The sequence below is a fragment of the Diplotaxodon limnothrissa genome, linkage group LG8 (genome assembly GCF_057381915.1).
Source record: "Diplotaxodon limnothrissa isolate DT_005_m linkage group LG8, D_limnothrissa_male_GT1.1, whole genome shotgun sequence".
Taxonomy (NCBI): domain Eukaryota; kingdom Metazoa; phylum Chordata; class Actinopteri; order Cichliformes; family Cichlidae; genus Diplotaxodon; species Diplotaxodon limnothrissa.
The window spans coordinates 13,343,158-13,413,506 of record NC_140603.1 but is presented as its reverse complement, the minus strand read 5'-3'; the positions used below and the strand labels follow the sequence as shown (position 1 = coordinate 13,413,506).

At 41.1% G+C, this 70,349-nt stretch overlaps 8 protein-coding genes across 11 annotated transcripts in view; 6 read left to right on the top strand and 2 right to left on the bottom strand.

The window, feature by feature from the left end:
* Positions 1-1,841, top strand: part of med24 (mediator complex subunit 24) — a 12,381-nt gene extending 10,540 nt beyond the window's left edge. For both annotated transcript variants that reach the window (XM_085361300.1, XM_085361299.1), the window contains exons 25-26: positions 651-799; positions 1,544-1,841. In XM_085361300.1, coding sequence (XP_085217426.1) covers positions 651-799; positions 1,544-1,660 — 266 coding nt within the window. In that variant the 3' untranslated portion in view covers positions 1,661-1,841. The remainder of the gene's footprint in view (positions 1-650; positions 800-1,543) is intronic.
* Positions 1,842-2,617: 776 nt separating this feature from the next.
* On the bottom strand, positions 2,618-4,472 carry csf3a (colony stimulating factor 3 (granulocyte) a). Its single transcript, XM_085360564.1, has 5 exons — positions 4,457-4,472; positions 3,757-3,929; positions 3,142-3,249; positions 2,900-3,046; positions 2,618-2,809 (listed from the first exon to the last, which is right to left on the bottom strand). Exons 1-5 carry the CDS (start codon positions 4,470-4,472, stop codon positions 2,618-2,620), a joined length of 636 nt encoding a protein of 211 aa, XP_085216690.1.
* An 11,432-nt stretch (positions 4,473-15,904) lies between these two features.
* Positions 15,905-16,699, bottom strand: lrrc3ca (leucine rich repeat containing 3Ca). The gene has a single exon (XM_085360563.1). It carries the CDS (start codon positions 16,697-16,699, stop codon positions 15,905-15,907), a length of 795 nt encoding a protein of 264 aa, XP_085216689.1.
* Positions 16,700-29,291: 12,592 nt separating this feature from the next.
* Positions 29,292-42,694, top strand: top2a (DNA topoisomerase II alpha). Of its 3 annotated transcripts, none has more exons than XM_085360562.1 (35): positions 29,292-29,309; positions 30,002-30,148; positions 30,292-30,382; positions 30,499-30,562; positions 30,677-30,822; positions 31,024-31,121; positions 31,214-31,426; positions 31,741-31,914; positions 32,299-32,400; positions 32,513-32,650; positions 32,742-32,880; positions 32,968-33,125; positions 33,217-33,342; positions 34,061-34,171; positions 36,017-36,122; positions 36,270-36,379; positions 36,525-36,617; positions 36,696-36,810; positions 37,023-37,144; positions 37,505-37,653; positions 37,945-38,176; positions 38,255-38,389; positions 38,511-38,711; positions 38,850-39,045; positions 39,213-39,304; positions 39,392-39,538; positions 39,638-39,721; positions 39,894-40,094; positions 40,206-40,326; positions 40,799-40,957; positions 41,293-41,476; positions 41,558-41,613; positions 41,711-41,830; positions 41,954-42,192; positions 42,545-42,694. In XM_085360562.1, the coding sequence occupies exons 1-35, from the start codon at positions 29,292-29,294 to the stop codon at positions 42,692-42,694; spliced, it is 4,737 nt and encodes a 1,578-aa protein (XP_085216688.1). The 3 variants fall into 3 exon arrangements, with proteins under 3 accessions (XP_085216688.1, XP_085216686.1, XP_085216687.1); XM_085360560.1 differs by having other exon boundaries at positions 40,796-40,957; XM_085360561.1 differs by having other exon boundaries at positions 40,778-40,957.
* A 1,496-nt stretch (positions 42,695-44,190) lies between these two features.
* Positions 44,191-45,024, top strand: LOC146626442 (gap junction delta-3 protein-like). The gene has a single exon (XM_085360559.1). The coding sequence runs from the start codon at positions 44,191-44,193 to the stop codon at positions 45,022-45,024; it is 834 nt and encodes a 277-aa protein (XP_085216685.1).
* A 10,601-nt stretch (positions 45,025-55,625) lies between these two features.
* LOC146626441 (gap junction delta-3 protein-like) lies at positions 55,626-56,471 on the top strand. Its single transcript, XM_085360557.1, has one exon. The coding sequence runs from the start codon at positions 55,626-55,628 to the stop codon at positions 56,469-56,471; it is 846 nt and encodes a 281-aa protein (XP_085216683.1).
* A 3,403-nt stretch (positions 56,472-59,874) lies between these two features.
* LOC146626440 (gap junction delta-3 protein-like) lies at positions 59,875-60,741 on the top strand. The gene has a single exon (XM_085360556.1). The coding sequence runs from the start codon at positions 59,875-59,877 to the stop codon at positions 60,739-60,741; it is 867 nt and encodes a 288-aa protein (XP_085216682.1).
* An 8,555-nt stretch (positions 60,742-69,296) lies between these two features.
* Positions 69,297-70,145, top strand: LOC146626439 (gap junction delta-3 protein-like). Its single transcript, XM_085360555.1, has one exon. It carries the CDS (start codon positions 69,297-69,299, stop codon positions 70,143-70,145), a length of 849 nt encoding a protein of 282 aa, XP_085216681.1.
* Positions 70,146-70,349: the final 204 nt, after the last annotated feature.

The following is a 70,349-nucleotide window of genomic DNA, read 5'->3' as shown; positions in this document are numbered from 1 at the left end:
CCTAAATGTTTAATGCACTACTTGTGTTAAGCTCTGTAAATTCAAAGTGAAAGTCTTCTTTCCAGTCAAGTATTTCAGATTATTTGGCTGAAAATCCACTGTGGTGTTATTAAAAAGGCACAAAAAAGGGTTATCATCCAAACTTTCACGGGCCAAACGATAAACACGACAATGTCTGGGTTTCTGGGGTGGGACCACCTTGGGTCAACCACCTTCCGTGTATGCTCATTTAAATTAAGATCTGGGGTTCTTAGGTTCGAGTAAATAACAAAAAGCCTTTGTCGAGCAGTTTCTGCAGTGTGGCAGAGTGCAGTGTGCTGCTTTGGGAAACTGCTGTCATCAGGGAGTGCCATTACAACAAATGAAAGCGCTTGATCAGCAATAACATTTAGAAAGTTGATTGGGTTAATCTGGACGTAGCCTTTTTTGTTAGATCCTCTCCTGATGAACAGATTTGCTTACCTGGATGATTAAACATGCATCAAAACATTTAGATGGGTGGTTCATGCCAAAGAATGCTAACACCCAGCCCAACAGTGCACTGCAGCTACTACTCATCTTGTCAGTGGTGTTGATATTGGGGATGATTTGATTTGGGATATAAAATAATTCAGCAGGATAGTACTTACCATCTGTTCTCTTTCTTTTAGCCAACCTTTTTCTCCTCATTTCCTCCATCCTTGGCTCAAAGATGGCTGGACCTCACACCCAGTTTGTGCAGAGCTTCATGGAGGAGTGTGTTGAGTGTCTGGAGCAGGGAAGCCGTGGGAGCATCCTGCAGTTCATGCCTTTTACAATGGTGAGTTATGAGCTGTGAGGGGAGAGGCCAGACAGGTGGAGATAAAGGAGGGAGAAGGATGACTGCTTCTTTAGATATTATCGGGAAGGGTTCAGGAATCCTGCTTACAAGTGTTCTACTGCCTTTAAAGACTGCGTGTTCTGATAAGATCAAGAGGGAGTCTGAAGGTCATAGCACAGATGCTTCTTGCATTTGCAAGAGATATTAATCACTCCTACAAGCTTCGAAATGTTAGGGTTGCCACATTTTCAAAACATGTGCAGAGTTTGAAATGGAATAAAATGCCAAGAACAAACCAGAATTGATAACAGAAAGGAGAAAAAAAGAGTAATGGACAAAAAATGGTAAATGGCCTGTATTTGTATAGCGCTTTACTAGTCCCTAAGGACCCCAAAGTGCTTTACACATTCAGTCATCCACCCATTCACACACTGGTGATGGCAAGCTACATTGTAGCCACAGCCATCCTGGGGCGCACTGACAGGCAAGACAGAGGCAACTTAGCTGATTTAGTGGAACATCTTTTTCTAGTTCTGAGAAAAAGTATTTCTTAATTCTTTTCTTTTGTTCTAGTTACATTTTACAATAAGTGTCCCATGAAAACCAGATCAAGGGTCAGGAACACACCCACTCAAAAAAGAATGACAATTAGCCTTGAGCAACACAATAAAATTCTTACTGTTTCTTGGGAAATACCGCCTCTCAGAATAACAGTTACTTTTCTTTTTTCTTCTGCACATTTAGGTTTACGAGTTGGTGAAGCTGCCCGCTCTGGCCAAACCTAAAGTTGTGCTTGCAATCACTGACCTGACTCTGCCGCTGGGGAGACGTGTAGCTGCCAAAGCCATCTCTGCTCTGTGAGGCTCGGGTTTAAATTTACCTCCGAAATAAATCGAGGCATCGACGGATTTATCTTCTGTTGGTGGGCAACAAAAGCCCAGCGGAGGGCTGAAAACAGTTTGCAAGAGCGCTGGACTCACATTGTTTTGATATTCTTTTATATATTTTTTTTCACACTTGTAAATAATTTTGGAATAAATAAAGAAATCAGACAGAAAATCTTTTTTTGCTTGCCTGTGTTTATTGGTTGCATTTGTTTTGTGAGTTTTTGTGACACATCATGGTGAAATGGCACCTCTGTGTTTTTTGAGTTTCAGTAACATGATGTGTGGCCGCTGTCGTTGTTGTCCCTTGAGTCAGAATGATCACATGCTAGCCAGCCCAACACATGACACCATACACAAGGCACTGTGGGTCATCTCTTGTCACAGTCATACACCGCTTGCAACACTTCTTAAAGGACATCCGTCTGGTTCAGTAGCGGAAATAATGACAGCAAAGTCCTTATTTCACCCTTTGTTGCACTTCTCTATTAGAGTAGTAACTTCACTGGAAGTTCAGGTTTCATTTTATTGTTTTGTATAATTATGCATGTTTTTTCACAAAGAGGTACAAATGTTTTTCAGAAAATGTTTTTTTTATTAAAAAATAAGAAAATACAGACATTATTATTATAATTTAAATAAAAATAATACAAAAATATACAATTTTACTCATGTTCTGCTGTTGGTATCGATTAACGTGCCACCAACACCTTAAATCAACTGTCAAATACCTTAATGTACTGCTTTACAGAGCATTAGTCAATTGTGTTAACATTTCCTTAGTTTTAACCTGTGAAAATAAATAGTCCAGTTCTGTTAATAAATATATAAATATGAAATGCAAATACAAAAATAAATAATGCTTTCACAGATCAATAAATACCATAACGTACATTTTGGACATGAGCCAAAAGCAAAGTGTGACACTTTTTGGTCAGGACTCTGTCTCCACCTCTGTGCTGCGGTCCAGAGTCCTGAGGAAGCGGACCAGGTCCTGAATGTAAGACTGGAGGTCCACCAGAGTCAGGTGTGCTGCCACCTGAAATTCATAATCTGCTGGTAGATTTAAGGGCGCGGAGGGTTTGGTGGGGTGTGGTGAACCTTGTGGATGGACAATTTTTAACATCTAAAAAAGCAAAACAAAGAAAATGATTTTAAGCATTAAGAAGATGCAACATGCAAAAACAATTTGTCAGACTGGCTGCAAAAATTCTACCTCTTTGATCTGAATGGCGAGGTCTCGTACATCAGCCATTAGCTCGGTGACTCTATCTTTGTCTGCCAGCCTGGGGTAGTTTTTGAGGGAGCTCAGCAAGGCCCGGTACGTCTGCAGACCCTCATAGAGCTGTCTCAAACCGTCCTCCTTATGGAAGAGAGAGAGAGAAAAACAAACTGGTCATCGTGTCTGCTTTTAGACTCTCAAAGCATGATGACAGTTCACTCTCAAAGAATGCTTACCAAAGTGACGTTTTCTGACAGGGCTTTGATATGAGGAGCAGAGGGGATGCCAAGCCTGGACCTCATGATCTCAAACTGCGCATTATCTGTGGAGTTCAGCTGCAGAGTCTACGATAAAAGAAATAACATCAAATGGTTAAGGATGTATAGCAGCGAGGAATTCCAAAGCAAACACCAGTTGGAGGGTGGGGGGCAGTGAAGGCAACAGCAGATCGTTAAATTAATGCACTAAAATGTCACATCCTAAAAACTAGACCAGGAATATTTGTCCTGTGTTCTTACAAGATGCTGAGTCATTAAGAGACTTTTATTTGTGGTTTCAGAAATACTCAAGTAAAATCCAGCTGTGTAAAAACAACGAAAAACATGCCAGATGTTGATAACTCAGTTGCCTGTCATCTAAAAACAAAAAAACATTGACAGACGTGTGCTGTTTCTTTTCCAGAGACTGTTCATATCAGTCATTACAGCTACATAAACGCATTTCAGATACAAACGCCGCTGACTGACAGGCTCGACCGCGCAGGCTCCTTACGCTGACAGCACATTATCAAACACAAGTCATGACGCAGAAGCTTTAAAGAAATCAGGAAAAACTGCATTAGTGTGTCTCACCTCCGTCTTAATGCAGGATTTGTGTGTTTCGGGGATCGAGAGAAGGATCTTCTCTGTCAACTGCTTGCAGTTCTGTACAATCTTTTGAAATTCCGGACCTTCAACAAGTGCGCTTCTTTCCGGCAGAGGTGCGCTGAGGGCGAACGTGGCCATGTAGCAAGAAATAGCGAAAACTGCAAAAAGGAGAAGCAAACAAAACAAAAATTAAAAAACAAACAAACAAGGCATCAGCGGCGTAACATAGAAACAACCCCGATATTCATCCAGTATGCTGTGTGGAGGCAGAGAACAAAAGGCAGAACAAAGCCTCCTCTCAACCGGTCCTCTCTGCTGCAGATTTGGGCATGTCCCCCCTTGGGGCTAAATATGTGCAGCAGTTGAGAACAGCCCGTGTAATGTGAAGCTTGAGCCAAAAGTAACTGCAGTAGATCAGCATGGTGGAAAAGAAAGCCCGAGCAGATGTTTTAAAAAGCACCAGATGTTAACACAGAATAAAAGCCCTATTAATGAATCAAAACATCTGGTGCTTCTAAAACAAACCTGCCTTTCTATCAGTCAGAGATGTCTGCTTGTCCAAAGGCTGATCCTTTGAATTTTTCTTGTAGCTTCCTCTACAGACTCTACAGAGTGTTTTCGCTCTCTGGGGACGATCAGCAGAGAGGAGAAATCAGTATTCTGTAAGGATTGCCTCACTACTCACCAGTCAGAATGTGCATGGCCTCTGCTAGGAAATGCCTTAAAGTATTGACCTCTAGTGAACACCATCAATGATTTATGGTACGCTTATATATGTAAAGCTGGACCGTGTGGAGGAAATTCCCCCAATTACTCATCCGATGGTGTTTCCATTAAAAATGTAAACGTTTGCACTTTAAAAAAAAAAAAAAAAATTAAATACAAATTGTTGGTCCCAATAAGTGAGTAGTAATTTAATCAAGTTCACACTAAAAAAAATGTTTTTTTGTTTTTTTTAAGCATTTTTAGCATTTTAGCAATAACAATAATAACAATAATAATAACAATAATAATAATAATAAGTATTATTATTACTATTATTAATATTATTAACAATAATAATAATAATACATTTAGGAACAAAATAAAACAAAAAATAAATAAATAAAACACTTGTTTTAAAAAATATGAAAAATGTTTGAGTCACATTCAAATATAAAATAACTAAATTGAAAAACGGACACAATATGAAATAAATCTAAATAAATAAATAATAATAACAGTAATAATTAAAAAGTAAATTCAAAAAGTCGTAATGAAATTTGTTAAATGGATGGACCTGATTTTTATTTATTTATTTATTCATTTACTTATTTATTGTAACAAAATATTTTTTTAAAAGAAAGAAAGAAGAAAGAAATTTGACAGTTAAGTCATACAATTCCAGAATTACGTTTTAGGAAGTGAAATTTCCTTAATTACTGTCGTCCTACAGATTGTGCAAAACTGTCATATAGTAAAATATAAAGGACAGAAAGAAGGAAACGGAAATGAAAAAGAAGTCAGTGAATTATTGCCTTTTGAAACACTGGATTTTTGGGCTGAAAGTGTTCTTTAGTTTTCTAATGTTGTCAGTCGTCATTTTGCCTGTTAGTCCATTGAGTCATCTGATGACGTACCTTTTAAAAAAAAATAAATCTATTAATAGACTGAAACATGTGACATCTCATCCCAGGATCAAACAGCTCCCCTGTCAATAAGGGAGCAGCCGAAAAGTAGCTGCCTAATCTGTCAAGAGATGAAGTCACACGTAGCTGCACCCCCACACTGTAAACGTTGTTTTTAGATTTTTATTTATTTATTTACTGTGGTTGCTGTTGCGGTATTTAGGATGATCAAAGTTTTTCCTCTTGTCATTCACACAGCTGCCCACTGATTTGGCGTTAGTGACATCACCGGATTTTGCCTCGTCTGCAGAGAAGAAGCGAAAAGGCTTACAACAGATACAACAGTCCCCCCTGGTGGGCTCGTCTTAGTATATGTATTGAACACTTGCCATGCATCGGTAATATATTAAAAGAAAATATCACGATTCAATACGTTCTCCACATTAAAGGCTACAGTTATGGAATTTAATGCACTTAATTCCAGTGTGTGATCTATCTAATTATAATAATCATATATATATAATCGTTTTTTCTTCTTTTTTATTATTTATTTATTTATTTTACAAGCTATTTCAACTGTACATGTCCCTAAGTAGTGATATTTACATGATGGGGTGTGGAGGAGGAGAAGGTCCAGTAAGTGCTGGGGGTCATGTAGCATCTGGGAGTTGCAGGTGAAGAGAAGGATTTTATAGGAGACACTGGAGTTGACTGGGAGCCAGTGGAGGTGTACATGGGTGGGTTGCAGAAGTTACCAGGACTGAGAGAGGGTAAGAAGTCTGTCAGCTGAGTTCTGAACACACTACAGTCTCTCTGGGGCTTTATTAAGCAGACCTAACAACACACCAGTGCAGGAGTCGAGCCAGAAAGTGATGAAGAAAGGACTGAGGGTTTCATCTGCATAGTCTGATGGGTGTCTGGAAATGTTCCTCAGGTGGTAGAAGGCTTTTATGTGAGTGTTAATTGTATCATGTATTATTTTAGGGTTTTTTGTTTGTTTGTTTGTTTTATTGCCAACCTGTTCCGTAAATACATGTTGTTTATCCTTTATTTAAGAGTGCTAAAGGTGGATCTGGTCACCACTTCCTCTGAAGTCATCATGGCATGATGATGAAGTTCTTCTGAATTAATCATGATTACAGCATTAGGAATTCATTTCAAGTCATTACTGGCTTGGGTTTTAGTCTATTACATGTTCTGCAGACCTGACCACAAAAAAGGCGGGAACATTATTACAACTCATGAATCATTAAGATTTGATGTAGCAAGGCATGTGTGAGATAGTTCCCTCATGTACATTTCAGCTCTATCACAAGATTTTATGTTAAGTCATGTTTAAAGTCATACTTCCTGTATCCTTACTGCAGACTGTTGTTTGCACAATCAGACAATAAAACGTAAAATTATTGGTCAGTTTCATTGCCTTGGTTATCAGGTGTGACTTGGAAACATGTCTAAACATCATAATCAGAGTGTAATCACCTCGCAGGTCAGTCCTGTGTCTCCTTTGTAGCCGTCGATAGGATCGGTTCTCTTCCCGCTCTAACATGAGGCACTTGATCAGTCGGTGTAGCTCTGATATGTGGCCATGCTTGATGGGTTGTGAAATAAAGCTGTCAAATCTGATCCCTGAAATCTACACTGCTCTGATCTCCAATCATTCCTCTCCGTGAAAGGAGGCATTCATTCACTGCTGTAATCTCTCTCTACGGCCCAGCAGCGACCTTGTTGGAAACATGATTTGGTTGTAACAGAGGAACAATGTGCTGGCCCTGCACTGGGCTAAGCAGAGAAGGGTTGAACAGTCGTGCCCTGCGTAGTGGAAGAGGATAGATACCTGATGCATGAGTTGATTACACTTTGTATAATATGTCAGTTGTGCCTGAAAGCCTTGTGGTATGGTGAACTTTGAATTATGTTGACAAATGCTCAGCTCTTAATGTAAACGCTGGATCCACGGATGAATCTGGACATACTGTGGCGGTTAAGATGGAATTTTAATTGGCATGTGAAGACATGAAACAGATAGTTCTACCTTAAATGCCTTGAAACCCCTCCAGAAAATGATTAAAGGGCACGATTACCATAAAATGTACAAATAGTTAAAGGAATTAAAGGAAAGGGGTTTTCTTAATATTTTAGTCTTATTCCTGGGTTCAGAAAGCTCTTCTGAATGTAATGATCCTTAAAACAGAATCATTCGCCACTGTGCTGAAAATCCTCATCTGTTTCTGTATTTGTTTTTCCACTAAAGCTAAGGCCTGTGCACTGATTTTCTATAAAGACGGTTGTATTTAATCAGTTGTTACCGGTAACTGCTTACAAAAGCCAGTTTTAAAGATTTTCATTTCATGTGGATTGAGAAAGATGGTTTGTGGAATCTCAGCCCGTCTGGGTAGATATGCGTTGAAACTAACGAGGTAGGTTCCTCAGAAAAAAGATGTCTGAAGAGGAAAAAAATCATGTTGGGGAAGTGTTTTAGTGTCAGTCACGTCACAGACATGGTGATGATGAGTAATTCTGACTTTGTCATGACAAAATGTGTAGCTGTCTGTACACACGAACTATGAGGATTTGGTCTATGACTTCCTGTTATTGCATAGACCACAAGTCATTTGTTAATCTCCATCCTGCAAATGAACCATTAGCTTTTCATTATGTTTTGTTGGGCAAAAAAGAGAAATAAATGTGTTACATCTAATTTGCATTTACATGTCAAACAAGAGCATTCAGAGAGCCCAACTCTCCCTGAAGGACCCGATTTCACCTCTTTAAATCAGTTCGAGCTGATAACCAACGGGATGATAAACAACAATTTATATTCGACAATTGTAACCAAAACCTGTATGAACTTCATCACTAGGACCAAGTTTGTGTCATCAACACAGATAAACCTAGTTTTTTCCATTTGGTTGTGGTTGGCCCAATCTACAAAAGGTTTTAATGAGCTAGTTTATATAGGCTAAAGTTGAAATAAAGAACATAATCCAAGGCTCTGGTAGTGGGAGAGGGGGTCATCTGCAAATCAGAAGGTTGCTGGTTTGATCCCTGGCTGTTCTAGTCTGCAGGCTAAATATCCCTGGTCAAGAAACTAACCACTGCTTGCTCTCCGATGCATCCATCAGAGTATGAATGTGTGTGAATGTTAGATAGAAAGCACTTACATAGAAAAGGCGTGTGTGAATTGGTGAATAAGGCAAGCTGTAAAAACCACTTTGAGTGCTCAGAGTGGAAAAACGCTATACAGCAGGGGTAGGCAACCTTTCAGATGGCGAGTGCCATTTAAAATTTCCTCAGAAGTCAGTGTGCCATACGATTGCATTAGCAATAAATTTAATAACGCTCTATATGAACAGTTACACAATATATAGAACCACTTTATAGAATTATATTTGTTTGCAGATGTTGGCAGCTATCAGCGAATAGCTATCAGCTATTTTGAAACAAAAAAAGACATCTTTTATTCATAACAAGAACTCCATAACATGGATGAACTGTACAACAGAAAATACAAATGCTATTTATGGTCTCCTCGCAACAATGATAAGAAAAATAAACTAAGCTAATATGGCATGCTTGTTAATACAGAGATACACATGTTAATGTGATCTCTGGTCTCCCACTTAGAGACACAGGTCTCCGAGTGTCCAGCATTCAGACGGCTACCTGAGGACACTCTTCATGTGAGAGAAAATCTGCTCACACAGACATGTAGAGCCAAATACTGTCAATAAGGCCTCTGCAATGTTCTGAAGACAGTTAAACTTGTCAGGTAGTGATGTCCAGCAGGTGAAAATGCAAGCTCCATGAACACACACCTCTATGGATTCCAACTGCTTCGATGTCGCATTAACTGGCATTAACTCAGCCAGACAAATCTAGCTGCTCATTAAAGATTTCTGGTTTGTTCAGAAAATAAAACATTGGTCCACACACCTGAAAGTCCCAAAAATGCATTGTGTCTCGAGTCTATGGATGTATCCGTGTATTTCCATGGTGCTGATGCTGTGCTGAGCAGAAAGCTCCTGAAGCTTTTGAAGTGTTGGAATGTGGAAAGCTAACAATGTCCCTCTCACCAGTTACAAGTTATTTTTAGCCAATTACAAGTTGAATCTGGTAGTTGGGGTTGTTGGCTAAGATACTCTCATTAAGAAGAGGCACAACTAATGTGTCTATGCGAGCTGATTTGCGACGTGCACGGCTGGCGCAGCCATTTATTTTTCGATGCACCTTCTCAGATTAATTCACTGCGTGTCGTGCCCAGGGCTGGACTGGGACAAAAAAAATCGTCCCGGGCATTTTGACTAGAAACCAGCCCACCAGGTATTAAAGCCATAAAGCCTTTGAATGAAAACAAACGCTGTTGTGACAGTGATGTACAGTCTTGTTGGTATATGTATGATTTCTATACATTTTATGTCAGATAAAAACTTTGGTTGTAAGCTTCAGATAATTATTTAATAACAGCCAGACATTTTAAATGAGAATAAGAAAGTATTTCTTTGTGCCCCCCTTTCCCTGTTAATGCCCTACATGGCCCCCCTGGCAAAACTTTGCTAGACCCGCCCCTGCACAGTTACCAGCTGTCAGCTACGTAGAAAAAGGATGCTGGTGTTATTTGTCTCTCAGAAACAGTTCATAACTTCCCTTCAACTCATTCATGTCACCTAAAAGTTAAACCTGTTTCTCCATCACCTGTTCAGCTCTGATGATTCAGTAAGGACATCTCCTGGTTTCATCTTCATGTTTCCCTCTCACCTGATATACAAACCGATATCATGACCAGCAGGTTTTACAGCTGTGGCTCCAGCAAACATCAGCTGATAGTAGAAATTAATATTAAATAAATTCTAACAACAGCTGATCAAGCTTAAACGTGCTGCTGTTGTTTAGCGCGACATCCGGCGGTTTCTTCTTTCTGGTGCAAAGTGGTTGATAAACAAACAAGAGAGAAAAGCCGATCAGCTGATCATTGATCAGTTTCATGATTAAAGTAGCAACAGGAGAGGGAGGGGGAGAGAATGAGAGAAGAAGAAGCAGCTGTGCAGCAAAGACACAGAATAAATCCAGCTTTGTGTCTTTTTCCATCCTAGACAAACTGCGTCCCTTCTCAGCTCAACACGAAACGCGTAATAATTTCTCTGAATGCGGGAGGATTCGTCTTTTTACGGGAGTGTTGGCAACTCTACTAACTAATCTTATGAATAAAATAAAGTTCACTATCAGTAACATCATAGCACCGATCCAGCTGTATAGAAACTCTGTCATGCTAGCTAGTACGCAGTACGAGTTATTGTAACTGACTGTAAAAAGTCAGCACAACGAAAATAAACTCCAACTAAACTTGGTTTATATCTGACCCAGAGAGACTGCAGGTCATAACTTCTTACCTGAAGTTCAGTTCACCTGACACTGGGACCAGCAGCCGCCTTGGGTCTCTGCTCCTCCTGCCTCCCCTTTCCCTCATCCACCTGCTGGCCTCCACCACTTGTTAATTTTACTGAATCTGTGGAAGCTCTGCCATAGCCACCACCAAACAACTGAGTTATTTTTACACACCGGCCAGCATCTGGCCAATCCACCACCTTTCATTGTTTATACCGTTACAAAAAAAAATTAAAAAAATCATCGGGCCACCGAGCAAATGCCCAGTATGCCCGATGGCCGGTCCAGCTATGGTCGTGCCATCAGTTAACCCTTCGTGCCTAGGGTTGCTGAACCCTGGTCTACACTGTATATAGTGAAGTCTGCAAGTTTTCAAACAGCAAAATTTGTTTTGTGCCCAAATCATTTTGCAGATCATTAGAATGAAAGTTATTGGCCATGTTTGCATAGCCCTTTTTAAAATGATGCTTTCATGACATTATTGTGTGTCGGGTGGTGGTCAAGGCTATCCAGACTGACAAGTGGGACATTGAATGTCACCTCTCCGGTGGGGAGGGAGCCTGAGATAGTCTAAATTGGAGTCTGTTTTATACCAAATGCAGAAAAGAAATGTTTTAAGAAAGCAATTAAGTTTGTGTTCTAAAACATATGATCGTTTGCTTGCAGGACACCAGGAGAGATGAGTCCTCCGTCACAGATGGTGTGGTCAGTGAAGATGGTCGCCTGCAGGTTCAAGCTCATTGCATCTCCAACCCACATCCACTGCCACTGTACTTAAGGGAAGTTAAAGACTTTCTTCTGCACTTACATTTGGATCACCTCGATCCATGATAGTCATTCAGGCACTAATGCCTGGACTGGAAAGAAGCCATCCTTAAAATATTACAACATTCCAGCTCATGTGTTAGAATGAAAAACAAATGTGTTGTTTAAATTAAAGACTGCATTTGTGACAGAACAACAAATATTTTATTTTGATTATATAAGTAATATAAGTACAAAAGAAACTTGTGGTAGGCCTAAACTTAGTTTCAGAATAATTACATCTGAGACTTTGTTTCATTGTAAGATTATAATAGTGATGGCAATATAATTGTTTGTTGTTCAGCAGAACAGTGCCCAGCATGTTGGCCGTTATACTTTGTTGCATTTGAAAATAAAAGTTGGGCTGATTTTAAAATCATTACAAAAAGTGTTGTTAATTGTTTTTAATCATATTCAGGTTACCACTGAGAATTGTCATTCTTATTTTCAAATTTATTCTCATTTTGAATATTAATCCAGCAAAAAAATATTTTGAGCATTCTTCTAAGACTAGAATCTGTATATCTGTATAGATGCCCGTACATGCATGCAAAATGTAGTTTTTACTTTCCCTGAACAACACAGCCTGCAGATGGCACAACCTGTATATCTCTGCCTTAACAGAGACGCTTGGATGGTTCCCCTATACCGTCCACTGATGGACACCAGTGCCATCACAGATGTTGACTTTTAATCTGTCAACATCTGTGACAGGTTGAAAGACATTTCTTCTCTTTAGCCCAAAGAGTTTCCACGATTTCTAAAAAGAATTTCAGATTCTAATTGATCAGAAGGCAGATGTTGTATTTCTCAGAAGCACTGCCAAGCCCATGCAGTGATTTCCACCACAGAACCATCTGTTTTTAATGCAGCACTACCCAGTAGTTGTAGTTAATGGTGGTTTCTCCAGGTCCTGAAATTTTGTAGATATAACTTTGTAATTTTTTAAAGATATTTTCTTTTTTGCCCTTTTTAGCACTGCTCAGCTACATTATTTTCTTTAAAAAAAAACATAACCTGATCTCTAGCAGTCACTGATAAGGTTAAAAAATGACAGTATAGGAAAATGGGTCAGGGGGAACTCGTGCAAGCCAATTTGGGTCCCGCAGGTCATTTTGCTCCCAGTATACTCTAAATAAAATGAATTTTTAGTTAGAGTATGCTATCTACTTTTGCCCTTGTTATTGTCTTTTAAATGCAATCTTCTTTGACTAATAAATTCTATTTGTAATGTATAGACATGGACATTTATTTTCCTCGTACTTACACACTTTCCACCGCAGGGGGAGCTGTGTAACACAAAATAAAGCTGGGACCTTGAAACAATGTCTCCTGAAAGTCTCTTCAGATCAGCCTCAAAGAATATTGACACTTACCCAGAGGATGTCCTTGACGGTCTCCTCAGATAAAGCCTTGAAGGTGTCACTTACCTTTTTGGCTAAAAAAGCAAATTGACAGGTGCCCACTCAGGTCCTCACTCGGGGACTATGTGATCTCAGAACCTGGAAACATTTTCACCTGCAACCCAATCCCAAACAGCGCTGTGCTCTGTGGGATTGGATGAGTCACCTTATCCCCTAGTTTGTGTCCCATTACCTAGCAGTTGTAATGCTCACACCAGTGTAACGTGTCCAAGGTAGCAGGCGGGGCAAGCTGAGCTGGCCTGAAATTTAAATTAACCTCAGCAACATTTATGTGTGCATGGGGAACAGGTGTTGCATTACCGGCACCCTCAAAACCCGCCATGCACCCGCGCCTCTGATACGAACGAATGTACACACTCACTTATATTAGCTGGAAGAGCTACTGAGACACATGTCTGCTACTAGTTTAATGCTTATCTCCCCCTGCAGTTAGGCTCCCTTTACGGTGGCTGGTTTCAAAGCCACCGTGAGAGTGTGTTATTGGAGGAAAGAGGGTAGGAGAGATCACTATTTGTGTGTGTGTGTGTGTGAGTGACTGTGACAGGAAATGTCACAGGGAGGTACACCATCTATTTTTCAGTGCAGCTGAAGCTCCTGCTCATCGTGGGAGGCTGTACCTGGGTTTCTTTAAGATTAAATCCAAAGAGATGATTGTTTTCTGTAACAAATTCCTGAAACTCAGGAGCACGAAGCCTCTTCATCAGATATTGCTAACAGAAAAAGTTACTCAAGCATGTAACACCAACAACCACCTTTAAATTTGTATTTTTCCCCCAGAAACTTTCAATCTTTTCTAAGCTTTTCTTAAAGAACCGCTTCATAACTTGGGTATGAAGCGATTTTTTCCTTGCCCCTGACGTTAGCTTAGCATAGCTTAGCTTAGCATAGCATAGCATAGCCCCAGCATGACTGTCTAAAAATACATTTAGTAGCACATGTTCATTTAACCCTAGATCTTAGCCAAGAAATAATCTGGTACTTTAGCTTTTGTACAGGTAATTAATAAATCAATCGATATATAAAAGTGAAACTTATTTATTTAAGCTGTTTTTTTGGAGTATACCCCAGTTTTTGATCTCAATCCCCCATCAAGAAAGAGTATTTCCTAAATTGTCAGACTATTCCTTACAGGCACAGGGTTGCCTTTGGGAAAGTGAGTTTGAGAATGAGATGGAACTGGCTCAGAGTTTACTGCAACTTCTGTGGACCATCAATGAGCAGCCGAAGGACATTTGGAAAGTGCTTTACCCAACCAAGAGTAAGCTGGGCTGTAGAGATGGGGGCAGATGATCCCCTGTGGCATTCTCCCTCAATTTCTCCTCAAGAACTGGGTCATAGAAGATGAAGGGTGCAGTCCCAGTCTTTCTGCTCAAGTGTTTTTATGGCCACCATAAATCATTCATTGGTCTTGCTCTGCTCTAGAGGCAATTTGTGTGTCCGACACAGGGAAGCCCTTGTTGACAAACCATTCCCCTCATCTTCAACATCAAATTTCATTATTCAGCACTGCACTGGGCTATTCTTACCTTTCTATACCAGGAAAAACAAAAAACAAAAACATGATTTCATCAAAGGAGATACAAATGCATCCTCCTATTTTCCATTCTCTGGTGAAATCGGAGATTCACTTCCCCGCCAGCTCTTTAAATGGACCCAGCAGGTCATGGCCTCATAAATGTTATTTTGAAAACCCATGCCAGTGACCGCATCAGACAATATGGTTCCCACAGGCACCATGGGAGCCTTTTAAAGGCTTGAGAGAATATGAAAAACAGTACAAAAGCAGACACTAGATAACCAGGTATCATAAAGGATTCCTCTGTGTAAAAGGATAAAAGCAATGTATGTTTGGGCTTTTCCGACCAGCTAAGAAAAAAGAAGCTTGGATATGAAATAACAAATAATTGCAAATTCTTACCTCCTGAAATCTTTTTTTTCCTGAGAATGATATATGATTAGCACATTTTCCAGAGCTTCAATGTGTTTGTGATATCATGTAGGCTATAATTGTCATGACTTTGCAAAGGTTGCTTGTTAAGAAGTAGATAAACCACCAAATCTCTCAAATCTATCCTCTTAAATCTTTAACAACCAGAAAAAGGCACGTCTTTTTATATGCAGTTATAGCCAGAGGACATTCCTACACACACACACACACACACACACACACACACACACACACACACACACACACACACACACACGTTGTTTAAGGCATAAGGTAGCAGGAGTTTTCTGTGAAGTACTCCCTACATGTAGAGCCAGGTGGACGTCGACTGTTCTCATCGATATGGTGCTCTGGTACTGTAGCTGCTATCAAACTCATCACAGAATAACTGAGTATTGCTTCATTGTGCATACATCTGCAGGGAGACATGAGAAGTGATGCATCTGCAAAAGAGTGACTTTTCCAAATGCTGTATATATTTTCAGCTCAGTTCAATATAAGAAACCCCCCAAAACAACACTTCACTTATATTATAGTGGTGAATACTGTAAGGACTTTAATGGGAAACAGATGTACAGAGTTCCATACTGTAGTGTTGCCTTGTCCTACAGTTTACATTGCTGTTTGATGCTTCCTCCTCACTTGTCTGTTTGTGAGAGAGGTACATCAATGTGCATGCACCACTGGATAAATTCTATTTGTATCCCCATGTTTGGAGTTCAAGAAAAAAGATGCCACAGCTTTTACTTCTTTAGCGCGCAGACTAAACCATCAACTCACCCAACGAAAACTCCTAATGGGCTGCTGAAACATGAATTATTCATCTGGGCTAGGTTGCCTGGTTTTCTTGTGCAGGCACATGTTTTATTGCCCAACTTGGCTCCGTGACAACAGCTGGGCAGTACCTCAGTCCTATTTGTTGTGGGATACCATTTCAGTTCCCACGCAAAGCTCCATCATCAGTCCTACACCACAGTACTAATGGTGGAAGATTCCTCTGACTTGCCCTGTCTGCTGGGCAGTGACTTGAGATACTCCAGATGTCGACGTGCGTCCTCCTGATTAGCCCTGACATAGTAGACAAGGTAGGAGATGACCATGGTGAACCAGCCAAACATAACAACCAGCATGGCCACATCTGTAGTCCTCTTCATCTCCACACAGAGGTCTATGTCCGGTGCCAACAGGAAGGCAAGTCCTTCAACTCCTATTTTCTCAGGTTCTGAAGTGTGGCACACAACGCCTGTCAGTGATGCAGGCTCCAGGTCCACACGAGGCATGGCCATCTGCAAATTGCAATTACAGTGCCACGGATTGTTTGTTAGGTTGGCGCGAGCTCGCAGCCCCTCAAAGGCATCAGGGGTCAAGTTTCCTAACTTGTTAGAAGAAAGGTCCAGGAACTGTAGCGTGGAGCCGAGGCCTCTGAACGCACCTGGTTCTAACTCACTTAGTTCATTGTGTGAAAGGTCTAATTCAACCAGTTGGGTTAAACCGGCAAAAGCATTTGTTGGAACTGTGGTGAGGAGGTTAAAATCCAGGTAGACACGTCGTGTGTCATTGGGGATGTCCTGCGGGATCTCTGTGAGCTGCAGGTTGCTGCAGCGCACCGTCTTGCCGCCACTCTCGCTCTCGGTGCAGTAGCAGTTCTTGGAGCAACTCGTGGCAGCATGATGAAAGCAGAAGGTCATTAGCACCAAACTATGCAGCAGCAAACACATGACCACCGAGTGGCGTAGCAGCCAGTCTGCAAGAAGGGACATTGTGGGATACGGTGGGCATGCTCCAGGGAGGACCACCTCAGCTGAGGGCTGAAGTCCACGTCAACCTCCCCAGTAACTGTTGAACCTGTTGCATAAAAAAACAACAGAAAGTGACACAGGCTGTGGGAAGTTTACCTTCTGAAAGCAAGAAATGAAGAGCACCTTGTACAGTGAAAAACGTTTCTTTTGTAAAACACTGATGATTGTAAATGTTCTTCAGAAGCGGTGATGTTATTTAAGGGAGCAACAGGAGCTTATCTAATTGCACTGTGGAGGCAGCGGGAATACTGTACGCTCATTTCAGCGTGTTGCCAACTGGCATCAACTGGTGTTTCCAAGAAACTCAAAGGATCAAAGATTCCCTTCATCCCAGCACAATAAACAAGCTAAGAAAATACTTTGCTGTCACTGTGCCTCTTTTATAATTGACATCCCTGCAGTGCAGGGCTATTTCAGTACACATAGACGGGCATTAACATAGTAGTGTGACACTAAGAGGGAAAAAAATGTTCTAAACAAAACATAACTCCACCTACATTTTAACTTTTTTTCTTTAACGTCTTTTGTCACATTTCCAGATTTTTTATTTAACATGTTCTAGTTTTACTGGGAAGTGCAAGTAACACAGAGATAAGAGCTTGTCTTTGTGTCCTGTAAATGATAAAACTTTTATATTTTGTAGGCAAGTCTTTGAAAATTGCAGGTCAACCCACCTTAACACACTTCATTAATAGCTGATAAGGGCTTACTCCTATCCTGTTACTAATCCTCTTCAGGAAAAACTCCTTAAGTCAGTGTAACGTTAGCGCTGGCCACCCAATCCTTATGCTGAGGTAAATGCTAATGCCCCCAAAACAACTAAACAGACAATGTGATGATCTGCCTTGTTTGAAGAGAAAGAAGAATTCACCAGGCTGCTTAATTTCTCCAAAATGGTCAGGGACTGAGCAAGATCCACTTACCAAGATTAAAAATGAAATCGATCTCTAAGTACCTCAAAGTATCACATGACGGGGGGGTTGGGAGTAGTGGCACTGGTGGTGTGTACATGAGATGCAGCTAAAACCCTCAGTGCACACTAGTTAACAAATGAGTGTCAGACAACCTCAGTAATGAGCCATTTGGGGAGACTGATGCAAAGCACAGACGAAGCTTGTGCTATTAAGCACTGACTGCTGCGGTTTGCCTCCTTCAGATATGCCATTTATCCGTCTTCATCAAGGCCAGGCAAAGCAACTTTCAAAGGATTTCCCTCTGCACTCTGTGGCAGCAGGGTGTACGAGAACGTAAAACAGCACGACAGAAAAGCTTAAAACCCAAGGAAATTAAGGGTCTTGTACGGCTAGTGTTATGCTTCTGTAAAGGCAGTACTTTTCCCATCACATAGCATGCCAGCCTGGTATTTGGCTGAGAGATAATGGGGGAGCAGAAGTAAAAGGGCTGGTGACAGAGATGGGGAAATTGGACACACAAGCACAGGGTTGTGAGAGAAAGAATGATATCACAACGATTTAAGGAGAGGGGTAACATTGCAGTGACAGCACAGAGAACATTGCGTGACACTAATGAGAGATCGAGGAAAAGGGCAGATGTTAGTAAGCCAAAGAGGCAGCTGACAAAGACAGCTGGAAGAGAAAGGATAGGCAGGAGAGGGAAAATGCAAGGGACACTTGTAAATAAGATCAAGACAGTAGACATGGTGTAAGCTGGATGAGTAGCAGGGTGGGGCACAGGTCTGCAAAAATAAAAAAAAATTAAGAAAAATCTGTAATGCATTTGCAAAAGATTGCATGCATGCAAATATTCTAGGAACAGTTAGTCTTCTTAACGTAATGTGATAAATAACGATGCAGCTGGCACTGCAAATGCATTGCTTTTGCAGCCACAGGTCAATCTCTCACTTCCTAAATTCACTGCTGTCAGGCCTGCGCACACTCTGGGACCATTTTAATATGGAGCAATGACGTGGACACACACACCCAGACATCCGAGTCATTAAGATCTCATATATGTTAGTGTCTGTTGTGTGTAGTCTCACAACAGTAGCCTATTGCGGCAGCTGCGAACACCACGTGAATTTTAAATAGGGGAAAGTGGGGTGATTTGTGCCAGTGGGGAAGTTGTGCCACCCCCTGTTTCTAGGGAACCATAGAAGAAATTGGTCATGTGACCACACATTTTTGAACAGTCAGCCATTTCACTTATCCTGCAAAGAAGGGAACGACACTGCATGAGAATTAAGCACATTTAAGTTAAGAAAACAACAGTTTTTCGGTTTTCAAAGTAAAATTTCTAGGCTCAAGGTTTTTCGGTTGATTTGTCTGAGCAGTTATAGACAAGTTTGAAAACATTGCACAAATGTTTTAATGCTTTGACAAGCTACACTGTGTCCACACAGCTAGCATGATGTTAGTTCAAAACTGCTGGATGATGCATTTTTTCCAAAATAGTAGGGTTGGAGTGATTTGTGCCAAGGGGCCTGGGTTAAGCTGTGTCAGTGGCACAACTCACCCCCAATTATGAATATTTTAAATATATTATTTTATTGTAATTGTAGCTTTTATTTCTACAGTTTACCACTAAAACTATACTACAATCTTAATTTCAGACCAACAATTAATACTAGACTATCATGCCAAGGAGTTATAATGAGGAGGACAGGCAGGGTTTCCACTCCTTTAGAGGACATGGAGAAGGGGGAGTCCATTCGTCAGGTGGCAAGGAGGATGAACATATGCAGGATGACATTAAAACAATACAGTGAGAAGAGAAGAACTGGACTTGCCAATCAAGTCTTTGATGAGCATAGGAGAAAGAACTGGCAGAATATATAAAGGCACTAGAAGCAATGTTTTATGGTCTAAGTCCCATGAAATGCCTTGAACTGGCTTTTGAGTATGCACAAAGAATCTTTTATAATCAGTTGCACAATTTACCACAAGGTATTCTTTCCAAAGGCACAACTTACCCCACACCAGGGGCATGCTGTGCCACTTTTTTTTTTTTCCAGAAAGCTGTATTTCTTAAATACTATATTTCCGATTCAAAGTGATTGTGCCCAAGGATGCACCACATCCTAAAATATATGTACATATTTTATTTGAAAGCATTACTGTCATGGCCTCGGTTTAAAGTCACGTTAACTAAAAACTGGCACAATTCACCCCACTCTCCTCTGAGCTGACAGTTATTTGTGGCGGCCTGGGTAAACAGCAACAAGGAAAGGACAAATGAACATCCTCGATATAGCCTGTTTAACTTGGATTGGTCCTTTTAATGCAGGCCAAATATTATTTCACTGATTTCAGCTCATGAAGCCCTATTCTGGATACACTTTTCTGGCTCCGTGCAGCAAAACACTGCACTCGGTAGATTTCCATTTCCAAATAAAAATCTTTTTGACTTGACTTAGAGAGCAGTACAGTAAACAGTAATACTGCCGAGCAGCCAGCTCTTCTGATGCAATGGCTTTCACTCCGTGCTGGAGATTAGAAAACTGTGTCACTGACTCATCAGTGTATCCTCAAGATTGACTTGAATCTTCAAATCCTCAACGTAAAGTTTTACAGCCTGGTGATGCCATTAGTTTTAAACTTTAATTTATGATAATGACAACACCAGCTGACATCACAGGAGCTAAAATGAGTGGCTTAAACCGGCTACCGGGTCCTGCAGAAATACCAGTTTTCCTCACGTACAAGCATCTGGTTAAAATGAACTGAAAGCAGATAAAGGTGATACCTCGTGGAACCGATACCTTTGTTAAGTTTGTCTTTCATCCTGCTTATAGTCAGCATCATTAAGCGCCTTTTCCCAACAGCAGCTACGTTTTTAAAATCTTTGTTTAAACGGCGATTTTTTTTTTTTTTTTTTTTTTTTTTTTGGTTTTTGGGGGGGTTTTTTGGGGGGGGGGGGATTAGCTGCATAAATTATCACAAAGAACAAAAAACACATGCATCGTGGCCAGTATCACAAACACAAACACTCACGTCTTTGCCGCTTTCCCTCTTCCTTCCATGGCGCGTTTCTAGGCAAGTGTCCAAAAATAATATCTTCCACCAGATCAGTGCGCTTTCCAACAAGCGACTTGTTCGATATTTTGGTTCGCCTCCAGTAAGTCCTCCTGCAGCTCGTCAAACTTGCGGCGAAAGCCGCTCTGGAAACTACGACGCGCCAGTGGAAATGCCCCTTCACTCCAGGGCTCTCACTCAGAGCAGCCTTTTAGTTTCCACGCAACGAGAAAACTAGGCAACATTGCCCAAGCCTCAGCGAACTGGCAAGCAAACAGAGCGAGGGCATGACTTTCAGTGACGGCGGTGTCTCACTGACTTTGATCCAAATACATGGCAAAATTGATATTAATGCACAGTCTCACGGCGCATTTACGCACTGGTCGGATATTTTCTGCCACTGCTTGGAGCTGAGTGCTGGACATATATACAGAGGAAAAGTCCATGTGATGGCATGACTTAATCCATTCATTCGTTTGAATCTACTAATTGCTGGGATTGACGTGAGTTCAGTGTGCATGCATCAGGTGCCAGGAAAGTAAAAGAGTGTCCCTCCCACACCATCACACACAAACGCAGAAATGAGCTCATGCACAATGCAGTGCACAAACATGGCTCGGTTGTGCTGGCAGCCTACACTGATCATGTTTGATCTGAAGCTTGTTGTTTCAAACATGCAGCCTGGCTGCCAGCGCTGTGGATCTTTGCCGGTCTCCAGTCCCCTTTCCTGCCTGCTGCCACCCGATAAGGATGTCCAATCAAATCCACTATAAAAACAGACGTGCATGGTCACTAGCCTGGGAGAGCCTGCCAAGCAGCCAGTCATAAGGTATTAATGGAATTAAAATCAATAAAATGGGATACTTCACCCAAACTCCCTCCCTGGTGCTCTGGAATAACAGAAGGCATATGATTCACTTCTTCTTTTTTTCTTTCATTGATAGTGATGAATGTGTGCTAAGGAAGAGAGTCAAGCATAAACACAAATAATTTTTGATTATTTGAGTTGAAATACAGTATTTTATGCATCTATGAACTGCTTTTTGTATAATCCTGGAGCAGTGAGAGATAAAGAATAAAATAAAATAAAAATCACTGTTTTCCAACACATCCTTTTCCAATTCCCATCCCAGTGCCTGTTTCAATTTAGAACGTATAATTTCTTTGTCTGTCCAGACATATTACTGTAAGATTATTTTAGGGACTAGTAATTGTTTGTGTTATGAGATCCAGGCTGGATAAAAGCATCATAACACATCTGTGGGTCTCAGTCCTCATGAGAGATACATGAAACATGGCGTTCCGTGCTGCTGCTCCTTCTGCAGCCCTCAGGTTATGAGAATGCCCTTGTCAATTAGACAAGGTTCAGATAGGTGGAAAAGCATATGACAGAGAAACAGCAGAAAATAGGATTACTTTCCTCATCGACAGAGGAAAGTGCACTGGCAGTCAGTCTTTCTCAGCTTAATCAGATTATTTTAAATGCTCCACGGTGGTTGGCAGCTAGATGGTGCATTAAAAACCATGCATTAGTCCTGACAGAGTACACTTCCAAGTGGATCAAAGTTTCCCTTTTTTTTCTATGTAACTGGGGGGGCTTATGTCTGCATTCCTGATCAGCTTCAAGCGTCCTCTGTATTACCCCAGTACCTGTGCAGGTGGCACACCTACAAGCTAACATTAATCCATGAAGTCAAATTGCTGAGTGGGGATTTGGCTGAGAAAATGCTAGCACCAAACTTTTTACAATGTCACCTCAAAAGGGTGGGAATGTAATTTTTTTCTATGTACTCTGACTTCTATAGTGGAACAAAGGGACTCATATTAATGAGATCCCGCTCTTTCATTCTCATTTGGTCTGCTCACACAAAGTCTTACACATGCATACATATATAGTTAAGTGCACAGGAACACGCACATGCTGTCTCCTGCTCCCAGGTTACTCCTCCTCAAGATCAAAGCCCTGCCTTGTCTTTGTGAATACAACACTAACCTTCTTTATTTATTTATTTCATCGTCTGTCTTGAGCCTTTTAATCAAAAGCTGTGAGAACAGTGTATTAAAAGGATTTCTCGCCTGCTTAGGTCACCTCACCTCATCTTCTCTGCGAGGAGTCTTGTCTTTGAAGTCTGATATTATTGACATTGAACAATAGGGTGCCGATATGAAAGTATTGCAGATATTCATTTGAGCCTTCGCCACTCACAGAGCTGCGGCTGCCAGAGCCATTTCAAAAGCTTCTAAGTGCAAACCTTGGAGTCTTAAATCTCACTAAAAGCAGGTTATGAATGGCTTTATAGCGGTATGCTGGAAAACGGTGATGTTGTTTCTGTACATAAATCTTGTTTTTGATATGCTCCAGGGCCGTGGCTCTCACTTTCAGATTTGTGGGTAGGAAACCCAAAAGTGGAGCTACGTGGTCAAAAGATGTATCAAGGATAGAAAACTGTACATGATCAAGTTTTTAGAGTTAGTCAGTTGATCACAGTTGCTGACATGTTGATCCCATAGACTGTGTACAAAAGATGGATTACCACTGTGACATTAACCAAGTGACAGAGAATTACTGGAAATTACTGTCAATGTTGGTTTACGTTTAAAAAAAAAAGATTTAAAACAACATTCTGAGCAACTAAAGCAGAATTTGCACAGGTGTGTTTCCGGGTGAAGCACCCTCGCTTTTCATTTTCTTTGAATGGGGTGACATCAAGTGTTGCTGAACTGAATTTTTGATATGCCTCGTCACTTCGCTCATGCTGAAAGTTAAGGGAAAATTCAACCTCTGGAGTTGCAGCACAGGTGTCAGCATTCGTGTCATGTCAGCGGAGCCATTTGCCAATGAAATTCATGCATCCAGTCTCTAGTCTGGAGCCTATCCCTGCCTACCGTAGGGCAAGAGGTGGCAGTAGCCAATATGATGCAGGGCTAACACAGAGAGACAGACAACCATGCACGCTTACATTCACACGTACAGATATTTAGAATCACTACTTAACGTAACCCCACTAACTGCGTAAAGAGTACACGGGGAGAATCCTCGCAAACACTGAAAGAACATGCAAACTCCACACAGAAAGACCCGGAATTTCTGTGGAAATAAAATCATGCTATGCAGATATGCTGAGAGAGCAACAGGGTTTCATTGTACAGCTCATTTCAGTTTTATTTCAGTTTCACTAAAGGCACTTGTATTGTAAGGTAACGACCCAACAATAATAGAGAGAAAGCCCCAGCGAACAACAAACCCCTGTGAGCAAGCACTTTGCGACAGCGGGAAGGAAAAACTCCCTTTTAACAGGAAGAAACTACCAACAGAACCAGGCTAAGGGAGGAGGAGCCATCTGCTGCGACCAGTTGGGATGAGGGGAGGGAGACATAATAAAAGACTCACTGTAGAGCATTAAGTGTAAAAATGTAGCATTTCATTGTTGATTGTTGCAAATAATCAACCTGTTGCTAACAGGCAGCTAACTTGGCTACCTGCTGATTGAAGCTCCTTTTAGCTTGTCTTTTTTGAGGGTCGGTTGTTATTGCCATGACGATCACATGAGCAAATGTCAGGAACGCCCACATTTAAGAGCTGAAGCTTGTGAATCCTGCCTTGAAGTGTCTTCCCCTGCAGCAGCAGATATTTGAATTACATACAACACCTTCAGTTAAAGTGGCCACAACCTTATTTATTCAGATCTTATTTACTAAGCCTCGTAGCAGTGCAAACAGGTTGTACAGCATTATACATAAAAACTAACCTTCAAAGTTGACATGAAGAGGGAATTTAGTAATATGGACTTACCGTAAACCAATTTTTGTACGAGGCTGTGAACATACGAGGAACTGCAGCATTTAGCGCTTACATCTTATTTTTATTTTTACTCCCAGTGGGTACAGCGTGACAATTCTTTAGCATCAGTAATGTTTTTGTATGTTTATCATTTTGATTTAGTGCTTAATAAAAGCACATGTAGAAAAAAAGACTACCGGCTTGAGCTGCTCACCATACACAAAAAGCTTTACATGACAGATCTGCAGACAGAAACATTTAGGAAATAAGGTTGTTGAATATAATAAACTGTACTGTTTGGGAAAACACTTCATGGTAAGATTATTTTTAACAAGTGTGATTAAATAACACTGCATCACCGATTGTTAAATTTTAAATGTTAAGTTACTATTGTTGCTCGCAGTTGCCTGCAAACACAGGATAGAGGTGGTCTGAGCTGCCCTTTCAAACTAATAATAATTCTTAGTCCCTCACTGTATTCACAATGACAGCCAGGGAGGGGTGTTCACCTTAAAGGTCATGTTGTGGACCTCCAAGGACACAGCTGGAAATGTGACGGTCAAAACATGACCCAGAAAGCAACCAGAGGAGAAAAAAATCTGTATATTAATGCTGTGAATGTTAGACGTTTGCTCTAAGATATTATTTTCCTTCCTAAACACTGTTGTCTCTAATAAAAAGTGTTAAAGGTTTAAATATTGAGTAACACTTCCTTCTTCCTCACATGCAGCACAGCCTGAGCTACTGAGATTTAGTTTTCTACCTTAAGCCATTCACTGGCGGTCGTTTTATCTGTCACACACCTTGAAATTGACTGAGCCAAAATATCCACAGTGGACCTGAAGCTGTAATTTTGTTTTCATTTTAGTTCATTGTCATCATTATTATTTTTTTGGAGTTCTCTCTTATCCTGCGACTCGCAGGGAAAAGCCTTTGCCAGGAAATAATTACACACAGTTTGAGGGGAATTTAATCAAATATAAGTAAAATCCAACAGAAAACACTGCTGTGACACTTACTCGTCATAGAGAGTGTTTGGTAGCACTTTATATAAGGGCCTGCTAAGGGCATAATTTCCAAAATCTGAAATTATGATGTAATTATATTCACCCACAAATACTTAGGGTAGCAATTCAATTTTTTACAGAAAATAAGAAATGATTATACTATAAGTAATTTTAAGATAGTTGTTATTACAGTTTTATAATGCAGCAGATAGTTTTATGTTCAATGGTGGACAACAAAATTGATACATATACCCTATATTTGATGAACCCCCTTTCTAATAAAATAAACAAGACTTTTTAATTGTATCAAATCACATCATGATTCAGTTTTCTTTATATAGTGCCGAATCACAACAACACAACTCAACAAGTCAACTCAAGCAACTTCACATTGTAATGTAACCATTCAATAATACAGAGAAAACCCCAACAATCACGACTCCCTATGAGCAAGCACTTGGCAAAAGTAGGAAGGAAAAATCCCCTTTAACAGGAAGAAATCTCCAGCAGAACCAGGCTCAGAGAGGCCATGAATCTTCTCTGGGGTCTTCCTCTTTTCCTCCTGGTTTGCAGCTCCATATTCGGCATCCTTTGTCCAGTTTATCGACTATCCCTCCTCTGCACATGTTCAAACTGTCTCAGCTCTGCCGCTCTTATTTTCTCTCTAGTCTGTTCGACCTGAGCCGTCCCTCTGATTTACTCATTTCTAACCTGTCCATTCTGGTCACTACCAATCAAAATGATTCCAGTGCAGGGTCATTATTAACTCCAATATCTTTGGCTCATCTTTTGTGGTCTATGATAGATGCAAAGCCAAAATAAAGAAAATTATCTTTTTTTTTCCACTCTTGGCTGTCACATCTTTCACAAATCCCAAAACGCTCTCCTGGACAAGCTCTGATAAGCTTGTCAAGTGCTCAGTTGGAGCAGCTCTTTACCTGTCACACTAATATCCGTAAAGGAGCCCTTTCCTTGTAAGACACTGTTCATCAAGCCACATCAAGCATCTCCTTCAGACAGCTATCAACACATCTGTGACACTCCAAGTTTCGTTTTCTCCCACCGTCCCCAGCAGTCAAGCTTCAGAAAACACAGAGCCATCAATAAATAAACAGGAAGGCAGGTGGTAGCTACTGAGAGTGTCCATCTACTTTGCAGGGTGACTATTTTTGGATGCTAAGTACTTAGCATTCCTGTTTCAAACTGCCCACTTCTGCTAGATAAGAGAAAGTCTGTGTGAGACTTACACAGTGTTTAAAAAAATCATTTGCCCTCATTAAAAGTAAAAAATGCAACAGAAATATATAAAATCAAAGGTTTATGTATTCTATTAATCATTAAAGAAAATTTTCTTTATGATAGATAGATAGATAGATAGATAGATAGATAGATAGATAGATAGATAGATAGATAGATAGATAGATAGATAGATAGATAGATAGATAGATAGATAGATAGATAGATAGATAGATAATATCTGGAATGTAAGAAATAATAATTTTTGCATGTTGTTTTGTATGCATTGAACAAATGTGATATGTTGATCTGATCAAAATTCTGCACCCTTATTGTAAAGGTACTGCATAAACTGTCTGTTTTCTTTTTTTAAAAACAGTCTTTTTTTAAAGCTAGCATGTCCAACCCTGTGTTCATTGAAAGTGTGAGGGCAGCAGGCACATTCTTTTAGATTTCTTAAAGGAGATAACTCAGTCTTTTTGGCTGAAAATACCAAGCAAAAAAATATCAGATAAACAGTGCAAAAAGTGCTCGCTCCTTCATTCATGTGTGCAGCTGTGGGTGTATTAGTGTACTTGCAATCCACTACATCGACCGGACCGAGGCAGCTCTACTCAAGCTCCTCCGCCTTATTATTACCATGCTAAGGTCAGATGAGTGGGCAACATAGCAGAGGAAGACAGATAAGAATGGTAGAACGGTAGGATAAATCAGGTTACTGCATTTCCATTGACTGATAGCCACAAGACAAGAAATATGAAGAGAGATGGTTGCTTAGAGCTGAATAAAATTGTGCTACTGAAGTAATGCTTTCTTAGCATCACATATGAATCTTTTTATCCCAGTAAAATAGAGGATTGGGGAAAAAGTGAAGGTCTAGCTGATAAATGACTAAAAAACACAGTTTAGGGGTATCGTGCAGCTACATGGGAAGAGTCCAGGACAGGAAGGAACAATATAAAAGAAGAAATCTGATATTGAACACTAGACAGATTTTAAGCAGTTCCTGTATTTTATGCAGGTAAAAGAGAGACAAAGGAAAGAAAGTGGCAGAGGTGGTGATAAATCAAGTGAAAGATCCAGTACACTCTAGTGTAAAAAGAAAAAAGAAGTGAGCACCATGGTCCCAGAAAAACAGAACACTTTTCTTGCAAGGCAAGTTTTGTACATTTAAAAGGCCACTCATGCTTTATATCCCAAGTGACCAAAAAGTGTCAAAAATCATAACACCAGACAACAAAATCCATTTCCTTTTTCCCTTTTTCCTCACATCATGTCCTCTTTTTCTCTACAGTTGGGGAGTTGGAGGAAGGAAAGCGACATCAATCAGGCTATGGTCCCTTTGCCAGCGTCAGTGGGGGTCTGAGCCTGCTGACCCTGGATCTCAGTATTAGTGAGCTTTTGTTGCATGAGCAAGCCAGTCTACAATCAGTCCACATCTGTAATGCATTTGAAAATCTTTCTTTTAGTTGAACTGGTGTGAATGTTTATCTGAAACAGCATTTTATTTCCTATGTGAGGTGAATCTCTTACCTGTAAAACTACTTGTCTGTTATGAATGCATGAGTTGTTGGAAATGTGATAAAATATGCATAGATGTTCAAGCTCCCCTCCTCAGATATGACTTCTGATTGGATTATGCAGCTGACTTTTTTCCCCGAGTTTCTCTGATCTCTGTAAATCCTGAAGGATTATAAACTAACATGTCAGCCTTCAAAGACTCTTGCCTCATCAGTGTCTTCTTTTACATCACGTTCAAACACTCATGTCTACTGAAAGATATTTTTTTGTAATTAATTTTAGTATATTTTTTAAAATAATTTTTTGCCATATAGAATGCGGTATTTTAGTTGATTTGTAATTTCTTTATAACTTCGTCTTAGTTTGTTCCTTTATTGTGTGTTTCTGGAAATTGTTATGATAGTTACTATTATTATTATCATTGTATTACAGTTGATAAAAAGTGAAGATTCACGTTTGAGACTGCTCAGTCCGCCTCTATTAAAAAACGAGAAACGTGAAATCATCAGAGAAAAAAAGCTTCGTTTGTACTTGTAGAACAAAAATTCAAAGAACATTGAAAACAAAACAGTAATAATAAAATATAGGTCGCATTTCTTCATTAGACACTATCAAAATAGAGCTGACAGGAATTTTTTTAAATCCAAATCAAGGAAACAGGCTATTTTGTTTCCCTCCTAACCCTTTTCCTGTCTGTTCTTGAATTCCCATGCACGTAGGTTACTTCTTTTTGAATGCTGATTGGCTGTGATACAAGAGATGGGTGGGCTCATGCCACTTTTACCGTCTACGATTGGTTATTTAACTGAAAAAGAACGGATTTGCTGCTCTCATTGGAGGAATTCGTCACGCGCTCAGTAGTATGATTGGTCAATATAGCTGGCGGGAGATGTTGCCACAAAATTTCGAATATTCATACTGGGACCTCAGCTCAGGCAGCCGTTATTATTGGGGGTAGCTGGGATTTATTTAGCTTGTTGCAAACCTAGAGTGTACTATATTTCAAACGAAGGGCTTTAACATTAAATACAAGAAGAATGGCTGAACCGTTGAAGGTAACGTTACTGTCGCTTTCATATTTTCTGCTAACGTGTTATTAGGCTTACGTGCTAACCTGCTACAACTGTAAGCTAAACTTCTAAGAAACAATTAAAGGCACTTGGCTAACGTCGTGAGCTGCTTAATGTAACAGTGCGCGATGTTTAGACGTAATAATGCACTACTTGCAGAGTGTCCCTTTTAGTAATTTAACAACTAGTCCTAACTCTTGGCACAGCAGCTTGTAAACATTAACTATAGCTAATGCTGTTAAGCCAGTTGAAATGGTGTTACCCCTGCATTCATTCTCCTCGCATTATTTATTGTGTTTGAAATAAAAACTGTCCTTAAATACTGAGCTAAACCCTGTCCTTGAGCCTCAAATGTAATCAGAGCCAAGCAACTTCAGGGGGGTGTTTTCTCTCCCCCCGTACATTTACATTGTTGTGTTTTTGTGCAGTAAAACATGCAAAACTGTCAGCAAGTAGCACTATAGATGATGTTGATCATTATATTAAGGTTTCCTGCAGTACAAAGATAAGTCCCATCTTCGTTACGGTGCAAGGCCTATAGAAGATATCAGTATATTGATATTATTTTCATTTATTTTTTGCACTGTGTGAGGTTCAGTTGCTTTCGTTATGCATGATGACAATAAAGAGTGTTGAATGATGAATCTTAAAAGATAACCTTGTGTCGTTTTCATCAGGCCTTTTTGGAGAACAAGCCGGTGGAAAAGCTGAAGAAGGATCCTAAGCGGCTGTCAGTGGAGAGAATCTATCAGAAGAAGACGCAGCTGGAGCACATTTTGCTCAGACCGGACTCCTACATAGGCTCTGTTGAGCCTGTCACTCAGGTAAGAAGTTTTAAAATTTCTTTAACAGTCACGTGTATATTTAAAGCAGTTTTTTGTTTGTTTTGTTTTTTGACTGCACAATTATGGTTCTTATTGAATGAACACATGCAAGCTCCTTGTGATTATTTAACTTTTTTCATTAGCAAATGTGGGTGTTTGATGAGGATGCTGGACTGAACTGCCGTGATGTGACCTTTGTGCCTGGGCTCTACAAGATTTTCGATGAGATCCTTGGTAAGTAAAAAGCTCTTGCAATTATAGATGTCCATGACAAACCTTTATTAAACAGTGTTTTAGCTCCAGTAAAATGTACCGGTAGTAAAAATAGATTTTACTTTCTCTTCCCATAGTAAATGCAGCTGATAACAAGCAGAGAGATAAGGGCATGTCCTGCATCAAGATCAACATTGATCCGTGAGTTGTGTATAATGGTGCACTACCAAGTTTAAGATATTAAAATACAAAGTAACTCTACTACAGCTACCAGCTGACAAATCAAGCGCTTGTGTATATTTTTGTTCCTTTTAGTGAAAACAACACCATCAGTGTATGGAATAATGGGAAGGGTATTCCTGTGGTGGAGCACAAAGTGGAGAAAGTCTATGTACCTGCTCTTATCTTTGGACAGCTCCTCACTTCAAGTAACTATGATGATGACGAGAAGAAAGTCACTGGTAAGATTGATACATTTGAGTGCTTTATATAATACTGATTGTTTTCTGTCATTCTTAATGAGAAAATATTCTGTATAATTACAAAGGCTCCCTTCAACATCATTATGTCCAACACAATTAATGCTGAAATTTTAGCGTTTTATTAGGAAAAAAGCCTAATTTAATGTTCAATCTGTTCCTAACTCTATAAATGTTCTTCAGGTGGACGAAATGGATACGGTGCCAAGCTTTGCAACATCTTCAGTACAAAGTTCACTGTCGAGACTGCTTGTAAACAGTCGAAGAAGTGCTTCAAGCAGGTATGAAGGAAGATCGACCTCATTTCCCACTTTCATTTTTATGTCTTGATTGGGGAGAATGTCATTTTCTGTTATGCCCATGTCTTCCATAGACTTGGTATGACAACATGGGCAAAGCAGGGGAGGCTAGCATCAAACCGTTTGATGGAGAGGAATACACTTGCATCACCTTCAGACCAGATCTGGCCAAGTTTAAGATGAGCATCCTTGACAAAGACACAGTGGCTCTGATGACCAGGAGAGCCTATGATATTGCTGGATCCGCTAAGGGTGTCCGGGTGTTCTTCAATAGCAAGAAGCTACCAGTAAGTTACTGTGATCTTTAACTTTTTTCCGTTAACTCTTAATGTTTTGGGAAGTAATTTTATTAAGCTTTTTAATATATTATGTGTATTTTAAATGTTGACTGAAGACTTCATTCACAAAGTTAAACCTAAAATCCAAAGCTTTTTGTGGACTTGTAAAAAGTAGTCACTTACCTGACTTAAAATTATTTCTACTAACTTCATTTAATGAAATATTTGATGTCAGCAAGACAAATCTTACATGTTACGTCCTAATTTGTTCAGGCTAAAATGCATTGAAAACTGATATAAACTGTATGAACTTCACACTTAAGGTTACAGGTTTCCGTAGCTATGTGGACATGTATGTGAAAGACAAGGTGGATGAACTGGGTGGTCCTCTTACTGTCATCCATGAGACTGTCAACGAGCGCTGGGAGGTCTGCCTCACCATGAGCGAGAAAGGTTTCCAGCAAGTCAGCTTTGTCAACAGCATTGCCACAACAAAGGTAATAACTCAGTGCATTGGATTTGATCTAATGCATATATTGTGTCTATGTGTAGGCTGTTGTTAAATCAGTAATTTAAATGATTAAGTTTGTTGGAAAGCTGTCTAAATTTACATCTTTGAGCAGCTCTGAAATAGTTTAAGAATGATTGAACTAGACTGAGCTCTCTTGGCAGCCAAGCAGAATGTAACTGTAACTTCGGTCGTTGCTGTGCTTTTTGGAAGTCGAATTTCCCAGAGGAACCCACCCGAGGGATTAATAAAGTTCTATCTTATCTTATCTTATCTTAAATCCGGCTGCTCTCCAGCCACTTTGTGTCACTATGATTAAGACCTACGGTGTTTATTCTCTAAATGGATCTTGTTTTTGTCCTCTGGACTTTAGGGAGGCAGGCACATTGATTATGTGGCTGACCAGGTAGTTAGCAAGCTCATTGAAGTGGTGAAGAAGAAGAACAAAGCTGGGGTGACAGTCAAGCCTTTCCAGGTATTCATTTTATTTATTTTTTTAATGAAAATGAATATGTAAGTGTATTCCGTAAAAATGTTTGTTAACAAAATGCACAACTGAGTGCGCTTCACGTTTTTTTTCCATTTAGGTGAAGAACCATATGTGGCTGTTTGTCAACTGCCTGATTGAAAACCCCACCTTCGACTCTCAGACCAAAGAGAATATGACTCTGCAGCAGAAGAGCTTTGGCTCCAAATGTCCCCTGAGTGACAAGTTCATTAAACAGGTGCTGATGAAAAGCCACCAGCAGTGTATTTCTCACAAGTTTAATCATTCATCGATTTCACTAACTGGTGTCCATCCTTTGTTGCACTTAGGCCACATCTTGTGGGATTGTGGAAAGTATCATGAACTGGGTGAAGTTCAAGGCTCAGTCCCAGCTCAACAAGAAGTGCTCGGCTGTTAAACACACAAAAATCAAAGGTGTGCCAAAACTGGATGATGCCAACGATGCAGGTAATGTGCGCCGCAGTCGGTACAGTCCAGCATCCCGAGAATGGAGATGACCTGCAGTCCTACTGTACTCACTATATTTTCTCACAGGTGGGAAGAACTCCATTGGCTGCACGCTGATTCTTACAGAGGGAGACTCAGCCAAGACACTTGCTGTGTCTGGGCTGGGAGTGGTCGGAAGGGACCGCTATGGCGTCTTCCCTCTCAGAGGAAAAATGCTCAATGTCCGGGAGGCTTCACATAAACAGGTTAGGCTAGCAAATATAATGATTGCTTGAATCATCTATTTATTTAACAGCTGTAAGTAAAACTTGTTTGATTTTTTTTTCTTCTAATCAGATTATGGAAAACGCAGAAATCAACAACATCATCAAAATCATCGGTCTTCAGTACAAAAAGAACTACAGTGACCCAGAATCCCTCAAGAGTCTGCGCTACGGCAAGATCATGATCATGACAGATCAGGTGTTTTGGCTGATCTTTATTTTCACTCCTTTCCTATCTTCCCGTGTCTTATTTGTGTTGATAATATTCAGGATGTTCATGTTTCTGTGCCTACATATATGTAAGAATAGGTCTTTGTGACCATAATGGTTTTCTGTCCATACTGGCCCTGAAGCCTTTCATAAGGTGCTGCAGGAACAAATGGTGGTTAGAGCAGGTACAAATCCAGTGTAATGTTAACTGTGAGCCCAGTTTTAAGAGGAAACATGCACTTAACCTGAGGAAGGTATCCTTCCCCTACAGCTGTGAAGAGAGCTACTAAGTAATTTTCACTGAGCATGACTTTGAAAGCTATGACTCAATTTAGATTAGTGGGGCAGCTGAAGCTTCATATGAGCCTCAGATGGATGTTTGAGTGAATTTTTAGTTTTTCTTCATCGAGCAAGGCTTATGAATTTTGTTCATCATTTGCCAACACTGACTTTCAGATGGAAAAACAGGATCATCACTACGATTTCTAGTAACAATCCATATGTCCTCTCACATATATGGGGAAATAGAATCTGAATTGGTGGATGGATGCATGTTAAAGACGGACTTCAAAATCCCAGCCCACTATTAAAAACTATTTTAGCGCTACTAATGTTGTCACAGAGCACTTTACTAACCCTTTTTTGTCATCACTCAATTACACACAATTACTTTGTTGCAATATATCTGACCTGTGTTATTGTCACAGGATCAAGACGGCTCCCACATTAAGGGCTTGTTGATCAACTTCATCCACCACAACTGGCCTTCGCTGCTGCGTCACAACTTCCTGGAAGAGTTCATCACTCCCATCATCAAGGTATGTAGATGCTGTAAAAAGCCCTTTGCAGACTTGCCATGTGCAATATTGTTGGCTTCATCTGGCAGTTTACATGATGTGTTCTTTCATTCAGACATGGATCGCTTACAACTTCATACCTACAATAGCAATAGAGAGAGTTGTGATGTGCCATGTTTTGTTGTTACAACACAACCGAGTAGGGATGGGTATTGTTTAGGTTTTATCCGATACCAGTACCAAACCGGTACTTTTGAAACGGTGCCGATGCTTAAACGGTGCTCGAACCGGCGCTTAAAGAATGGAGAACACAAAATTGGTCCAAAAACCTCATTTTCAGCTGTTGTTGTTGTTGTTTGTTTTTTTTTTTTTTTTTTTGTAAAAAGATAACAATGTTAGCCTTTTCTGCAGCTATAGGGGATTTATGGCATCACTCTTGGCTGGAAGCAGTGCTTAAACAATGGAAAAAACACAAACTTTGTCCAAAAACCTCTCATGTTTAGCTGTCTTCCACTTTTTCTTTGGTCATTTTAGCCTTTTTGGCCAGGGTGAAGGGAGTATCTGCCATCAAACAAGAAGACAGCCACATGTAACTACGACCGTGTTTGCTAGTTCACCTTACATGCATTAATGTAATAACGTGGTTAGCCTACTCAACGTAAATTACACACGAACAACATTAAGCTACTCACGCAGAGAAGAACGGCTGCTGCTGCATCATCACCCGTCATCATTTCTGCTACACTGGCAGGGCTAGGGGCCAGGACTCTCCTCTTCGGGTTTTTGGGGGATGTTGCTAACTCCGGGTCCGATAACAGGCAACCCACCCACAGTAGATGTGCTCGGTGTGTCTGCGCTATCAAATACGGCGCATTTCTCGGCTTTTAACAAAATGCTGTACGTCGCCAGATGTTTCATCATGTTCGAGGTGTTACCTCCTTTGCACAGTATCACCTTAAAGCACTTGTTGCAGGCTGCTGAGTTTGCATCTTTTGCTGTAAAGTACAGCCAGACTTTGACCGCTTCGCTTTGGGCATTTTTAATCTGTAGCTCTGCTCTAAAAGAACGTACGTACCTGGGCCCGCCTACTACGCTTGCAAAGGTAAAATGATTGGCTGGAATCCAAAGTGTATGACATCTCAGGGGAAAAAAAAAAAAGCACCGAAATAAAGCAATGAAATGTTCGCTGCTTTTCGGTCTGGTTACTACCGTTAGGGTACCCATCCCTACAACCGAGTAATATGAGTTTGTTCTTCTAAGACAGGGGTGGGCAATTCCAGGCCCCGAGGGCTGGTGTCCTGCAGGTTTTAGATCTCACCTTGGGTCAACACACCTGAATCACATGATTAGTTTGTTACCAGGCCTCTGGAGAACTTCAGGACATGTTGAGGAGCTAATTTAGCCATTTAAATCAGCTGTGTTGGTTCAAGGATACATCTAAAACCTGGAGGGACACCGGCCCTGGAGGCCTGGAATTGCCCACCCCTGTTCTAAGATCTTATTGTTCTTATGAGCATTCTTCGCAACATGCACACATTTGTTTTGTTTTTCTTCCCTCAAAGACACCTGAGAGATGCACAGTTGAGCTATGGCATGTGCTTATTTGTTAATGTGACTGAGTTTTTAACCATGTTGGAAATTTGAAACGATACTGCCATCTGCTGTCAAAACCTCAGAATACTCAGAGCTTAATGGAAAGCTTGGTTCCCCCCCCCCCCCCCCCCCCCTTTTTTTTTCTTTTTAATTCCAAGTTACTTTTAAATTAAAAATCCACATTTTTTCTAATAATGTTAAAATGTGAAAAGCTTTAAATGACTATGCGTCAAGAACCATGGTGATGGACATCTTATTTCTGTGTCTCTTCAGGCGTCTTTCAAGAAAAATCAGCTGTCTTTCTACAGTATTCCTGAATTCAATGCATGGAAGGAGAGCCAGCAAAACCACAAATCTTGGAAAATAAAATACTACAAAGGTTTGTTACAAACCCCTGTGTGGTAGTAAAACGGACAAGTAAGCAACACATAATGCATATGGCCATTGTCATTGTTATAGTTTCTATATTGTTTTGTTGTAACTTGTACCATCTCTTTTTTTTCTTTTGTGGCTATTGCCCATCTAGGTTTGGGAACCAGCACATCGCAGGAAGCCAAGGAGTACTTCTCTGATATGCAGAGACATCGTATCCCATTCAAGTACTCAGGACCTGAAGACGATGAAGCTATCACCCTTGTAAGATGTTAGCCATCTGTGTGGATCATTCCTTGGCCAATTTATATTTGATCTGGACTTTTTAAACATCCTGTAGGCCATGACTAACAGTTGGAGCATTAGTTCTTGGGTCTGTTTTTACAATTCTTTTTTTCTCTCTGGGAAGGCCTTTAGCAAGAAGAAAGTGGAAGAGCGAAAAGAGTGGCTTACCAACTTTATGATTAACAGACGCCAGCGCAGAGAGCACAACCTGCCTGAGGTAATGTCTGTGCAACTGGTGAACTCAATATCTTGTTTCTGTTCTGTTAAGTTTGACTGTTTTACTGTCTCTTTGCAGGAGTACCTGTACGGTCAGTCAACCAAGTCCCTGTCGTACAATGACTTCGTCAACAAGGAGCTGGTACTTTTCTCCAACTCTGATAACGAGAGGTCCATTCCCTGCCTGGTGGATGGTACGTGAAATAATGATAATTAAGAAAAAAGGAAAGATTTAAAGCCATTAACTAATTATGGAGAAATAGAAAGCTGAGAGTTGTCCAGATCCAGTTTAAAATTTAAGTCATTTGAGCATGTGTTCAGGGAAGGGTTTGCTGAGTCTTCTTGACAGGTGTAAAAGGTTGTGAACCGCTGGTCTAATGTCTGGATGCATTTGTGTTTACATCAGGACTGAAACCAGGTCAGAGGAAGGTGTTGTACTGTTGTTTCAAGAGGAACGACAAGCGAGAGGTGAAGGTGGCACAGCTGGCAGGCTCAGTGGCTGAGATGTCGGCCTATCACCATGGAGAGGTGAGGTGGCTTTAATGTGTGGGTTTTGTCAGTGTGTTTCTAATTTAGATTCTTGGTTTGACTTTTCAGTTTAACTGTATCATTTTTATGTTCAGAAAAATGTTCACTTCTTTTTAAATAGGCTTTGCTTTTGAATACTGTATGTTATTAGCCATCAAATTCTTATATCTAAGGGTAGCTGTCAATTTTGCCAGAACTTGAATTGTTACACACGGAGAAGGTTCCGGTTAAATTAAGTTTATTTAAAGGAAAGTAGAAGCAGTGATCTTTCATAGAAAGATTTAAAAAAACAATGCAAGTCATTCTGGCTGTACATAGCTGTTTCTGTTGTATTTACTCTAAACTCTTTCTTGTTTTCAGGTCTCTCTGATGATGACCATCATTGGTTTAGCCCAGAACTTTGTGGGAAGCAACAACATGAATCTCTTGCAACCTCTGGGACAGTTTGGAACCAGATTGCACGGTGGCAAGGACTCTGCCAGCCCTCGATACATCTTCACTATGCTCAGGTACGCAGGATTTCTCATAGATTTAATAACGAAGTGCTTATGTAGGGAGCCAGCAACCGAAAAGAGGCTACTATTGGTCATTGTTAAGAAGGCTTATTGTAGTTAAACCGCTGTCACTTCTTGCACTGCTACATCATGCATTGTGGATGAATGAGTTGTATGTAAGTGTATAGAACTATCAGCCCATGTTCTGCACTTTTTTTCATGAATCTAACAAAATGGGGACAGTTTTTTACATGGATTAGTTACTGAGTCACTAACGAAAATTCTCCCACCAATCTTTACTTCTAGCCCCCTCGCCCGCCTTGTTTTCCCAGCAGTGGATGACAACCTGCTCAAGTATAACTATGATGACAACCAGCGCGTAGAGCCTGAATGGTACATTCCCATCATCCCCACTGTGCTTGTGAACGGAGCCGAAGGCATCGGCACAGGTTGGGCCAGCAAGATTCCAAACTACGACATTCGTGAGATCATCAGCAACATCAACCGTATGCTCGACGGCGAGGAACCTCTGCCCATGGTCAGGATGGTTTCCTGAGATCTGCCATGTTGGGTGATTTGCTGTGCAAAAACTAAGTGCTTGTTTTTCCTCCTACAGCTTCCAAATTATAAAGACTTCAGAGGCACAATTGAGCAGGTGATGGATAACCAGTACTTGAATAGTGGAGAGATCTCCATCCTTGATTCGACCACTATTGAAATCTCTGAATTGCCTGTAAAAACATGGACACAGGTTGGTCAATTAAGTCATTTCCAGAACATTTTGCCATATGTACGCATAGTGTTTATTAGATTGACTCAAATAAATACCCTCTTACCCTTTTGCTGAACTCTTCATGTACTTTCTCGTCTAGGCTTACAAGGAGAATGTGCTGGAGCCGATGCTGAATGGCACAGAGAAGGTTCCTCCTCTCATCACAGACTACAAGGACTACCACACTGACACCACGGTGCGCTTTGTGGTCAAGATGACAGAAGAGAAGCTGAGGGAGGCTGAGGCTGCTGGCCTCCATAAAGTCTTCAAGCTGCAGAGCCCCCTCACCTGCAACTCGATGGTAATGATTGCCACTTATTTGCACACATTCACAGCAGGATGAATAAAGTCGTCTATTGCTTTCCTGTGAAATTTCAAACATTTATCCACATATTTCCAAACCCTGTGAAGCATCAGCATTTTTCCCTTTGTTTTCCAGGTTCTGTTTGACCACGTGGGTAGCCTGAAAAAGTATGAGTCTGTGCAGGATATCATCAGAGATTTCTTTGAGTTGAGGATGAAGTACTACGTGCTGAGAAAGGACTGGTTGGCAGGCATGCTGGGAGCAGAGAGCGCCAAGCTCAGCAACCAGGCTCGCTTCATCCTGGAGAAAATTCAGGGCACCTTGGTCATTGGTAAGTGCAAAGTTTCAAATAGATTCTGTGTTGTTGTTTGTTTGTTTGTTTGTTTTCAAGCACATTTTTCAATAACAGTGGAAAATCCTGTATATCTTCTGATATAGTTATTCATAGTTAGTTTGGTTGTTCCTTGATTAGTATTAATGCTGTCCGTGTGTGTGCAGAGAACAAGCCAAAGAAGGAGCTGATCCGCATGCTCCAACAGATGGGCTACGACTCCGACCCAGTCAAGACTTGGAAACAGGCTCAGGAGAAGGTGGGACACTCTGATTCCGACAGTTCCAACAAAGTTCAGCTACAACAGAGAGGGATGTTAAATAACCATCTGTGTGAACTCTCTTAGAATGAGGAGGAGATGGAGGAGGAGGAGGGGGAAGGAGGAGAAAAAGACGACTCGACTGGACCGGACTACAATTATCTGCTGAGCATGCCCATGTGGTTCTTGACAAAAGAGAAAAAGGAGGAGCTGTGCAAACAGAGGGATGCTAAGGTGAGCTATGCGGCAAACTTAGTGATGCTTTAAGCTTGAAATGGTAGATTATTAGCTCCTGTGTTAAGGTCGTGTGTTTCTGTCCTAACTCTTGTACAGGTGACAGAGCTAAACACCCTAAAGAAAAAGAGTCCAGCAGACCTGTGGAGGGAGGACCTTGCTGCCTTCTCTGAGGAACTGGCGGTACTGGATCTTTTCTGTCTTCCTCTTTTCCTTTTTCTGCTTTATATCCAATCGGTGCACTTTGTTAGTCATGTGATCAGATTGTGATAATGTTATATCTAAAGAACAACTGTGATCGGTGCTTTTGCTCCTGGTCAAACTTGTGATGTATTTTTCTTCTTCTTGTGTTTAGCGGGTTGAGGCAAAGGAAAAGGAAAATGCCACCCTTCCTGTAAAAACTGGAAAAGGCAAAGCAGTAAAGGTGAAAAAGGAGACTTTGCCCACTCCACAGGGCCGCCGCGTCATTCCACGTGTCACCAGCACCATGAAGGCTGAAGCTAACAGGAAGGCTGATCTGAAGAAAGGAGAGGGCAAGAGAGGAAAGAAAATCAAGGTATGTTTTCATATGTGATTGTGCATATAAACTGTTTTTTACATTAACACATTCAGAACAACAAACTGCCCAAAAGTAACATTTTTCTTGACCTCATTTCTGTCTCTGAAGAGTGAAGATGTTGTGATGAAGATGGAGTTTGGAGAGGATGCAGAAAATACAGAGCCGGTTGAGGAAACGGGCTTAGCTGCACGGCTGAGCAAGAAAACCAAGACCCAAGCAGCAGAAAAAGGTAGAAATGACTGTTCAGGATATCGCCTGGAAATCATTTCAACTATGATCACACACCTCTGCTTACTGGTGTAACCACGAAGCTCTTTAGTGAGATCTAGTGGCAAACCTGTAACAATACACATTTTGCAGACTTGACCTCCACAATCCTCGCTGGAGCAAAATCAAAATTAGCCTCAAGTTTTGAAAATTTCCGGCTCTCAACTAAATGATATTGTACTCCGCCAACATGGATACAAACTCCATTTTTGGGGAATTAAAGTTTAGATTATGTTTTCAACAACCTAATCCAAACTATGCAGACGTTCCTTCATGCACACAAAACTGGATTGTGTAAAATTTGGTGCTTGCTATAACATTCACTCAAAAATGTTGATAATCATAAGCAAGTTGCTATAATAAATATCAGTTTGCACTTAAATTTTACATTGTTGTTTAAGTTCATAAAGAAGTGCATTTCTCGTGTGCAGCAGCATCAAAGACGGGCAAGCAGACCACTCTTCAGTTCAAGCCTGTTACCAAGAAGCCCAAGAAAAACGCGTGGTCAGATGAGGATGTCGGCCTGTCGGACAGTGAAGTAGAGGCAGAGGAAGCGGCTGCCCCCAGAGAGCGCGTAGAACGGAAAACCAAAGGTGAATCTGCTTGATGGCCCACACTGCTTCCTCTGCTGATGGATAACTCTTTAAGTGGTGTGATTTCCTATTTATTTATGTTATGTTTGTCACACCTAAGTGTTTTAGATAATTAAAAAATGTAAATATTAGACCAAGATAATAGAGTAAACATAAAATGCTTTTTCTAAATGAAGGTGTTTATTATTAAGATTATTAACTTATCTGGAAATGAGCCAAATTGAAGGGTTTTTGAGCAGCATTTTAACACCTCAGCTTCTCATGCTTGTTTTCTTTGACAAAGCGCAGCATTACTAAAGCTGCCTTTTCATTTTGTTCTTTTTTTACTGTTTAAGCTGCGGTGAAGTACAGCATGTCTGACAGTGAAGATGATTTTGATGACTGGGGGAAGAAGGACGCTCCAAAAAGGAAGGCTTTAATAAGTGACGATGATGATGCAAGCTTCACCCCAGATCCCAGCACTGTGTCAGACAATGATGTGGACTCTCCAGCTCCGCCTCCCAAAGCTCCAGAACCCACGTGAGTATAAGAAAAACCTTAAAACGTATCTTTCTTTTGTTTTAATGTACCTTAAAAACAAACCTTGTCTTTTGTCTGCAGGAAGAAGGTAGCAAAAAGCAAATCGACAGTTAAAAAAACAGACACAAAGTCGAGCTGTAAGTATTTTCATTTAGGATCATAGTTTGATGAATTTGCGAAATGTGGGGCCAAGGCTCTGAGGACTGGATATTTTGTCTCTGTGGCACTTTACAGCTCTGTCAGACGATCAGGAGCCAGCATCCAAGCCTCCAACTCAACGTAAAACCAAAGAGGCCGCACCGAAGAAGCCCGCCGCTGCCAAGAAACCAGCTGCATCCAAGAAGAAGGCTGCAGGTAACACAGATGTTTGTTTGGTCTTATAAAGGTCACAGGTAGATTTGAGCACATGATCATTATAAAACAAAGAAATCAACAAATTTATCTTTGGAATGTCGTTTTTTTTTTTTTTTTCTCTAGATGTGAAGCAGCCATCTATCTTGGATGCTCTCTCTAAACCCAAACCTGCGTCCAGGGCTCCTGCTGCCAAGAATGTCCCATCATTCGACTCTAGCGACTCAGAGATTGAAAAGAAAGCTCCCGTCACAAAACAGAAACCTGTTCTTAAACGTAAAAAGAACCTCAGTGATGACTCTGACAGCAGCTCCTCAGATGACCTCATGTCACGACTCAAATCCAAGACGACTGCTGGCACCAAGGTCAGTTTTTATACTGAACACTCGTTTTCTATTTATGTGTTACGTCATAAGATGTGATTCAAGTATTTCAGAAGTTGGCATATTCCTGCAGTACAGTAGCCCAACCTCAGGAAGTAAAACTCTAAATATAAAATGAAATACTATAAACTCTGACCACGAAAAAGTGGCTCAACAATGAAGCTATTAAAAGAATAAAAGTAGCTTTTTAAATGGTGACATTTGAAATAAAACTACTGACTTAAGTAGAACAAATGATTCTCTGCTACACATGTTTAGATTTTAAAGGTTTCCTGTATGCATCCTGTGCTAATATAATCACTGTTAATCCTTTTAATCTCCTTTTCTGCAACAGAAGAGCAAGAAGTGGGAAGAGGATGAGAGTTTCCAGGTTTCAGACCCTGAAGAAGCCGCTCCTGTAGCTGCAGCACCACGGGATAAACCCTCACGGGCCCGGAAACCCATCACCTACAACCTGGACTCAGATTCAGATGAAGATTTTTAAATAATAGTTCTCAAATTGTTATTTCGAAAAGATGAGTCATAAATGTTGTAGTGTGCCATGCAGGTAATATTGCACTCATTTTATCTGTTGAAGTTCAGCTGCATTTACACTCACCTCATATATGGACCTTGGACCAGCAATCTGTAACCTTTAAATTTAAAAAAAGACATAAACAAAAACTCACCATTGTTTATTTAAAAAAAAAAAAAAAAAATCATATTATTTCAAAGAGAAGGGGAAAAAAAGCTGGTATACAAGTCTAGTTTTAATAGTATTTGTTCTTAGCTTCTAGGCGTATTTTGTAATCCACTTGTTTGTGTTTTGTGCTGTCCTGTAAATATTTCTTTGGCTGTTCAGTTTATACCTTTAAAAAATAAAGTTTGTTTTTATTGATTGCATGGTGTGTTTGATTTGTGTCACCGGGTTGTGTTGGGGCTCCTGTTTAATGAAAAAAGCTACTTGCTTTAATTTTGTAGAAAGATTTTAATGCAATGCAGCAGTAGGAGCATCCAAATATACACTATATTGCTAAAAGTATTCACTTATCTGCCTTCAAACACATGAATTTGAGTAAACTCCCGTTCTTAATCCGTAGGGTTTAATATTGGCTCTGCAGGCCAGTCGAGTTCTTCCACATCAGACTCATGTCTTTATGGCCCTTGCTTTGTGCACTGGTGGACTCGTCCATCAGATTGCCAGACAGGAAAGTGATTCATTGCTCCAGAGAACACGTCTCCACAGCTCTAGAGTCCAGTGGTTCCATCCCAGACTTTGTATTGAGCTCAGTGATGAAAGGCTTGTATACAGCTGCTCAGCTATGAAAAGCCACCCTACGCACTGTTCTTGAGCTAATCTAAAATATTTGTAGAAGCAGTCCGCATGCCTAAGTGCATTTGTTATACACATGTGGTCATGGAAGTGATTGGAGCACATGATCCAATGATTTGGATTGGTACCTGCTTACTTGGGAAAACAAACATGACGGTAGGTCATGAGTCTCTGCATAGTAGATTAACACTGTCGTCAGACTATTTTATCTTGGCATCTCTGAAATGTAGGAGTTGGGTTTCAACCTGTCCATTAGCAAAGTTCAAATGTATGAAATGGAACCTTGGATCAGTCTTGAGGTTGGTTACTGTACTCTACAATGTTAGCTGGTTGTATTTTATGCTAACTGAAGGAGAAAAGAACTGAAAGGATATATTACAGGCTGTTGCTACAGTTTTTTTTCCTGAAGTGTTGTGCTTTATGTACTCTCTTTGCGGGTTCTTTGCGTCATTTTTGGTTTCAGCCCACTAAGACAGAGCAACTAAGGTGGATAAGCCTTGAAGCAACATTTAATCAGGTTTGATGGGTTCAGTTAAACCGTGAGTCACTGATTGGAGATTACAATAACAAGAATTCTGGTTTCATTTTTAAGGCAGCATTTGCTCTGAGACGAACAGCTGAACAAGCCTCCAGACTTCCAAGAAGACAGACCTGACAGAGCTGCAGCCATGGGTGAGTGGGGCTTCATCGGTGGATTATTTAAAGACTTCCAGACCCATTTACCGATGCTGGGTCGTTTCTGGCTCGTCCTCGTTTTGGTGTTTAGGATACTAATCCTGGGAACTGTGGCCAGTGAAATGTTTGAGGACGAGCAGGAGGAATTTACCTGTAACACCCTCCAGCCAGGATGTAAGCAGGTGTGTTACGATGAGGCTTTCCCCATCTCCCAGTACAGATTCTGGGTGTTTCATTTGATCCTCATCGCTACACCTTCTCTGCTTTACTTCGTGTATGTAACACATCAAGATCACAAGAGGGCCAACAGCTCCTCGTCGAGGAAAAGGAGCAGCAGGAAGAACAGAGAAGAAAAAACTTCCAAGGCGCTCTACATTATCACTGTGATCTTCCGCATACTGGCAGAAATCGGCTTCTTATTTGTCCAGTGGCGTCTCTATGGCTTTGAGGTGAAGGCCCATTTCCAATGTAGCCGTTCTCCCTGCCCCCTAACAGTGGAGTGCTTCACTTCCCGGCCTGCAGAGAAAACAATCTTCCTCCTCTTCTACTTTGCTGTAGGGGTAGTATCAGCATTTTCCAGCATTGTCGAGTTTCTCTACGTCTCTTGTAAGTGGTTTTGCTCAGACCAGGAGGACAGAATCTACCACTGTGACTGCGAGAATCTCCGCAACCACAAGCAAGAGGATACAGAGGAGAAATCAGGAGGAGAGACGATGTCAGTGAGCACGGCCAGCAGTGTGAGAATGAAGAAGGGATCAGTGAGAAGCAGCTCCAGTCGACAGAATCCAAGAGGAAAATATGTGAGCGCCTCGAGGCTTACATTGTGAGAGGACACATATGCTGCAATCACAGCATCCTCCTTTTTCTATCATAAATTTGTGACTACATTTCTAATTCCCTCTACATGTTTTCCTCTTCATGTGTATTGGCGACATCATGAAGAAACTTATGGGAAAATGACAAAACGAGCACAGACGATAAGAAGGACGCATGAGAGACATCATTGACTTGTTAGTTCTGCTGAATGACGAAAGTCTGCAAGCATTTTGACAGAAACATTTCCTGGAAAACACTTGACAAACTTCCTTACAGGTGATTGGTTTTTAGTCAATGTTGCCCTTTCGTAGCTGTCAGATTCATCAAACATAGAACCTCTAACCCAGCAGGGGATTCAGGCCATACCGAGACGAAAATAAGACCCAAGAAACCTTGAAAATGAGTACTATTTTTATATTTCTTGGAGAGCCACGCCTTGGTCCTACTGGTTCGACTTGCTCTTCTATCTTTTCCTTTCTCTTCTGCTTTCTCTCTCCCCTTTGTTTGTGTGAATGTTGGCATTTGGTTTTTGTGTTTCAGAAGTCAAGCCTCAACCTTACCTGCCCACACATTTCCAGACTGTGGCTAATTACTGTGTTGACTTTGCTGATTGCTTGTTGGCTTCTTAAGGCTGAGGAGTTCCTTCAGTTGACCCCAGGCTGTTGCACCACTCAGTGTAGCTTCGTTTGCATGCTACACTACCAGTGGGCGAGGACCCTCTGCCTATGGTGAAGAGAGAGAATGGCTTCCTGAGTGTTCTAGGCTTTATTAAACTGCCTCAAATAAATATACTTATATATTTCCGGTGCTTTTAACACCACTTTTAAGTCCACTTTGCCAAACTCTTTATTGACTTTCTGGTCCAGATCTAAAAGGAGAGTGTGCTGGAGCCGATGCTAAATGGCACAAAGAAGGTTTCTCCTCTCATCACAGACTATAAGGACTACTTCAGGGCATGCTCTGGATCAGGGCATCACTGAGCTCCTGGACAAACTGAGGTGCAACCTGACAGAATCAGATGGACTGAAACAAAATGACCCACATGTCAAATGTCAGTGTTTATCGTCCTCTTCCTTGCATGAACAAGGAGATACTAGTCCTGCTGGTGGATTAAAGCATCCCCAGGCTTCTACCTTTCTACCTATAAAACCCGGAGAGCAGTCAAATGGTGGAAGTGGAAGCTAAATTGGCTAGTCATTCATATGTATATTAGGCTGTTAAGTAGGAATTCTGGAGGGAGGGGAGTGGGGGTGTGTGATTGAGGGGGTGGGGGAGCTGCTAAAAGCTGTGAACTTCCTTTTGTGTTTCATCTTGATGCATTCTCAATCATCCAGGGAAATAAATCTCCAAAAGTCACCAATTTGGAGTGTTTCAGTTTGCCGTCTTAGGGAGAAATCAACACACATGGGTGTATTTCCTTTGTTGCTGAGATTTATTGATAAAAACAGTACAAAAAAACCAACCATTTGTACACATATTTACAAATAATAATAAAAAGTGAGTGAGTACATTTCAACATTATACCAGTGGTCTGATTGATGCCACAATGGAGCAAATCGAGCAACCGGACCTCCTCTCCAAGGAAAGAAAATTCATCGCCCTGAAGAATCCTCTGGTGTACGGACCTCCTCTCCAAGGAAAGAAAATGCAGAGAAGACTCACCACTCAGCAGGCCTTGGAAATGATCCTGACGGAAGTCGACCCTTGTGACTCGGATGGAGAAGACCTAGCAGTTCAGCCGGATTCGGACTCAGAGCTGTCTGATCAGTCTTCCGGTTAGTTTCATTTCATGTTATTTCCTTTTTCATTTCAAACAAGTAAGTGGATGTAGTTAGTAAGTAAGATATTTCAGACATTATTCTGATACAGAGGAGGAGATACTGGAATTATAATTAGTATCTATGCATGCATTTGTGATTTTGTTTGACCTTCCCATTTTGCTCACAATTTGAATTTGTTCACACTGCAGATGAGGAGACTGCTTCTCCACCGAAAAAGAGACCTTGTTTGGGGACTGAGACAGCGAAAGATGGCACAGTGTGGCGTGAAGAACATGTGGGGACCTGTCTCCCTTTCACCCCAATAGAAGCGTACGCTGCAGATGGAGAGCCAACGGCTAAGGCCAGGAGAAGTATCTCGAGTCGCCTTCAGAGCTTCCTGAAGCCCACAGATAATTGGAACTATGGCACGAAACCGCTTCCAAGACATCATGCAACACCTACGCTTTGATGACAAGTCCACCCACAGTGATCGAGCAAAGACTGATAAGTTCGCTGCAATTTCCAGTGTGTGGGGATCATTTGTCACCAACTGCATCACGTGCTACAACCCTGGTCTACATATCACCGTTGATGAACAGCTTTTCCCATCAAAGACTCGGTGCTGTTTCCTGCAGTATATTGCAAGTAAACCGGACAAGTTTGGGATCAAGTTTTGGGTGGCCTGCGACCTAAAATCCAAGTACATTTGCAATGTCTTCCCATATCTTGGCAAGGACCCCAATCGTCCCACTGGGGAGAGACTTTCTGAAAATGTAGTAATGAGGCTGATGGAACCATTCCTAGACAAGGGCAGAAATGTTACCACGGACAATTTCTTCACATCGCTTTCACTTGCGCAAAAACTTCTTGGACGGAAAACCACCATCCTCGGCACAGTCAACAAGATTCGCAGGGAAATTCCTCAATCCACTAGACAGACAGATTGCAATGAATTCACCACTCAGGTATGTTGCAGGTCTTTTGTGGTTCTATGTTTATGTGTTTCATTGTGTGTAAAAGGGCTATGGAAATAACAATTTATCTTATTTCTTAGGTGTTTTCAACCTCTGCTGCCACGCTGACGGCGTATGCGGCCAAACGGAAGAAGACAGTCTATATTCTTAGCAGCATGCACAGCGTGGTTCAGACTGATAACACTACCAAAAGGAAGCCAAACACTGTCACCCTTTACAACAAAACAAAGTGTGGCGTGGATGTGATGGACCAGATGGTTCGGGAGTACACTGTCCGCAAAGGAACACGGCGCTGGCCAGTCGCCGTGTTTTATAACATGATTGACATGGCAGCACTGAATGCACATGTGCTGTATCAAGCATGCTCCGGGACGAAGGAAAGACGGGTGGACTTCCTGGTGGAGCTTGCAAGGGAGTTGGCTCGCTCTCATGTAGCTGCGAAGAAGGCAAGAAAAGATCAGTTGCTTCGGACACAACCCTCCACACCGAGCCCTGGAAAAAGGGCCACGTGTCAGGTCAAACACAGATGCAAAAAAAATCAGGCCACTGTGCGATGTGTTCACTGCTACAGGTACACATGTGGTAAATGCAGACGACAGATACCGTGGCAGTGCCAGGATTGTGAGTGATTGCTGAAAATGTTGAAATGTACTCACTCACTTTTTATCATTATTTGTAAATATGTGTACAAATGGTTGGTTTTTTGTACTGTTTTCATCAATAAATGTCAGCAACAAAGGACATACAAAGGACATGTGTTGATTTCTCCCTAAGATGGCAAACTGAAACACTCCACTCCCCCACCCCCTCAATCACTCACCCCCACTCCCCTCCCTCCAGAATTCCTAGGTAACGACCTAATATACATATGAATGACTCCAGCATTTGACTGACTGCTCTCCGGCTTTTAAAGGTAGAAACGCAAAATGATGACTCCGCGGGGGTCTAAGGTAGAAAACCAAAATGACTGCTCTCCGGGGGTCTAAGTGTTAAAGACCTTCTACGACCCTCTCCACCTCTGCTAGACTAAGTAACTGGCTCCTGGAATCTCCTCCATGCTTCTGATCAGATATATTAACATTGTGCATGTGTGTGTCGAGAACAACTAAAAGAAGGAAGCGATACCTGTTCTGCATAAATGGGCTACGATTCAACCCAGTCGAGGCTTCGGCAGACAAGATTTTTAGCCACAACAAACGTCAACAATCGTGTGTTGTTTATTTGTTTGTTAATTTATTTCGATCATGTAAACAATATAAGGGTACATTTAGCAAAGAAAAGAAGAGAAAAAAAATACTATACAAATAAAGTTAATTTATTTCAATATTGCTTCATCTGTTCCGATTCAGTTACACATCGAAAAGGAGTGGGAAGAAGTACACACTCATTTAATCCCACCCCTTTGCCATAAGCTATCAGTCAATATATAGTCAGCTTCCTTACTGATATAATCTGTAGTAAAAATAGCAAACAGACTTCTGATAATATATACATCACATGACATTTTCGAAATAGAGACATTCACTGAATTTCAACATTTTTCCTTTCTTTATAATTCAAGAAAATCATATCTTTATAACTCTTTTTGAGCTGCTTTATGTTTAGATGTTGCTTCCACTCCATATTCAAACTGTTCCACAGCTTCAGTCTATGCACAGAAACACAAAAGCTTTTTCTTGTAGTACGTCCCTTCACAATTTTGAAGTTACAAAAACCCCTTAAATTATAAATTCCTTGTTTAAAAAGAAAAACATACTCTCAGTATTACCTGGCAGTTCCTTGTTTTTTGCTTTGAATAGAATTTGTGCTGTTTGGAATTTCACTTGATCAGCCAATTTCAATATTTCAGACTGCAAGAAAAGTGAGTTTGTATGATCCCTATAACCTGCACTGTGGATGATTCAAACTGTTTGTTTTCTTCTTTTATTTGAAGAGTAAAAAGTGAATGTAATGTACTTTTATGTAATGTAACGTACTGTACTCTGCACAATAGCTTAAGTAAGGTGAAACCAGTGAACAGTAGATAATATGAAGTGATGTCCCGTCTAATACCTGCTTTCCCTTGTTTAGGATTCCAATGCTTGATTCTTTGGAATGAATATATCTTACGTGAGCTCTCCAGTTAAGTTTTTCATGTATTATTACCCCTAGAAATTATTATAATTTATTTGAATCTTAGCATTTGTATTTAAACTACTATTTCCAAACAACGTAATTTTAGTTTTATTCAAATTTAATGATCATTTGTTGTTTTTAATCCAGAATTTTACTTTAATTATTTCATTAGTCATCTCATCCAGTAAATGCTGCAGATCATCACCAGAGCAGAAAACGTTTGCAAAGAGTACCATTTTTAATACTCTGGACACTTTACAAGTGTCATTGATGTGTAAGTTGAAGAATTTTGGGCCCAAAACTGACCCTTGGGGTACACCACAAGCAATGTCCATACACAAGGAGCAACAGCCATTTAATTTCACAAGCTGCTTCCTGTCACTTAAATAACTCAGAACCCAATTTAAAACTACCCCTCTGACACCATAATGTTCCTTTCTCAAGTCTATGAATAGCCCAGCCACGTGTTGTTTTTTGTAATAAATAAATATTTTTGGCAGAATTGTATATTGCTTGTGTACAACTTAGATTTCTCCATCCATCCATCTATATCTATATATTTATTTCACAATAGTAGATATTTATTTTGAACCAGTGTACACCTGTCTTGTGGAAAACTTAGTCTGACATGGATATTACAGCATATCAGAGCCCTTAAAAATGTTGATAATCATACATAAGTTGTGAAGATTTGCACTTTAACTGTAAAGTTTGTTAAAGTTTCACAAAGAAACCCATTCTTATGCAAAGCAGCATCAAAAACAGCACCGCTCTTTGGTTCATGCCCGTTACCAAGAAAGCCAAGAAAATCCTGGGGTCAGATGATGAGGGTTAAGATAAGATAAGATAACCTTTATTGATGGCCTGTCTGAGTGTTAAATGGAGATAGAGGAAGTGGATGTGCCCACAGAGTGCAGAGTGAACATAAAACTAAAGGTGAATCTGCTGATGAACCAGACTGCTGTCTCTGCTAATGGATTTCAGAATGATTGTTCTTTTGAAATAAAAAAAAGAAAAGAAAAGAAAAGAAATAAAAAGAAATCATAGCACATTTATATTTGGCGTGGGTTTTTTATCACTGCAACCAGTGCTCCTTGCACCGAGAGGGTCTCTTCATTGGACACCAATGACTTCGAAAGGGAAAGCAAAGCTCCAGAAAGAAAAAGGAGCTCAGTGACGACGCTGACAACTTCTCAGATAAACTCATATCACGCCTTGAAGCCAAGACAACTGCTGGCACCAAGATCAATTTTTACAGTTCAACTCTCAGTGATATTTTCTATTATAAGATGAGATAAACTTTGTGACACCCCCTGGGTCTGGGTGCAGTTCCCCCCTCCAGGGGCAAGGGTACCTAGATCCGGTTTGTAGAGTACGCTTGGGGAGTGTGATCGTGTGTACTCTTTATGTCTGTCTCCACGTTGGTTGAGTGTGGAGTAAGTGCATATGAGAGCATGAGGGTGGGAATGGATGTTTGTGTCTGTGTGTGCCTGTATGTCTGTGTCTATATTTTTATATGTTAGGAGGTGGTCAGAGGAGGCAATAGCGGAACTACAGGGCTGTTTCGAGGTGACCGACTGGGAAACACTCTGTGAGCCTCACGCCGAGGACATCAATGGGCTTACTGAGTGTATCACAGACTACATAACTTTCTGCACCGACTCCATTGTTCCAGCTCAGACTGTTCATTGTTACCCAAATAACAAGCCGTGGGTGACTAAGGACATCAAAGCCCTCCTCAACAACAAGAAGAGGGCTTTCAGAGGGGGCAACAAAGAGGAGGTGAGGAAGGTCCAGGTGTTACTAAAGGACAAGATCAGAGAGGCTAAGGACAATTACAGGAGGAAGCTGGAGTGGAAACTCCAGCAGAACAGCATGAGAGAGGTGTGGAGGGGCATGAAGACCATCACTGGATTCAGGCCAACCAACAGCAGGGGAGCTGAGGGAGGTGAGAATAGAGCCGACGAGTTGAATCTGTTTTTCAATAGATTCGACACCACAGTGTCTGCTCCCACCCCCACAACCTCACCTGCAGTCAGCCTGGAATCCAGAGCCACACCACTGTGCCAGCCTCTCTCTTCACATGGCGCTGTTGCCTCCTGTGAGAGTCCTGACACCCCTCCCCCACCCATCACCTTCACTCAATACCAGGTTGAGATGCAAATGAGGAGACTTCACTCAGGCAAGTCTGCTGGACCAGACGGAGTGAGTCCCCTTGTCCTCAAGACCTGTGCCCCCCAGCTGTGTGGAGTCTTTCATAAACTGTTTATGCTGAGTCTGAGTCTGCAGAGGGTCCCGGTGATGTGGAAGACATCATGCCTCGTCCCTGTACCAAAGACGCCACGTTCCAGTGGCCCCCAGGATTACAGGCCTGTGGCACTGACCTCTCACATCATGAAGACCCTGGAAAGGCTCATCCTGGACCAGCTGCGACCCATAGTAAGACCACATCTGGATCCCCTTCAGTTCGCTTATCAGCCTCGTCTCGGAACTGAGGACGCCATCATCTACCTGCTCAATCGTGTCTACACCCATCTGGACCAGCCGGCGAGCACTGTGAGGGTCATGTTTTTTGACTTTTCCAGTGCTTTCAACACCATCAGGCCGACCCTCCTGGGTGATAGGTTAGCAGCGATGCAGGTGGATGCTTCTCTGGTGTCCTGGATTGTTGATTACCTGACAGGAAGACCACAATATGTACGTCTCCCACAGTGTGTGTCTGACAAGGTGATCAGCAACACAGGGGCACCACAGGGGACAGTCCTCTCCCCCTTCCTCTTCACCCTCTACACCACAGACTTCAGCCACTGCACAGAGACCTGCCATCTTCAGAAGTTTTCTGATGACTCTGCGGTGGTTGGATGCATCAGCAGGGATGATGAGACAGAGTACCGGGCTGTGGTCGACTCCTTTGTCACGTGGTGTGAGCAGAATCATCTGCAGCTCAACGTGGCAAAGACCAAGGAACTGATCGTGGACTTCAGGAAGACCAGGAAACACTTGACCCCTGTTTCAATCCAGGGGGTCAGTGTTGACATTGTGGAGGACTATAAATACCTTGGAGTACACATTGACAATAAACTGGACTGGGCTAAAAACACCACAGCACTTTACAGGAAGGGCCAGAGTCGTCTCTATTTTTTGAGGCGACTGAGGTCCTTCAACATATGCCGGAAAATGCTGAGGATTTTCTATGAGTCTGTTGTGGCCAGTGCGATCCTCTATGCTGTTGCATGCTGGGGGAGCAGGCTGAGGGTCGCAGATGCCAACAGACTTAATAAACTAATCCGTAAGGCCAGCAATGTTGTGGGGATGGAGCTGGACTCCCTCAAGGTGGTGTCGGAGAGGCGGATGCTGTCCAAGATAAAGACAATGTTGGATAACACCTCCCACCCACTCCATGACATGCTGGTCAGTCACAGGAGCACGTTCAGTGAGAGACTGAGATTACCGAAAAGCACCACTGAACGACACAGGAAATCATTCCTGCCTGTGGCCATCTCCCTGTACAACGCATCCACTTAACACACTGTTTGCTGCTACAGCTACACATGTTTCTTTTTCTTTCTTTTTCAGCTATTTATTTATGAGTGACTTATGTATGTATGTATGTATATATATATATATGTATATATTGTAATATTCTTAGTTAGTGTATTGTCTGTCTTGTCTTAATGTTGGTTTATAATGGAGCACTGTAACAAAAAATAATTTCCCCCAGGGATCAATAAAGTATTCTGATTCTGATTCTAATTCTATATGTCAGGTTGGGTATCAGACGCCACCTCTCTGGGGACATCTCAGGCCCTCCAAGGTTTGGAGGCCTATCTCCACCCACCACCACTTCCCCTGCCAGTGGCGGACTCCCTCAGACATCGGTGCGTTGGTGGTTCTTTGTGTCTGGGGGTGGGCGTCCGGGTACACACCGGCTCACTCCTTGGCGGCCGCTTATCGGGGCCTGGAGCCTGGGGCTCGCTCGGGCCACTTCGGAGGTGGGGTGCCCCCGGCCTCTCGGCCTGGGGCTCGGTCACTCAGGCACAGCTGGCTGCCGGCGGAGCTCACGGGCGCGTCACTGCAACTCCCCCTGGCTTCTGCTCCGCGGCTGCTGAGTGAGCCCTCATCTGGGACTCTCCTCAGCTCTTACTGGGACAGTGGCGCGGCTGCCCCTCTGTTGGTCTTCCTTGGTCTCTTGTGTTCTGGGGGCCTCTGGATGTCTGGAGTTTTGATCTCCTCCATACCTGCTTCATACCCTGGTGGACGGGGCTGTGGCCCCCCCACACTCCCTAGCAGATCGTTACATGGAGAAACCTTTGGAATGCAAGCATGCTGATCCACACAGGTATGCACACAGGTGTACACACGGGTATTCACAGACGCGGACTACAGCTTTCTTGGCTGCTGCCTCAAAGCACATTGTGCGCTGTCTATCTTGCGTGCTGCACAATATCGTTTATTATTTAGTATCTACTGATATCTACTGCTAGCTAGTTTATTGTGATGGTGCTGGGTTTTTTTTATTATGTTGCTCTTTGTTGTTTGCTTTCTCTTCTGTTTTTTTTCTCCATACAGGTGACCCAGGTGTTTTTTTTTTTGTTTTTGTTTTTTTTCTTTCTTCCCCCCCTACTCACCGTCTCTTCTCCCCTCTGGTTTTCTTTCTCTCCCTCTCTTTCTTTCATTCTTTCTCCCTGTCCTATCCCCCAGTCATGTCTGTCCCGTTTGTAGCAACTGAAAATAAAATAAATTCATAATTATAATAAAGGTCAATCAAATGGACCAATATGGCAAGGCCATGATGATCCACTTGGTAAAATAAATCCGCTTGGCATCTTTCTTGGCCTTAAGACAACAATTCTGATGGCTAAAGATCCAAACGGGACACACAAAAAAAAAAAAAGAGATAAACTTTGTGAATCCCATGCAATGTTTATGTGTGACGTTAGACCCAAATGACAGAATGAATAAACTAAAACAAACCTTTATTTCAGTGAGGCACAAGTCCAGGAGGCAACTAATAGCACAGACAGTGGAGGAGAAAAACAAAAACTATGGACAAATAGCACAACGTGACAAAAACGCACAAACAGGCTGAGGGTTTAAACGGACACACTGATGTACACAGAGACATGGGGAAAACTGCGGTACAAGACAGCTGAAAGGAATCATTGACGATGAGATAGAGGAAGTAAAAGCACATACTAGACACAAAGATGCTACCAAACACAGTGGATGCGAAAAATAAAACAAAGTAGAGAATTTCATATAACCACAAGTTGGTACAACTGAAAGGCAAATCAATGTTCAACCCATTTTATCTTGCCATCACTGTCATCTCTGGAACATAGCCGAGTCAGTATATTTCCTCCAGAGTCAATTTCAAAGAGTCAAAACCACGTATATATCCTAAAATAGAAAGAAATTTGGAGCAGTTGACTCTATAATGTTAGTGGGTAAGAGTTTCTTAAAGGCTCGTAAGCTGCTGTTATTGTTTTATTTCTTTAATGATATTGTTGATAGTCTTTGCAGGTTCTTCTGTAATGTTTTATTTTTGGTTTAAGGCCGCTGGAGTATGAACTCAGTCAACACTTAGGATGGATAAGCTACCTTTGATCACTTTTATTGGGTACGGTCTCACTGTGAGTCATATATTGGAGATTATAATAGCAAGAATTCTAGTTTCATTTTTAAAACAAAGGCAGCCTTTGCTCTGAGACAGACAGCTGAACAAGCCTCCAGACTTCCAAAAGGCCTGACAGAGCTGCAGCCATGGGTGAGTGGGACTTCATCGGTGGATTCTTTAAAGACCTCCAGACCGAGTCGCCGATGCTGGGTCGTTTCTGGCTCGTCCTCATGCTGGTGTTTAGGATAGTGATCCTGGGAACTGTGGCCAGTGACATGTTTGAGGACGAGCAGGAGGAATTTACCTGTAACACCCTCCAGCCAGGATGTAAGCAGGTGTGTTATGACTTAGCTTTCCCCATCTCCCAGTACAGATTCTGGGTGTTTCATATAGTCCTCATCGCTACACCTTCTCTGCTTTACCTCGTGTACGCCACACACCAGCATAACAAGAGTGCCAACCCCTCTCCATCGAAGAAAAGGAGCAGCAGGGAGAACAGAGAAGAAAAAGCTTTAAGGACACTCTACATTATCACTCTGATCTCCCGCATAGTGGCAGAAATCGGCTTCTTATTTGTCCAGTGGTATCTCTACGGCTTCAAGGTGGAGGCCCAGTTCCCATGTGACCGATTTCCCTGCCCCTACACGGTGGACTGCTTCACCTCCCGACCTGCAGAGAAAACAGTCTTCCTCCTCTTCTACTTTGCTGTAGGGGTGATATCAGCATTTTCCAGCGTTGTGGAGCTTCTCTATAGCTCTGGGAAGTGGTTTTGCTCAAATCAGAAGAAATTGGATCTGTATGACCAATGTGACTGCGAGAACCTCCACAACCTCAAGCAAGAGGAGACAGAGACGTCAGAAAGCACAGCCAGCAGTGCGAGAGCAAAGAAGGGATCAGTGAGAAGCAGCTACAGTCGAAAGGTCTACAGCAGTGGTCACAAGTGCAAAAGTCCACCAGGAAAATATGTGAGCGCCTCGAGGCTTACATTGTGAGAGGACTGACTGCAATCACAGCAAGTGTGATTCAGAGTCTTTTCTATTTTAAACCTGTGACTACATCTCTAACTCCATTTCATTTGAAATGATTTCACTGTTGATGTGTTAAACAGTATTTACAGTGGGACACTTTACAAGGATTGTTTGGAAAATGAGCAAAGAAAACACTGATGATAAGAAGGATGCGTGCAAGACGTTGTTTAAATGATTAAAGGCTGTAAACAGTTCAGGAAGGAAATGTTTTTTGGACTACGCTTGATAAACTTGTTTAATGCTGATTGTTTTGTTTGTAACTGTGTCCCTTTTGTAGCTGCCAGAGGCAGAAACTCTAACTCAGCAGAGGATTCAGGTTGTACTGATAGGAAAAATAAGCACGGCAGTCTTTCAGACAAAATTTCTATTAATTTGACAGTTCCTGGTGAGCCACACTGACCGAATTTAGCTGTTTTTTTCTTGACTAGATCTCAAATCTTTCTTATTTTGCTCACCATCAATCAGCAGTATCAATAAAAAAATAAAAAAATAAATAATAAGCACATGGACTTATTTTGGAAAGGTCAGCTTTCCAAGGTCAAAGCTGACCTTCAAAACATTTGAGCTGAATTTATTTTAAAATTGCTGAATGTTTGGTGAAAAAAAAAAAGAGTTGAATGAGCAGAAATATAAACATGTTAAAAGCTAAAATTCACAGAGACGAAGTTTCAACGTTGGAAAGTAGTTGAATATTTTTTTAAATGTACCTGACTAGAATAGATACAAACAATAAAGATTTTGATCTCAATACTGTGAATAAATCATCAAAGTTTTAGTAAAACCCTTGCACTTGTTTTTACAAATTACCTCGGGCTAGCTTAGCACAGTTTAGAAACATAATGTACATAAAGAGATTAACCAAGTGCACAAGAACTGCAATCAGAGCTGTTTATGAACTGCAGAATTTACACTGTATGGGAGCGGAAGTGTTTGCTAAAGGACATTAATGTTTCTACCAACAATGGTAGCACACTTAATAAAAGTGGCAGAACAGGAGTAGCTCAAGAAAAAAAAATTAAATACACCACATCCCAAAAAGGTGATTCTGTTCATCTGGATGTAGTGTTTTTGGTGGGAGAAACATTTTGTCACATATCCGAGGGACTTCTTCAGTCTCAGCTGACTGCAGGCTTGCCGACTTTATAAACAGTACATTTGCATAATGACTATAATTAGCACCGCTGACAAACAATGGGCTGTGAGATCAGTTCCTTGACCATTAATATGGAAATTGTCATGTCGATTGATCAAAAACCACCAATCAAAGACCAATGATCCAAGACCATGAGTACCATTCACAGAGTTGGGGAATGGCTGCAATCACACAATTATAAGATGGTGAAAGATGTACCCTTAGGCCCCCTCTTCTATTCAGAGATGGTCTTTCCCTTTTCATGTACATGGACTCCTTGAATCCTCAATCAAACCAGCGTTCCTCCCTGTCCAGGATGTGTACATCCTCATCATTGAAAGAGTGTCCACTGGCCTGTAGGTGTAAATAGACTGCAGAGTCCTGACCTGGTGAGGTAGCTCTACTGTGTTGTGCCATCCCCTTGAGCAGAGATTGTTCGGTTTCCCTGATGTATAAATCACAGCAATCCTCCTGCTACTTAACAGCGTACACTACATTATTCTGTTTGTGTCGGGAGAACCGATCCTTGGGGTGGACCAATTTTTGGCGCCGTATGTTTTGAGGTTTAAAAGCCACAGTGTTTAGAGAAAATGCGTCTCAGCTGTTCCTATACTCCTGACACATAAGGGATCACTAAGATTTTTTGCTTAGGCAGCAGTTAATCTCTCCTGGACTGCCTGAAGCATTCTTTAGGTGCCTTCCCAGCGTTTCTCCCACTGATCAGCTTTTTGGGAACTCCTTAACTGGATTATAAAGCATGCATCAAGATATATTGCACATCATAAATCTAGCCTTAAATAAGATAAGGTAAACTTCAATGTTCAGTTATGCATTTTAACAGGTCAGTAATGCATCAACACTAATCCTGGTCAGTCTTCCCAGAATGACCATCTTATGATGAACCATGTCAACAAGGCAGAACCATGGCAGACATTCTGCTGCCCTCTACTGTCCAAAGTGATACACATCGACTTGAAACACCAAACTAGAAGGACATGTTATAAATCATACCAGCACAAAAACAGAGTGAAATGTACAGAAACACAAGCATATGCTGCATAATTAATTCACAAAAGTGACAGCATATTTGTGTGGGTCACAGTGGCGTGGACAGTGCCAGCCTTCCATGCCCCATGCTCAGATCACCAGGCACTTTACAAACTACATGACCTCTAAATACGCTTGTTTTTACGGTTTGTGTGATTGAGTGGCAGCCTAGCATAAAATAACCTTCAAATTACCATTAAAAATATATATAAGTTACAAGTGTTAGAACCACAGAATGCTAGTGTGATGAGTTTGAGAAACTCAGCGTAAAACCAAAGAGGCTCAACCAAAGAAACCAGCTGCATTCAAGAAGAAGGCTGCAGGTATCAACACAAAGCTGTTCGGCTCAATTAGAGCTATGTGCTTTTTTATAACGCAGATGTTGGTTTGGTCTTATAACAGTCACATGTAGATTTGAACACAGCTGTTAAAAAGGAAAAAAAGAGAGTACAGAAACCTTTGATTACAAGAAAAAAAATATCCCTCAGTGACGACTGATAGTAGCTCATCAAATAACCTCATATAACGCCATATCGAGACGATTGCTGGCGCCAAGGTCAGTTTTTATACTGAACTCTGAAAGATGGTTTCGTTTTATGTGTTATATGATAAGATAAACTTTACTGATTCCATCTCATCTTTGCATGTGAAGGTGGACCAAAACAGCTGTGGAAAAACACTACAGTACAACAAAGAACACAAGCAGGCTGGGGATTTAAATAGACACATGATATAAAGAGGGAGATGGAAAACGCCAGGGTATGACACACAGCTGAAATCAATCAATGATAATGAGACAGAGGATGTCCAACTAAATACTAGACACAAAGACAAAGGCTAGAGAACACCAGTGACGCCAAAGATCATGATGCCTGTGAAGGCTGCTGTTATTGTTTTATTTCTTTAATCAGATACTTGAGTTGCTGTCTTTGCAGGTTCTTATGTGATGTTTCATTTTTTATTTCAGGCCACTGGAGTATGAACTCAATCAACACTTAGGATGGATACACCTTGACGCTACCTTTGATCACTTTTATTGGGTACAGTCTCACTGTGAGTCATATATTGGAGATTATTATAACAAGAATTCTAGTTTCATTTTTAAAACAAAGGCAGCCTTTGCTCTGAGACAAACAGGTGAACAAGCCTCCAGACTTCCAAGAAGACAGACCTGACAGTGCTGCAGTCATGGGTGAGTGGGGCTTCATCGGTGGATTCTTCGATATCCTCCACACCGAGTCGCCGATGCTGGGTCGTTTCTGGCTCGTCCTCATGCTGGTGTTTAGGATAGTGATCCTGGGAACTGTGGCCAGTGACATGTTTGAGGACGAGCAGGAGGAATTTACCTGTAACACCCTCCAGCCAGGATGTAAGCAGGTGTGTTATGACTTGGCTTTCCCCATCTCCCAGTACAGATTCTGGGTGTTTCATATAGTCCTCATCGCTACACCTTCTCTGCTTTACCTCGTGTACGCCACACACCAGCATAACAAGAGTGCCAACCCCTCTCCATCGAAGAAAAGGAGCAGCAGGGAGAACAGAGAAGAAAAAGCTTTAAGGACACTCTACATTATCACTCTGATCTCCCGCATAGTGGCAGAAATCGGCTTCTTATTTGTCCAGTGGTATCTCTACGGCTTCAAGGTGGAGGCCCAGTTCCCATGTGACCGATTTCCCTGCCCCTACACGGTGGACTGCTTCACCTCCCGACCTGCAGAGAAAACAGTCTTCCTCCTCTTCTACTTTGCTGTAGGGGTGATATCAGCATTTTCCAGCGTTGTGGAGCTTCTCTATAGCTCTGGGAAGTGGTTTTGCTCAAATCAGAAGAAATTGGATCTGTATGACCAATGTGACTGCGAGAACCTCCACAACCTCAAGCAAGAGGAGACAGAGGAGAAAGCAGCAGTAAAGATGACATCAGAAAGCACAGCCAGCAGTGCGAGAGCAAAGAAGGGATCAGTGAGAAGCAGCTACAGTCGAAAGGTCTACAGCAGTGGTCACAAGTGCAAAAGTCCACCAGGAAAATATGTGAGCGCCTCGAGGCTTACATTGTGAGAGGACTGACTGCAATCACAGCATGTGTGATTCAGAGTCTTTTCTATTTTAAACCTGTGACTACATCTCTAACTCCATTTCATTTGAAATGATTTCACTGCTGATGTGTTAAACAGTATTTACAGTGGGACACTTTACAAGGATTGTTTGGAAAATGAGCAAAGAAAACACTGATGATAAGAAGGATGCATGCAAGACGTTGTTGTTTAAATGATTAAAGGCTGTAAACAGTTCAGGAAGGAAACGTTTTCTGGACTACGCTTGATAAACTTGTTTAATGCTGATTGTTTTGTTCGTAACTGTGTCCCTTTTGTAGCTGCCAGAGGCAGAAACTCTAACTCAGCAGAGGATTCAGGTTGTACTGATAGGAAAAATAAGCACGGCAGCCTTTTAGAGAAAATGAATATTATTCTTGTAGTTCCTGGTGAGCCACACTGACTGAATTTTCTTGTACTGGGTTTCAATTCTTTCTTATTTTGCAGTATATCTGATGATGGCCATCATTGTTTTGGGCCAGAATTTTGTGGCAATCAACAACCTCAATCAGATTATGACCTCACTAGTGCATTGGTCGCTTTAGGTACCCATCCATTTAAAGGTAGATTGGAGGTTTATCCAGCTTGGGCGTTAACTGACTTCATATTCCGGTTGCCCGGAATCAAAAATGAAACACTGCATTAGAACACGTAGAGATATCAATTCTATGATATCACTAAAGTAATAAAACATTAACAGCAGCGTATAATACATACCTGCTTCTTTATCTTCTTACAAATTGTAAGAAACAGTTATAGGCTAACACTGTATACACTGTGTATACTGATGCAGGTTTCTCTCCATTTTAGGATTTATAAATACCCACTGCCCACTTCTTTCTGTCATTTAATGGTCGGGCATTGTACAGCTACAAGCATTTCACCCCCATGTCATACTGTGTATGGTTGTGTGTGTGTGTGACAAATAAAATTTGAATTTATTTGAATTTGCAGTATTCTCCTGTACTAGGTGTTGCCACTCAGGAGAAGTCAAAATTTCTCAAACTATTGTAGCATATTGTAGCATATCCTCTGTATAATCTGTGAATATCTAAGTTTCTCTACTGACTGATTAAAACATCATTAAAAAACAACAATGCTACCCCGGCCAGTGGCAGAAATGGCGGCTAGCAACAGCGGACGTGACTTTGTCGTACGGTATGGTCCTCATGATCCTGTAAAAGTTATTAAAAAGGAGAGGACACATGCTACCTTTTGCCTGGTTAGCCTTGCCAGAGTCTTTGCTTTCTTTGTTACGTAATTCATCCACATGGTTTCTATTACTTTTGTTAACCATTTTTATGAATTAGCTCAGGTTAGCTTAGCATATTTTACAAGCATAACACACAACAACATTTGAAACAAAAGAAACTAATCAGGGATATTTTCTGTGCTTCTGTACACATTACTGACCTTAGAAAAATCAGAAATAATGAGCAGAAGAAACATGCCGATGTTAGCCTGATCAGTCTTGCTAGGATAGCGATCTCATGACACCAACGGAAACAAGGCAGACCTATCCACAGGTTTCTGTAAGAGCGTACGTAGGCTGCCATGACAGACCACTACTTCCGTTGTCCGGTTTTATACTTCCGGTTACTCAAAGCGAGACCCAGCGTTCAGTCGTTGCTAACAACAAAATCAGTTACTTTGTGCGGTAATAAGTGGCTTTACCTGTTCGAAGATGAGCTCGGGTTCAACGTGTGCTGTCGTCGGCTGCCACAATAATTCAAGAAAACTGAAAAACGCATTAGAAACATTTTGCCTTGAGCATCAACAACTTAGAAAGGCCTGTCCGTGCCCACCGCCCTACGCACTGCACTCTATGCCGCGGAAGGAGGATCGGAAACTGGCGTGGCTGGCAGCTTTAAGACTCAAACACCCTCCAAAGAGAGTTTATGTTTGCTCCTTTCATTTTATCGATAAAAAGCCCACAGAGCTACACCCCGACCCGGAGCTTTATCTGGGCTATGACCGACCCCCACCGAAGAAAAGAAGAAGGCTCACTCGGACCACTTTGAGTGTGACAGCTTCCAGTAATACGAACAAAAACACAGAATCTGTACCCGGTAAGTGAAAGTGTAAATGTGGTTTGCCACCGTTTCGCATTTTAAACACGCAATTCTTTACTTTTACTAAATAATAGCCTATGGTGAATGGCGTTAGTATCAGCACTAGCTGGTTATTAGCAGCAAAGTCTAAATTTTAACGAAAGTTTATAATAATAATAATAATGCCAAAAGATTAGCTCCAAGGGCTGTAAAAGTCTTAGGTTTGTGTTTATAAAGAACATGTTTTTTCAAGTCGAGAAAACTCAAGTAAAAAAGTTAAAGGCAACCTTTGCAAAAATACCAACAGTTGTGACTTTTTTTAGAATGTAAAATAAAATCTAATCACATTAATTGAATAAAATTGTGACAAATTTTTAGGGGACTTAGGAACATTTTATGTTGACATTTATGATTTTGCATTTGTGTGAAAAAATGTAGAATGAGAAATTTCACTCAAATATAATAAGCTAAGTGACACTTTACAGTTTCTCTTATGCTAACAGTTTGACTGTACATCTGATCATATTTTTGTCTTATTCAGACTCCACAGTGTTACGTTCAGTGGAATTAGACCAGGCCAGCATCTCCACACAACCCCCTGAGCCACATCTGCACTCAGTCCACACACAGTGGGAGGATCCTTCGCAACAAGACCATCAATACTGCAACAGGTCTCGCAGAAAAGATGTGCAGGATAAGATGACTCAGTGTGATGAAGTTGCATATTTCATTCTTCAAAATGATGCAGACGCTTTGCTGTACACTGGGATAGCCTTAGAAACATTTAACACACTTGTGTCGACACTGGAAGGATATGACAACAATGAATTTACCATGCCTGTCCGAGATCAAGTCCTCATGACACTTATGAAATTAAAGAGTAACCGTGTAATAGGTGACCTAAGCCGCCAGTTTCATATATCACAAAGCATGGCCAGCAAGATCATCTCACACTGGTTAGACAAGCTGGAGGAAGTTCTCCGACCATTAATTCCATGGCTGCCAAAAGAAACTATTCAAGCAACTATGCCTGAAGCCTTCAAGAAGAACTTTCCAAATAGTACATGCATTATAGACTGCAGTGAGACCCTTTTACAGAAACCCAGAAATCTGGGCTCAAGAGGGGAATCATACAGCCATTATTATTCACACAACACAGTCAAATATTTGGTTGCTGTTGCACCATGTGGACTAATCATGTTTGTGTCTGCGGCATATGGCGGCCGATGTAGTGACAAATTTATCACAATGGACTCTGGAATATTAACATACCTAAAACCTGGTGATGAAGTCATGGCAGATAGAGGTTTTACAATTAAAGACTTACTCTTTGAGAGAAAAGTTAGATTAGTAATACCCGCTTTCACAAAAAAACGTAGACCGCTAACTGAGGAACAGGTAACATACACACGTCGGATTGCAAATGTAAGAATCCATGTTGAAAGAGCAATCAGATGCTTGAAAGTCTACAAAATACTTTCACAAATTGTTCCTATAAGCATGGCTCCTAAAGTAGACAAGATACTGAGAATATGTGCTGCTCTAGTGAACTTAAGAGAGGATCTCATTCGTGATACACAATAATTGTGTATGTTATGAACAATTGTGGACTCGGGGATATTAAGATGGTTACTCAGGACATAAAGTTGCGTAGTGTAATGTAATTATTTTAAAATTTGATGTACATATATGTAGAGAGTAAATAATTCCAGGTCTCACTTTTTTATCTTGTGTTCTAGATGAAAGGTTATGTGATACAGTGTGTGTGTGCGTATGTATGTATGTATGTATGTGTATATATAAAACAATTGCAATCAATCAATTGAACAATTATTACTTTTTTATTCAACCACAATGTGATAAATTTCTTAAATGAAAAAAAAATGTTTTTCTCAAATCTACAATAATTAGTTGTGCATTCTTGACATTTTTTTGTGTTGGAAGATTACAGAAATACAGAACTATTCACAACATTTAATGTTGTCAGTTTGTCATTCATTTCCCACCATATGTTACAACTACGTACATTTTAGTTGTATTGAAATATTTAACAGATTTCATATTGAATGTCTCCTTTCATTCACAAGACAGAGACCAAACTCTGCAGACATGTTGGTGTCTGACTGTCCCATTTATAGTTGTAACATGTATTAAAGCTTGCCCATTATCTTCAAGTATCTCTCATTTAACTGAAACCGTCCTGCTGCATACTCCTCTACAAGTCGAGGTAAGAAATATGAGAAGTAAAACCCTCTCAAGCGTTTTACTTGTTCCTTTACAAATGCTTCATCATATTGCACTGTAAATGAAACATGCTCAGTAGGTGTCCAGATCACAAGTGTGGCAGTCTTGAGCCCTGTGCAAAACATTGTAAGTTGCACTTGCATGTAATAGCCTCTGCTGCCAGTTTTCTGCAGCTGCAGTTCTCCATCTACCAGTTTGATATCGCTGCATTTCTGGGTAAGCTGCTCCGTGAGTGAAGGATAAGTCTGCACAGGACATTTTATTTCTAGAAGCACATCTGAGTCAATGACCCCGTCAGGACTCGCAGAGAGCCATGGCTCCTGGATGCTGATAACACTACCCATGTGAAGGATGTTCATACCCTGTTCTTTCAGCTGATGACAAGCTTTAACTTCATTTTCTTTACCATAGTTTGTTTCATAATTCCCACGAAAGGAAGGGTACATGTGCTCAGATAAAAATTTGTCATTTTTTGTGGTGGCACGTACTGGAACTTTTTTAGCAGAGCTTGCTGTAAGTCTGATTTTCCTGCAGTTGTGCCACAAATCAGATGCACTTTGCTCTTTTGTTTCTTCTTGTAATTGTTCTGCTTGCTCTTCAGAAACTTGAATGTATGCCTGGTAGAATGCCCTGCATGGATTACAGCTTAGTTTGTAACTGTGTGCTTGGTGTGGCTGAAAAAATTGCTCATCAACTTTACTGTTGCGGTGAGGACCTGCAGATGGCGAGGCATTGTAACACTTTCCAATTAATGTGTTCTTGAGGAGGAAAAGTGGCTTCACTGGTGCTTTGCTAACACTGTCAATAAAGTCTTGATGTGTAAGGTGATATGGTGTGTTAGGGAGAGATTGTGTCACTGCAGTCCGGGAGTTCACATCGTACTGCTGCTCTGCCCTGTGATGTCTGAAGTTTATCTGGCTTAGACGTTTAGGTTCAAGGTTCTTTGCTGTCCCTGCATTCCACCTGCGCTGCTCGTCTGTACACGCAAGCCCTGTCTTTCCACTGATCGCAGCATTCTGCACCTGTAACAAACATTAATAGTTTTTTCTCACTGTCAATACTCAAGATTTAACATAACGAGGAAGTTTACACTAACAAAAGCAGTACACGGTTGGTGTCCTGCATGTTATAGATATGACCCTGGGTCAATACACCTGAATCATATCCAAAACAGATATAAACACTGGCAAAGTCACCCATATTATCCATTTCATATTAATAGTCAGTTACTTTTTGATGCAGAAATATACATCCACAGTCTAATTTTTTTCAAAGTAGTGTGTGTGTACAAATATACATATATATAAACAAACATGTATTATACTACTCTGTGTCACTTCTTATAACTATAGTTTTTCTTGTCTTGTAAATTTGACCTTAATGTTCAGTCTTTTATTTTTTTTATATTTTATCTTCATGTGATTGTACAGCATACAGCCCACACAAAGTTAACGAGTGGCTTTCACATGTAAACAGTGCTCCACGTAATACTTGGCTAGATGGCAGTAGCGTGACTCCTTAATCACAGCCTTTGACCAGTCCAGTGTTTCTGTTTCAGTGATTTAAACATTGTGATATCCAGATAAGTGATATACCTTCCACAGAATAGCAGCCGCATGGCTACATGATCTCCCTAATCCGGCGATACAGGAACAGCCGACTGTCTCCACTACTCCACTTTCTCTTAGCATTGCCCATGCTAAGTGTTTCGCTTGATTAATACTCTGGCTCGGCTCTACAGCTGCTTTAAGAAAAATAAAGTCGCCTTGTTTGTTGAGCAGTACTTTATCAATTTTGTTGCTGTGCAGGTAATTATACGCCTCGGTGCTCTTGTAATTACGTAATTCCTCGCCATCAACGCCTTCGGAAAATACAAGGTAATTAATAATGTCGATGTAGCTAACATCGGGCCATAGTTTCATGTCATCTACCCACTCCGTGAGAAGTGACGGGTGAGGCACTGCAACTGAACTGTCCTCGCTGCTTTTTAAAACATCTTTACTGTGTATCCACCTTCGATGTGTTGCCATTTACTCCAGGTAAAACAAACTGCAGTGAGAGAAATCTTTATTAACAGTGAAGGTGTAACCCCGCAACTGTCAACAACAGCGCAAGCGGAAGTAAAAAACCGGCTTCCGCTATGAATCGGGGTAATGGCGCGAAATCAGAAATACTGTGGATAGTAGGCATTCTGCTGCCCTCTGCTGTCCATAGTGGTACACACTGACTTGAAACACCAGACTTGTACGGCTTTATAAATCATACCAGCATGCAAACAGAGTGAAATGCACAGAAACACATGTATATACTGTATAATGAATTCACAAATGGACTGTGCCAGCCCTCCTGCTCTTCACCTCGTTCAGGTCAACAGGCGCTTTATAAAATACATGCCCTCTAAAGGTGGTGTTCATAAAGTTTGTGTGACTGAATGGCAAACAATTTAGTATTTGTCATGTCCTCTGCTGACAGTATGGTTAATTTTAACTTTTGTTGGAAACTAACTATAAATCAGTGTTCTGCACTTGGACAATTCGGCCGCTAAAGCTGCAGATATCTTGCACTACTTACTTCGCCTACCATGTTTTCTCAACTGTGGAAAACCTGCTTAAGAATAACTGTAACAAGAACATTCCTATCACCCTCACTGTGCTGATGCGTGGTGTTGAAGGCATTCACACAGGCTGGACCACAAAGATTCCCAACTGCAAAATATGTGAGACTATTAGTAACATCCACTGTGTGCTCGACAGAGGACCCTCTGCCCATGTTGACGACAGAGAACGGCTTCTCTGGCTCCGGCCATGTTGTTTGATCTGAAGTTCAAAACTATGTTCTTACAGCTTTCAAACGACAGAGACTTACTGAATAAATGGACCAGAAATCTGTGTGACATTAAAAAAAAATCAGATTCACTGTTTCAAAATAAAGATTCTCATCATATCAAAGAGAAGAAAAAAACCCTCTTGTTTTAGGCTTATTTCCTCTTAGCTTCTCGAAATGTGTTGTGCAATCCGCTTGTTTATGTTAATTGTACAGTAAGTTGGAAGTCGTGTCACGGGTTGATTGTGGGCTGTTTCATGTAACCTGTTAAATATTTTGCTTCTGGGTAATATTCATGTTGAATGTAGAGGGAGGAGCAGCCAACATTCGATGCGCTGGGTGTCATGACGACACAGCACTCAGAAATATCTACATGTAAGTAATGTTTTATTATCAAGGAGTATCTGGAGAATGTTGTGACTGTATTAAGGATGTAATATAGAGGATGAGAGAGGATTAGCAAGAAGCAAGGGAGGGAAGCTATGAAGAGGATGAAGAGTGGAAACGTCGTTAGTCTAGATGACATACTTGTGTAGAGAGGGGAATGGAGTTTTAAACAGGTTTGGACACGTGAGAGGACGACTGAGGAACAGAGAAGGTTGATTGTTTTTCCCTGATTGGTTATACCTCAAAAGTAGATGATATATAACTTAAAAGGTTTTTTTTTTCAATTAACTACTACTTAAGTACTCAGTAATTAAGTTCTGATCAAATTTGGACAAATGCCATATCCAGGGTCACAAAAGAAATATTTTTAATCTAACAACTTAAAACCAAAAACAAAAAATGAGTTTTGATTCTGGTTCTTGTTGACTAAAATAAGAAACTACATGTATAATTTTTATATTTAACAAAACATGTTATGCTGTGATCAGGAAACATGTTGGTACAACTTTAAAGATATTCTTCCGTCCAGTAAAGGAAACTTTTTTTAAAAATACTAATCAAGATTTTGTCTTTCTTAAATAAACAAATACAAAAAGAAAATCTATGCTCAACCTGTTTTGTCTTGGCAGAACAGACATCTCTAAATCATAGGTGAGTAGTTCAACCAGTCAGTATAAGACACATTTTCAAATCCTACATTTGAGACAACACTGCATCGGTAGACTCCAGACTATTAGCTTGTTAGTTTCTTACAATTTCTTTGAGCTGATGTGTTAACTAAAGGCAACAGAAATTGAGAATTATTGTAGGCTTTTAGTTTAAGCCCACAGGACTCAGTCAGCACCTAAGACGCAAATATCCTGAGCCCACTTTTGACCAGATTTGGTTTCACTTTGAGTGAAAGTCATGGATTGGAGATTATGATAACAAGCATTCTGGTTTCATTCTTAAATCAAAGGTGGCGAATCTGAGACGGATCGGAGAACAAACCTCTGGACCTGACAGTGCTGCAGTCATGGGTGAGTGGGGCTTCATCGGTGGATTCTTCGATGCCCTCCAGACACACTCGCCGATGCTGGGTCGTTTCTGGCTCGTCCTCGTGCTGGTGTTTAGGATAGTTATCTTGGAAACCGTGGCCAGTGACATGTTTGAGGACGAGCAGGAGGAATTTACCTGTAACACCCTCCAGCCAGGATGTAAGCAGGTGTGTTATGACTTAGCTTTCCCCATCTCCCAGTACAGATTCTGGGTGTTTCATATAGTCCTCATCGCTACACCTCCTCTGCTTTACCTCATATATGCAACACATCAGCATCACAAGAGAGCCAACCGCTCCTCGTCGAGGAAAAAGACCAGCAGGGAGAACAGAGAAGAAAAAACTTTAAGGGCACTCTACATTATCACTCTGATCTTCCGCATAATGGCAGAAATTGGCTTTTTATTTGTCCAGTGGCGCCTCTACGGCTTCAAGGTGGAGGCCCATTTTCCATGTAGTCGTTCTCCCTGCCCCCTGACAGTGGAGTGCTTCACTTCTCGACCTGCAGAGAAAACAATCTTCCTCCTCTTCTACTTTGCTGTAGGGGTAGTATCAGCATTTTCCAGCATTGTGGAGCTTCTCTACAGCTCTAGGAAGTGGTTTTGCTCAAATCAAAAGCACTTAGAACTAGATGACCACTGTGACTGCGAGAACCTCCTCAACCACAAGCCAGAGAAGACAGAGGAGAAACCAGGAGAAAAGACAAGCAGTGTGCAAGTGAAGAAGGAATCAGTGACAAGCACCTCCAGTCGAAAGGCCTCCAACACTGGGAACAGGACCAAGAGTCCAAGAGGAAAATATGTGAGTGGCTCGAGGCTTACAGTGTGAGAGGACTCTGAATCACACATGCTGCTATCACTGCATCCTCTCTTTCTATTATAAATTTGTGACACATTTCTAATTCCTTCGTGCTGCTTCACTTAAAATTGAAATGATGAATAATTTCACAGTTAAGGAGTTTTTCCATGGAACATATCACAAGGAAATGCTTAAGATCAGGAAATGAGCAAATGCAACAAAATGATAAGACGA

Bases quoted from the DNA above. Each gene is read 5' to 3' on its own strand.
- LOC146626440 (XM_085360556.1), top strand. From the start codon at position 59,875: ATGGGTGAGTGGGGCTTCATCGGTGGATTCTTCGATATCCTCCACACC.
- LOC146626442 (XM_085360559.1), top strand. From the start codon at position 44,191: ATGGGTGAGTGGGGCTTCATCGGTGGATTATTTAAAGACTTCCAGACC.
- lrrc3ca (XM_085360563.1), bottom strand. From the start codon at position 16,699: ATGTCCCTTCTTGCAGACTGGCTGCTACGCCACTCGGTGGTCATGTGT.
- LOC146626441 (XM_085360557.1), top strand. From the start codon at position 55,626: ATGGGTGAGTGGGACTTCATCGGTGGATTCTTTAAAGACCTCCAGACC.
- csf3a (XM_085360564.1), bottom strand. The intron at 3,047-3,141 runs GTAAGCATTCTT...CTCTTCCATAAG, and splicing joins TGTCAGAAAACGTCACTTTG to GAGGACGGTTTGAGACAGCT. The intron at 2,810-2,899 runs GTAGAATTTTTG...TTGCTTTTTTAG, and splicing joins TCGCCATTCAGATCAAAGAG to ATGTTAAAAATTGTCCATCC.
- LOC146626439 (XM_085360555.1), top strand. From the start codon at position 69,297: ATGGGTGAGTGGGGCTTCATCGGTGGATTCTTCGATGCCCTCCAGACA.
- top2a (XM_085360561.1), top strand. The intron at 38,177-38,254 runs GTCAGGATGGTT...TTCCTCCTACAG, and splicing joins GCGAGGAACCTCTGCCCATG to CTTCCAAATTATAAAGACTT. The intron at 38,712-38,849 runs GTAATGATTGCC...TTTGTTTTCCAG, and splicing joins CCCTCACCTGCAACTCGATG to GTTCTGTTTGACCACGTGGG.